The sequence below is a fragment of the Rhinoraja longicauda genome, chromosome 22 (genome assembly GCF_053455715.1).
Source record: "Rhinoraja longicauda isolate Sanriku21f chromosome 22, sRhiLon1.1, whole genome shotgun sequence".
Classification (NCBI taxonomy): Eukaryota; Metazoa; Chordata; class Chondrichthyes; order Rajiformes; family Arhynchobatidae; genus Rhinoraja; species Rhinoraja longicauda.
The window spans coordinates 28,880,915-28,950,658 of record NC_135974.1 but is presented as its reverse complement, the minus strand read 5'-3'; the positions used below and the strand labels follow the sequence as shown (position 1 = coordinate 28,950,658).

The following is a 69,744-nucleotide window of genomic DNA, read 5'->3' as shown; positions in this document are numbered from 1 at the left end:
GAACTGTTCTGCCCACAGCCACAAATCACTACAGAGAGTTAGTGGTGAAGACGGCACAGCACATCACTGGCAACTGTCTCCTGGCCATTCAGGACATTTTCTACCGGCGGTGCCTGCGGAAGGCACGCAGCATCATCAAGGACCACAGCCACCCAGCACGCAGGCTGTTCTCCTTGTTACCGTCAGGCAGACGATACAGGAGTATGGCTGCGCGTACCACCAGACTTAAGAACAGTTTCTACCATCAGGCCATCAGGCTTCTGAACTCATAAACACATTTCACATCATATATGTTGATTAGTTTAATATTGTTTTTTTATCTTACTAATGTCTTTTTAATCTTATTTATCCTTGGAATATTACTGCTGAGGTGACCCGTTGTCTTAGCAAATACATTTCATTGTACCGTTGACCCTGTGCCAACCTACATATGACAAATAAAATTAAAATTAAATTAAATTAAATTAAAAATTAAATTAAATGTAAATGGACCAATAACTGGATCTTCATTATCATCGGTTGCTATACGCCAGAGGCCCAGGTTTGATCCTGACCCCAGGTGAAGTCTGTGTGGAGTTTGCATGTTCTGCCTCTGGTCGCATGGGTTTCCTGCAGGTGCTCCGATTTCCTCCACATCCCAATAACGTGCTGGTTTGTGGGTTAGTTGGCCTCTGTAAATTGCCCCTAGTGTGTAGGGAGTGGATGAGAAAGTGGGATAGCATAGAACTAGTGCGAACTGGTGATCAATGGTCGATGTGGACTCGGTGGTCCAATGGGTCTGTTTCCACGCTGTATCTCTAAAACTAAAACTAATATATTTACAAATTGCATTTTTCATTAATACTAAGGAAGTGGTGATAGTTGATTAAATATAATTTATTGTCATTGATGCTTGATAGATGTAAATGCACAGTAGTAATTTTACTCAAAGACAAGATACATAAAGCAATCAAGAACATATCCCGATTAACATTCATCTACTTTCATTTGAATGAAGTGTGATTGATATTGAATGGATTCCAAATGACTTAACTTAATAGAGAAGCAGATGGTTCTGTATTCTCGCTTTCATGTGCAATATCGATTTTTAAGAGCTTTTGTGATATTTCTTAGCACATTGAAATAAAACAGATGGTGACTAAACCTTTAGAATTATCTTGTTAGTCTTGCATTCATTGTTGATTATCAAATCTTTGGAAAGTATTATTCCTTTTCTCTATTGTGTCATGCCATGTTTTAGGGTCAAAGTGCAGAAATCATTTCTTTTACATCAAAGGTAGACACAAAATGCTGGAGTAACTCAGAGGGACAGGCAGCATCTCTGGGGAGAAAGAAGAAGCGTCTCGACCCGACACGTCACCCATTCCTTCTCTCCAGAGATGCTGCCTGTCCCACTGAGTTACTCCAGCACTTTGTGTCTACCTTCAATGTAAACCAGCATCTGCAGTTCTTTCCTACTCTATGATATCATAGATTTTCTTGAATGAATTTACTGCTGAAGAGGCAACTATTTTCTTACAATCAGAAGTCTTCTTGTGCAAATGCAACACACAGTGAATACCTAGAATTATTTCTCAGGTTATTTTAAAGGGCGTCGGAACACTTGCTCCGTTATATAGCTCTTTATCTTTAATGAGGAGGGTAATCAATAATACAAAGACTCCACATCCTTCCTGCAAAGGGGGCGATCAGAACGGCAAACAATACTACGAACATGGGCAAACCAAAGCTTTATAAAGCTGCAACTTGATTTCCTGACTCTTATACTCAATGCCACATCTGATGAAGTTAAGTGTACCATTTGCCTCCTTTACCGCTCTATCTATATGTATGGCCGTTTTCAGGGAGCAATGAATTTAGACTAGAAAATCCCTCTGTACATCAGTGTTGGTATGGGTGATGGCATTATTAAGGGGTTGGACATGTTAGAGGCAGGAAACATGTTCCCAATGTTGGGGGAGTCCAGAACCAGGGGCCACAGTTTAAGAATAAGGGGTAGGCCATTTAGAACGGAGATGAGGAAAACCTTTTTCAGTCAGAGAGTTGTAAATCTGTGGAATTCACTGCCTCAAAAGGCAGTGGGGGCCAATTCTCTGAATGCATTCAAGAGAGAGCTAGATAGAGCTCTTAAGGATAGCAGAGTCAGGGGTATGGGGAGAAGGCAGGAACGGGGTACTGATTGAGAATGATCAGCCATGATCACATTGAATGGTGGTGCTGGCTCGAAGGGCCGAATGGCCTCCTCCTGCACCTATTGTCTATTGTCTATTAACTGTATACCTTCCCCTTACAACTGATCTTCCAAAGTTAAACACTTCACACTTCACGCTCGGATTAAGCCCCACGTGCCATCTCCCCTCCCACATCTGTTACTGACCTTGTATTCATTTCCCTATCAATCACCACATCTCCTGCTTTCCAAGAACACAAATCCCGCATGTTTTATTTTGTATGTCAATGAATTACACTTCTGAAAAACTGCAATTATTTCCAAAAGATACAAAATCAAGTGATTGAGAAATCCGTGCACAATGCCGACAAAATAAGAATCAAAATGTGTAATCAAATGTGGCTTTGCAATGCTGACGCAAATTACTGATTGCGATGAGCCATGATTGCAAATGGTGTCCTCGGTTTCACTTGTGTCTCAGGAACAAAGAGCAGAGCTGGACATCCAGAAACTCAAGCAGCTACCTCATCACATCACTAGAACGATGTCTTCTAATTTAGCTTAGTTTAGTTTAGTTTAGTTAAGACATACAGCATGAAAACAGGCCCTTTGGCCCATCGAGTCCATGCCGACCAGCGATCCCCGCACACTCATTCGATCCTATGCACACTATGGACAATTTACAATTTTACCAAAGCCAATTAACCTACAAACCTGCATGTCTTGGGAGTGTGGCAGGAAGCCGGAGCACCCGAAGAAGACCCACGCAGGTCTCGGAGAGAACGTACAAACTCCACATAGATAGCACCCATAGTTAGGATCGAACCTGGGTCCCTGGTGCTATAAGGCAGCAACTCTACCGCTGCGCCACCACACCACCCTTTAGTTTTGAAATATAACATTTGTATTTGAAGAATATTTATTTTGTAGGCAGCATGGTGGCACAGCAGGCAGAGCTGCTACCTCACAGCAGCCAGAGGCCCGGGTTCGATCCTGACCCCAGGTTGCGTCTTCCTGGAGTTTGCACGTTCTCCCTGCGACCACATGGGTTTTACTCCAGGTGCTCCGGCTTCCTCCCACACCCCAAAGACTTGCACAGGAGTTTGTAGGTTAATTGGCCTCTGCAAATTTCCTCCAGTGTGCATGGATCGGATGTGAAATGGATTAGATATGAGCACGTGCCCACGTGCCAGAAATAGACTCAGTAGTGTAGATTTTCCTGCTTAGAAAATAAATAATGCTGCAAAATATCTTGTCATTTCTCTAACCTGCAATGGAATGCATAAATTAGTAGTTTAAATCCCAGAGTGATGTATGAAGTGATGGAATCCTTGGTATCTGAAATAGTGGAGTTGAGCTTCACCAGTCATAAATTCCTTACAGTCCATTTGTATTGTGTATCAAGGATACCTAACACAGGCCTCATTGTTGATCACCAGTCAGATCACGGGGATAACTATAGGTGAGAGAGACCATTGGTCCCATCCAGCTCCTCAAGAAAGTGGGCAGCACGGTGGCGTAGCGGTAGAGTTGCTGCCTTACAACGCCAATGACCCGGATTCGATCCTGACTTCGAGTGGTGTCTGCACGGAGTTTGTACGTTCTCCCCGTGACCAGCGTGGGTTTTCTCCGAGATCTTCAGTTTCTTCCTGCGCTCCAAAGACGTACAGGTTTGTAGGCTTGGTATAAATGTAGATTGACCCGAGTGTGTGTAGGATTGTGTTAATGTGCAGGGATCGCTGGTCTGTGCGGACTCGGTGGGCCAAATGGGCCTGTTTCCACGCTGTATCTCTAAACGGAACTAACCTAAACTAAATCTGGTTTCACCATCACAATATTTCACGAGAAACATAAGGAAATTAAAATTCTGGTGAACATGGATAAGTGACATTTTTGATGGGGACTTTGCAACGATATTTCACTGCCTCTTACAGTGATGGCTGGAGGCCTTGCAGCAGCCTGGGGCTCGTCTGGATCGGGCACCACTCCAGAAGACAGAGTGCTTGGATAGGGTTGCCAACTGTCCTGTATTAGCCGGGACATCCCGTATTTTGGACTAAATTGGTTTGTTCCATACGGGACCGCCCTTGTTCCGTATTAAGCCTGGGGGATGCTGTAGGACCAGGCGCTGTGGGGTCAGTCGCTGTGGGTCCAGACAGTGTTGGTCTGGACAGTGTAGGTCCGGTCAATGTAGGTCCGGGTCCAGACAGTGTAGGCCCGGAGGCCCGGGCACCACCTAGCGGAGATTGCGTAGCAACCCGCCTCCTGGCCCGGGCAGCCGTCATTGGTGGAACGAGAGCACGTGGCCGCTGGCTGGGTGAGGTCACGTGGCGCACCACCTTGTCACCTTGTCCCTTATTTGGGAGTGAGATAGCTGGCACCCCTATGCGTGAACCAGACTGGACCTTGAAAATGGCGTCAATACTTGCCGACTCTTGCATGCGGTCTCAGAGGACTATTTCTATGCACTTCATAATCATCGGGGATACAATACAATATACAATATATCTTTATTGTCATTGTACAGGGGCACAACGAGATTGGGAATGCGCCTCCCATACGATGCAATAAATTAATTAGCTAGTCAGTATAAATTTAGACAACCCAGTGAAACAAAATTAGAAATAATTTTAAAACAGAATAAAGTTCATGTAGGTCTGTGCCGGTTCGCTGTGCGATGTGACCATCCGGCTCAGCAGGACCGGTGCATTGCAGCTATGGCCCTGGGGATGAAGCTGTTCCTGAGTCTGGAGGTGCGGGCGTAGAAGGCCTTGTAGCGCCTGCTTATGTAAGCGTCTGCTTATGTAATCGTCTGATTATGCTTATGTAAGGCAATAATTTACTGAACTGTAAGCAAAAACAGAATGTCACTGTACGTCTGTCCATGTGGCAATAAAGAACCATTGACCATTGAGGAATAACAGAGGGACAGTGAGAGAGACTCTCACAGAACTGCGATCAGAGAGGTGGAAAACCTCTTCAATGCAGTATAACTTTTAGAAGATGTCACAATGGAGTTGTAAGTGGAGACACAAGGAACTGCAGACTCTGGAGCAAAACACAAAGTGCTGGTCACAAAGTCAACTGGTCAGCCAGCATCTGTGGAGGGGAAGGATAGGCGATGCTTTGGAAAAAGTGTCCTGACCCGAAACATTGCGATGCATTCCCTTCACAATTATTAACTATACTCATAGAAGACATTTGCGATCAAGGATACAACATCACCTTTTATGCAGCTTCTATATAAATAGATTATCTTTAATCCTTCTGCTTTGCAAATTAAAGCTGTTTGCTAGTCCTTTCTTTTCCGTAAGTCAGGCATTGCATAACTTACAGGTCTGTCATGTGTCAAGAGTAAGGAATGCTCAAATAGCCAGTGGTGTGAAAATGAATAATGAGTTCTCTTTCAAAGAAGACGTTTATTGTTCTGTAAATCCAAAACTTTAAACATGGCTCCTTCCCAATGAAAATACATTGAGCAATACAAACTTCCCATACTTACACAGAGGGAGGCGATTTCACCCTCCAGGCTTTGCTGGCATCTGACAGAACAATCTCATTGGTTCTATTTGCCACATCCTCATTTTTCAGTAGCCCTTCTCTTTCAGATACACGCATCAACTTATTTTTAAATTTGCTGTTTGCTGCTTAACCTGAGGTGCAGTTCCCGGTAGTCAATTAATGTGCCAGCAAATCTATAGGATACCGGATAATACCAGCAGTGACGCTGTGGTAAAATTACAGCACCAGAAACACTGGCTCGATCCCGACTACAGGCGCTGTCTGTACAGTTTGTACGTTCTCCCTGTGACCACGGGGGTTTTCTTCGAGGGCTCCGGTCACGAGGAGCGCCACAATAGACAATAGACAATAGACAATAGGTGCAGGAGTAGGCCATTCGGCCCTTCGAGCCAGCACCGCCATTCAATGTGATCATGGCTGATCATTCTCAATCAGTACCCCGTTCCTGCTTTCTCCCCATAACCCCTGACTCCGCTATCCTTAAGAGCTCTATCTAGCTCTCTCTTGAATGTATTCAGAGAATTGGCCTCCACTGCCCTCTGAGGCAGAGAATTCCACAGATTCACAACTCTCTGACTAAAAAAGTTTTTCCTCATCTCTGTTCTAAATGGCCTACCCCTTATTCTTAAACTGTGGCCCCTGGTTCTGGACTCCCCCAACATTGGGAACATGTTTTCTGCCTCTAACATGTCCAACCCTTTAATAATCGTATACGTTTCGATAAGATCCCCTCTCATCCTTCTAAATTCCAGTGTATACAAACCTAGTTGCTCCAGTCTTTCAACATAGGACAGTCCCGCCATTCCGGGAATTAACCTAGTAAACCTACGCTGCACGCCCTCAATAGCAAGAATATCCTTCCTCAAATTTGGAGATCAAAACTGCACACAGTACTCCAGGTGCGGTCTCACTAGGGCCCTGTACAACTGCAGAAGGACCTCTTTGCTCCTATACTCAACTCCTCTTGTTATGAATGCCAACATTCCATTGGCTTTCTTCACTGCCTGCTGTACCTGCATGCTTCCTTTCAGTGACTGATGCACTAAGACACCCAGATCACGTTGTACGTCCCCTTTTCCTAACTTGACACCATTCAAATAATAATCTGCCTTCCTATTCTTACCACCAAAGTGGATAACCTCACACTTATCCACATTAAACTGCATCTGCCATGCATCCGCCCACACACACAACCTGTCCAAGTCCCCCTGCAACCTCATAGCATCTTCCTCACAGTTCACATTGCCACCTAGCTTTGTATCATCGGCAAATTTGCTAATGGTACTTTTAATCCCTTCATCCAAGTCATTGATGTATATTGTAAATAGCTGCGGTCCCAACACAGAGCCTTGCGGTACCCCACTAGTCACTGCCTGTCATTCTGAAAGGGACCCATTTATCCCCACTCTTTGCTTTCTGTCTGTCAACCAACTTTCTATCCATGTCAGTACCCTACCTCCAATACCATGTGCTCTAATTTTGCCCACCAATCTCCTATGTGGGACCTTGTCGAAGGCTTTCTGAAAGTCGAGGTACACCACATCCACCGGCTCTCCCCTGTCAATTTTCCTAGTTACATCCTCAAAAAATTCCAGTAGATTGGTCAAGCACGATTTCCCCTTCGTAAATCCATGCTGACTCGGAACGATCCTGTTACTGCGATCCAAATGCTCCGCAATTTCGTCTTTTATAATTGACTCCAGCATCTTCCCCACCACTGATGTCAGACTAACTGGTCTATAATTTCCCGTTTTCTCTCTCCCTCTGATTATGCTTATGCCACTGATTATGATTATGCCATCTTGTCACCTTGTCCCTTATTTGGGAGTGAGATAGTTGGCACCCCTATGTGTGGACCAGACTGGACCTTGAAAATGGCGCCAAAACTTGCCGACTCTTGCATGCGGTCTCAGAGGACTATTTCTATGCACTTCATAATCATCGGGGATACAATACAATATACAATACATCTTTATTGTCATTGTACAGGGGTACAACGAGATTGGGAATGCGCCTTCCATAAAATGCAATAAATTAATTAGCTAATCAGTATAAATTTAGACAACCCAGTGAAACAAAATTAGAAACAGTTTTAAAACAGAATAAAGTTCAAGTAGGTCTGTGCTGGTTCGCTGTGCGATGTGACCATCCGGCTCAGCTGGACCGGTTCATAGGTTCGGCCCTGGTGATGAAGCTGTTCCTGAGTCTGGAGGTGCGGGCTTAGAAGGCCTTGTCGCGTCTGCTTATGTAAGCGTCTGATTATGCTTATGGAAGGCAATAATTTATTGAACTGTAAGCAAAATCAGAATGTCACTGTACGTCTGTCCATGGTTCTTGAGGGGGAAAGAGTTGTTACTGCAATTCCAATCCCCACTGTAATTATATTAGTTTAGTTTACTTTAGTTAACTTTAGTTTACTTTGGTTTACTTTAGTTTAGTTTAGTTTAGTTTACCGAAACGGGCCAGGATGCAATGGAGCGTAAAACAATAACTCTGCAAAATGGGCCAACATAAGAGGATAGGGGGAGGGGGGCTAACTTTACTGAAAGTAAAGAATCCTGATCGGAATGCATAAAATATTCGCAATAAAGTTGATGGCACAAATAGAAATGTTTGGTGGATTAAAGGCCGCTCAGAGTCTGGACTTGTAGTTGAACCAAACCATTATTCAATTACAATGTTAGGTAACATGTAAGGAATGCTGGTGGGAGAGATTCCCCAATAACCAATACATGGTATCCAATATGCCTGAATGACAATTGACTTCTCTACCTTCAAGTAGCCCTTGCTTTCCTCTCTCTCCATCCCCTCCTCCTTCCCAGTTCTCCCACCTGTCTTACTGTCTCCGACTGCATTTTATCTCTTTTAGTTGGGAGAAACCTTCTCCCAACTAACAATGATCTATTCTACATTTTCCTTGAACTTCATTCCCTCGGTCCTGTTTTCACACCTCACACTTCCTTATCTATACACTTCCTTATCTCTGTTCTGCCTACTCCCCTGAAATCAGGCCCGAAACGTCACCCATTCCTTCTCCCCAGAGATCCTGCCTGTCCCGTTGAGTTACTCCAGCATTTTGTGTCTATCTTGCTTGTCTGCCAGAATCAGAATCAGAATCAGAATAACCTTTATTGTCATCCACAAAACATGTCTTTTGGACGAAATTCTGTTACCCACCGTCCACAATAAGAAACAATAAAAATAAGCAATAACACACACAATCACAAAATCAACACAAAACAAAAAAACAAATCCATCACAGTGAGTCTCCTCCAGTCACCTCCTCACTGTGATGGAAGGCCAGAATGTCTTTTCTCTTCCCTGCCATCTTCTCCCGTGGTCAGGCTGTTGAACTTGCCACATTGGGGCGGTCGGGGTTCCCGACATTGAAGCCCCCGCTGGGCGGAGAAAATCCCGCGGCCTATTTCAGGCCGTGCCAGACGGTGAAAGGACCGCAGCGGGCCGACCCAAGCCCTGTGATTCAGTCAGAAGTGACTGTCAAGGTATTGACATGGATCCCTGTTAACTTAGCTCCTTTGGGGACACAAGGCACTGAGGAAAGGTTGCCTACCCATTCTCCCCATGGGTGTTGTCTGACTCGTAGAATTGGTGTCATTGGCGAGTCATAGAGTCATACAGCACAGAAACAGACCCTTGGGTCCACTTTCCCATGCCGACCAAAATTCCCCATCTCTGCTCGTCCCACCTGCCCGCGTTTGGCCCATATCCCTCTAAACCTTTCCTATCCTTGTCCAAATGTCTTTAAAATGTTATAGTACCTGCCTTAACTACCTCCTCTGGCAGCTCGTTCCATATACCCACCACCGTTTGTATGAAAAAGTTGCCCCTCAGGTTCCTATTTTCATTCTCATCGTAAACTTATGTTCCCTGGTTCTTGATTCCCCTGCTCTGGGTATAAAAGTACATTTGCCCTATCTATTCCCCACATGATCTTATACACCTCTTAACCCTCTCGCACTCTGTGTTCAACTTACTGTAGCTCCTTTGACTCATTTGTCTCAAGATGTCTAATTGCACTCCCAATATATTTGACCAAGAGCTTCTTCAAAGTACTTCTTGGTCATATCACATTTACGGCCTCTCCCAATACTGTCTGGGCCATTATCTAATTGGAGGCAGAGAGTGTGGGTGGTAAGAGCATTTAAAAAATAGATGCTTAATAAATCAAAAAGGGATGAGCAAGCAGTGACTTGCTACATATGTAACAAGGTAGATGAGTCAATGGGAAAATGGGAAATGGATTCTATTGTAATAGATGTGACAATGGTATGTTTGCAGCAACATCAAGACCGAGAATTCATTATTCCTGGGTATTCAACATTTCAAAATGGTGCGGCACAGTGGCGCACTGGTAGAGTTGCTGCCTTACAGCGTCAGAGACCTGAGTTCGATCCCAACTATGGGTGCTAGCTGTATGGAGTTTGTACGTTCTCCCTGTGACTGCATGGGTTTTCTCCGGGTGCCCCGGTTTCCACCCACCCTCTAAAGACGCACAGGTTTGCTGGTTGATTGGCTTCGGTATGATGGAAAATTGTCCCTAATGTATCTAGCTTAGTGTATGGGGTGAACACTGGTCGGCATGAACTCGGTGGGCCAAAGGGCCTCTATCCCTAAAGTCTAAAGGATGATTGCTCTCTTGCTATCCACTTTGCTGCTGTAACACTGTAAATTTCCCCGGTGTGGGACGAATAAAGGAATATATTATATATTATCAAAAAGTGAAAGGGGGTGGGGTAGCTTTGTTAATGAAGGAACATTTTATGTTAAGCAGAAATTTACCCCAATTAGAATACGGGATTCCTAGGGAAAGATTAACCATCGGTGGCTGACAGAGAAAGCCAAATGCAAGCGAACCAAATGGACACCGTGAAATGGAAGGGAAATTATTTTTGACAAATTAGCAGGAGATCTTCAAGGATGTAACAAACAGAATCAATTGAGGCAAAGCTTTAGATGTGGTGTATTTGTATTTCAAAAAGCATTTGATAAGACGCCACAAGGCTAGCATTTGATAAGACGCGACAGGATAAAAGCTCATGAATAGTGAAAGGCCTGGATAGAGTGGATGTGGAGAGGATGTTTCCACTAGTGGGAGAGTCTAGAACCAGAAGCCATAGCCTCAGAATAAAAGGACATACCCTGAGAAAGGCGATGAGGAGATTCTCAAAAAGTTAACTTGCAAGTCAACCGGTAGTAAGGAAGGCAAATGCAATGCTAGCATTTATTTCAAGAGGGCTAGAATAAAAGAAACAGGGATGTTATGCTGAAGTTCTATCAGCTGGAGTATTGGAGCAATTTTGGGCCACATATCTGAGGAAGGATGTGCTGGCTCTGGAGAGGGTCCAGAGGAGGTTGACAAGAACGATCCCAGGAACGAGGGGGTTACGTTTTGACGGCACTGGGCTTGTACTCGCTGGAGTTTAGAAAGATGAGGGGGGACCTCATTGAAACTTATCGAATAGTGAAAGGCTTGGATAGTGTGGATGTGGAGAGAATGTTTCCACGAAGGGGAGAGTCTAGGACCAGAAGCCATAGCTTCAGAATAAAAGGACATACCCTGAGAAAGGAGATGAGGAGGAATTTCTTTAGTCAGACAGTGGTGAATCTGTGGAATTCATTGCTACAGAAGGCTGTGGAGGCCGCCATTGGATATTTTGAGGCAGAGATCAACAGATTCTTGATTAGTACAGACGTCAGGGGTTATGGGGAGAAGGCAGAGGAATGGGGTTGAGAGGGAAAGATAGATCAGCCATGATTGAATGGCATTGACAGGATGAATGGCCTAATTCTGCTCCTATCACTTCTAAACTTATGAACGTATGATATTTGGGGAAGTATACCAATATAGACAGAAGATCATTTTCGATGTGATAATCAGAGTAAGCATTAATGAAGTCACAAGGAATAAATATATATTTTTCAGACTTGAACGACATAAGGAGTGGAGTACTCCAAGACCGGTCTTTGCCCTCAATTATTTATTATCTATATTAATGACCGAAATTAGGAGGTGGCTGAATGTAGATATGCAATTTTGCTGCTGACATGAAAACATGTGGTGGTCATGGTGCAATGAGAATATCTGGACTTTACAATGGGATTTAGGTAGTTTGAGTGAGTGGGCAAAATCTTGGCAAGTAGAGTTAATGTAGGGAAGTGTGAGTTTAGTTTAGTTTAGTTTAGTTTAGTGTTACAGGATGGAAACAGTCCCATCGGTCCATGCCGACCATCGATCACCCATACGTTAATCCTAGTATTATCCCACTTTCAAATCCAACACACTGGGGCCAAGTTATAGAAGCCAAATAACCTACAAACTTGCATATCTTCAGAATGTGGGAGGAAACCGGAGCACCTGGAGGAAACCCACGCAGTCACAAACTCCGCACGTACAACAGCCGTAGTCATGATCGAATCCAGGTCTCCAGGTGTGTGAAGCAGTAGCTCTACTGCTGTGCCACTGTGTCGTCCAATGCTCTTGCTCTTTGGTAAGGAAATCAAAAGCCCACTAGCTAAATGGAGTGAAAATGCAAATGAGTTGGGATTGGAGGGATCTGGATATTCTTTTGCCTGAGACCCAAACTTAGCATGCAGGTGTGGCAGGTCACAATGACAAATGGCTTGTTGACATTTGTTACTATGAGGATTGGCGTTCAATAATGGAAGTGCTGTTGAATTTAGACACCACCTGAAGTAAGTCACCACCTGAAGTAATGTGAACAGTTTGTTTATCTCCTTTTATTTAAGTAGGTAATACTATTATTGGAAGCACTCCAAAGAGATTAGCTAGGCCAATTCCTGGAATAAGATATGATTAAAAAGAATGCAATGTCATGTTGGGATAGGCACAAAATGTTGGAGTAATTCAAAGAGTCAGGCAGCGTCTCTGTAAAAAATGTATGGGTGACGTTTCAGATCGGGACCCTTGAGATGTTTTCAAAGGCAGCACAATGGCGCAGTGGTAGAGTTGCTGCCTCACAGCACCAGGGACCCGGGGTTGATCCTGACTGGTGCTGTTTGTACGGAGTTTGTACCTTCTTCCCGGGCCAGCATGGGTTTTCTCCCGTTTCCTCCCACACTCTAAAGAGCACAGGTTTGAAGGTTAATTGGCTTGGTATAATTGTAAATTGTCCCTAGTGTGGATGTGGCAATGATTCACAGATTCAGCACCATCTGACTAAATAAATTCCTCCTCATCTCCTTCCTAAAGGAGTGTTCTTTAATTCTGAGGCTATGACCTCTGGTCCTAGACTTGCTTGCTAACCTGCTTGCCAGTCGACTATGCAAGGCTATAAACCAGGGTGAACCCTGACTTTTTTAGGACATTGGAACCAGTTCTGGGAGAGGTGGGACCAGTACAAACAGGACGGTCTGCACCTGAGCTGGAATGGAACCAATGTCCTAGGGGGAGTGTTTGCTAGTGCTGTCGGGGAGGATTTAAACTAATGTGGCAGGGGGATGGGAGCAGGAGCAGAGAGACAGAGGGGTGTAAAATGAGGGTAGAAGCAACAGGTAGCAAGGTGAAAAGTAAAAGTGGTAGGCAGACAAATCCAGGGCAAAAATCAAAAAGGGCCACTTTTTTTTTTTTTTTATTAAATTTAAAAAAAATGTTATTTAAATTTTAACAAAACAAATACATGTATGAACTCATAGTACGCGATGGTACCTACATTATAAATTCGATTATACATTTTAAATTCGATTATACCTGTATTGTTCTGTATTATCTCCCCACTCACAACCCCCCTCCCCCCCATCCCCCAGTTAGAAAAAAGAAGAAAAAGGAGAAGAAGAAAGATAAAGAAATAAAAAATTTAAAAAAGGAAAGAAAGAAAGAAAGAAGAAAGAAGGAAACCTGGAGACAAGAAGGAAACACTTCCGGCTAATTTCTTATTAAATTCTTTTTAGGGGTATCAAAACAATCCTAAAATTAAATATTTCCAATTCTTAATCCTAGTTTTAAAGTGAATGGGTTCCAAAGTTTCAAAAAGAAATCATATTTATTTCTCAGATTATAAGTAGCTTTTTCTAATGGGATACAACTACGCATTTCTGCATACCATCTTGCAATTCTTATTTCATTGTGATCTTTCCAAGTGACCGCCACACCTTTTTTTGCTATTGCTATTGCTATTTTGAGAAATCTTTCCTGATATTTATCTAAAATTAATCTTGGTAATATTCCTTTAGTATCTCCCAATAAAAACAACCTTGAATCCAATGGTATGGTCTTATTCATCAATTGTTCCAAAACGTTTTTTAGGTCTTTCCAAAAAGGAGTTACCTTAGGACATGCCCATGTGGAGTGTAAAAAAGTACCCACATCCTGGTTGCATCTAAAACAAATTTCAGGTAAATTTGGATTTAAATTGTTTAATTTTTTCGGAGTTAAATATAGTTGATGTAAAAAATTGTATTGTACTAAACTATATCTCACATTAATAGTATTTTTCATACTTTCTAAACACAATCTTTCCCAACTTGTTTCATCAATGCTAATATTCAGATCTGTTTCCCATCTTTGTCTTGATTTTTGAATTCCTGTCTTTGGACTAGATTTTTGTAACAATTTATACATTGAAGATATAATTTTTTTAGTTCCCTTGCCCTGAATCAGGGATTCAATTCCTTTAATTTGAAATAAAAACATTGAATTACCTAACTTTTCCCTTAAAAAAGATTGTAATTGATAATAGAAAAAAATACTATTCCCTGGAATTTGATATTTATTTCTCAATTGAGAAAATGTCAAAAAATTATTTCCTTCATAGCAATCTCCCATATGTTTAATACCCTTCTGTTCCCAGACTTGTAATATTTGATTATTCCAAGCAAACGGCAGTAATCTATTTTTTACTAATGGAGTTTTAGCTGTTAGAAAAAATCTTTTATCATTAGCTTTAACTGTTTTCAACAATATATTAATTAAATGTTTTAGCAAAGGTGACTCTTGATCCTTAACTAATAGCTTCGCTTCCCATTTATAGATAAATTCTTCTGGGCATAGTTCTTTTATTTTATCCATTTCAATTTTAACCCATGCTGTTTTTCCACCCTCTTGATAAAAGGATGAAATAAAACTCATTTGTGCTGCCAGATAGTAATTTTTAAAATTTGGTAATTGCAGTCCACATAATTCAAATTTCCATGTTAATTTTTCCATAGACACTCTTGGCATTTTACCTTTCCAAAGAAAATTTCTCACAATTTTATTCAATTCTTGAAAAAAATTATTTGATAAAGGTATAGGCAGTGTTTGGAATAAATACTGTAACCTCGGAAAAATATTCATCTTAATACAGTTCACTCTCCCTAGCAATGTAATTGGAAGATTCATCCATTTCTTCAAGTCCTCCTCAATTTTTTTAATTAGTGGTTTATAATTTAGTTTATACAGATTATTTAACTTATTATCTACTTTAACCCCTAAGTACTTCATGCCTTCTTTTTGCCATTTAAACTGACTTTCTCTTTTACATTGATCATAATTACCTTCAGAAAGAGGCATTATTTCAGTTTTATCTTTATTAATTTTATATCCTGATACTTTCCCATATTCTTCCAGTCTGAAATATAATTTTCTTAAGGATTCCAATGGTCTAGTAAGACAAATTAAAACATCATCTGCAAATAAAGTAATTTTGTGATTTTCCTGATTAACTTTAAATCCTTCAATGTCTAAATCTGATCTTATTAGCTCTGCCAGAGGTTCAATGGCCAATACAAATAAAGCCGGTGACAAGGGACATCCCTGTCTACTAGATCTTTCCAAATTAAATGATTGAGAAGATTGGCCATTTGTCTCCACTTTGGCTTTAGGTTGTTTACAAAGAGCTTTTACCCAGTTAATGAAACCATTTCCCAATCCGTACTTCTCTAATACTTTAAATAAAAAATCCCATTCTAACCTGTCAAACGCCTTTTCAGCATCTAAAGCAACTGCTACGCTCAATTCCTTTCTTTTCTGTGCTAAATGTAAAATACTTATAAATCTTGCTACATTATCAGATATTTTCCTTTTTTTGACAAATCCAGTTTGGTCCTCTTTAACCAGCTTCGGTAAATATTCTGCCAATCTCCTTGCCAAAAGTTTAGCAACTATTTTATAATCTGCATTCAACAATGATATTGGTCTATAAGAAGATGCATTTAAAGGGTCTTTCCCTTTTTTTTGAATTACGGTTATAATTGCCAGTGAGAAGGATTCTGGTAATGTAGAAGTTTTTTCCGCTTGATGTATCACTTCCATAAATACTGGTAACAACAAATCTTTAAATTTTTTATAGAACTCAGGCGGGAAACCATCTTCCCCTGGAGATTTATTACTTGGTAAAGAATATAATACTTCCTCCACCTCTCTCAAAGTAAAGGAGGCATTTAGTCCCATCTGCTCCTCATTAGAGATTGTTGGTAATTGTATCTTGGATAAAAAATTATTTATCTTAATTTCATCCTTTTCAGATTCAGAATGGTACAGATTAGTGTAGAATTGCTTAAATACCTCATTGATTTCTCTAGGTTTATAAGTAATAATGTTTTGATCTGTTCTAATTGAATTTATTGTTCTTGATATTTGTTCTTCTTTCAGTTGCCATGCCAATACCTTGTGCGCTCTTTCTCCTAATTCATAATATCTTTGGTTAGTTCGTAATATTAGTTTTTCTGTTCTGTAAGTATGTAAAGTATTGTATTGAAATTTTTTATTTGCAAGTTGTGTTTTTTTCGTATCTGAAGAAGTTTTCCGTAAGTCTTTTTCTAATACGGTGATTTCTTTTTCTAATCTTTCAGATTCCTTCCTATAGTCTTTCTTTATCTTAGATGAGTAGCATATAATTTGGCCTCTCAAATAAGCCTTCATTGCATCCCATACAATAAATTTATCATCAACTGAATTTAAATTTGTTTCCAAAAATAATTCAATTTGTCCTCGAATAAAATCACAAAAGTCTTGCCTTTTCAATAGTAAGGAGTTGAGTCTCCATCTATACACTGACTGTTCTTTATCTGGCATCGTAATTTTCATTAATAATGGTGAGTGATCCGATAACAATCTAGCCTTGTAATCTATTTGTATTATTCTACCCCTTAATTGAGCTGAAATCAAAAATAGATCTATTCTAGAATATGTATCATGTCTATTGGAATAAAAGGAGTAGTCTCTTTCCCTAGGATGGCTTTTCCTCCAAACATCTATTAAATTTAAAATTTCCATTAAATTCAAGGTTGTCTTCGCTGCTCTTGTCCTTGTCGTTGTCCTTGATGATCTATCCATTACTGGATCTAAACAAAAATTGAAATCTCCCCCTATCAATATATTTTCATGTGCTTCCGCCAGATTTAAAAAGGTACCCTGCACAAACTTCTCATCATCTATATTTGGTGCATATATATTCATTAAGGTCCACAATTCTGAGAAAATTTGACAATGTACCATTACAAATCTACCTACTGGGTCACTTACAATATTTTGTATCTTAATTGGTAGCGTTTTCTTAAATAGGATAGCAACCCCTCTTGCTTTTGAGTTAAAAGAAGATGCGACCATACTTCCTACCCAATCTCTCTTTAACTTTTGATGCTCTTTTTCCGTTAGATGTGTTTCTTGCAAGAAAGCTATATCTACTTCCAATTTTTTCATCGGTGTTAAAATTCTCTTCCTTTTTATCGGTCTAGTTAACCCATTCACATTATAGCTTAAAAAAATTAATGTGTTATCCATTCATTCCTTTTTTTTTTTTTTTTTTTCCTTTTTTTTTCCTTTTTCCTTACCTTGATACCTCTTCCGGTATTTACATTGTGCCGTATTTCAGTGTGCTCTCCTCCATAGTCCAGGTATAAAAACAGAAAAGAAATAAGAATGATAGAGAAAGATAGAGAAGGGCCACTTTTCAACATAATTGTATAAGGGGTAAGAGAGTTGTAAAAACAAGCCTGAAGGCTTTGTGTCTCAATGCAAGGAGTATACGTAATAAGGTGGATGAATTAAATGTGGAGATAGTTATTAATGATTATGATATAGTTGGGATTACGGAGACATGGCTCCAGGGTGACCAGGGCTGGGAGCTCAACATCCAGGGATATTCTATATTCAGGCGGGATAGACAGAAAGGAAAAGGAGGTGGGGTAGCGTTACTGGTTAGAGAGGAGATTAAAGCAGTGGAAAGGAAGGACATTAGCTTGGAGGAAGTGGAATCGATATGGGTAGAGCTACGAAACACTAAGGGGCAGAAAACGTTAGTGGGAGTTGTGTACAGGCCACCTAACAGCAGTAGTGAGGTTGGGGATGGCATCAAGCAGGAAATTAGAAATGCATGCACTAAAGGTGCAGCAGTTATAATGGGTGACTTCAATCTACATATAGATTGGGTGAACCAAACTGGCAGGGGTGCTGAGGAAGAGGATTTCTTGGAATGTTTGAGAGATGGTTTTCTAAACCAACATGTCGAGGAACCAATGAGAGAACAGGCCATTCTAGACTGGGTATTGAGTAGTGAGGAAGGGTTAGTTAGCAGTCTTGTTGTGCGAGGCCCCTTGGGCAAGAGTGATCATAATATGGTAGAGTTCTTCATTAGGATGGAGAGTGACAAAGTCGATACAGAAACAAGTGTTCTGAACTTAAAGAAAGGTAACTTTGAGGGTATGAGGAGTGAATTGTCCAAGATAGACTGGCGATTGATGCTGAAAGGGTTGACGGTGGACATGCAATAGAAGGCATTTAAAGGTCACATGGATGAACTACAACAAGTGTTCATCCCAGTTTGGCAAAAGAACAAACCAGGAAAGGTAGTGCATCTGTGGCTAACAAGGGAAATCAAGGATAGTATTAAAACAAAAGATGAAGCATACAGATTAGCCAGAAAAAGTAGCATACCAGAGGACTGGGAGAAATTCAGAATCCAGCAGAGGAGGACAAAGGGCTTAATTAGGAAAGGGAAAATAGACTATGAGGGGGAAACTGGCAAGGAACATAAAAACAGCTTTTATAGATATGTCAAGAGAAAAAGATTAGTTAAGGCAAATGTAGGTCCCTTGCAGTCGGAAACAGGTGAATTGATCATAGGGAACAAGGAGATGGCAGACCAATTGAACAAATACTTTGGTTCTGTCTTCACTAAGGAAGACATAAACCGTCTGCCGGAAATAGCGGGGGACCGGTGGTCTAATGAGATGGAGGAACTGAGGGAAATCCAGGTTAGTCGGGAAGTGGTGTTAGGTAAATTAAATGGATTAAAGGCAGATAAATCACCAGGGCCAGATAGGCTGCATCCCAGAGTGCTTAAGGAAGTAGCCTCAGAAATAGTGGATGCATTAGTGATAATTTTTCAAAACTCTTTAGATTCTGGAGTAGTTCCTGAGGACTGGAGGGTAGCTAATGTAACCCCACTTTTTAAAAAGGGAGGGAGAGAGAAAACGGGGAATTATAGACCAGTTAGCCTAACATCGGTAGTGGGGAAAATGCTAGTCAGTTATTAAAAATGTGATAGCATCACATTTGGAAAGTGGTGAAATCATGGGACAAAGTCAGCATGGATTTACCAAAGGCAAATCATGTCTGACGAATCTTATAGAATTTTTCGAGGATGTAACTAGTAGAGTGGATAAGGGAGAACCAGTCGATGTGCTATATCTGGACTTTCAGAAGGCCTTCGACAAGGTCCCACATAGGAGATTGGTGTACAAACTTAAAGCACACGGTATGTCCAAAATGGCGGCGCCGCCATAGCAGCTGTGGCTTACCTGCGGTCCATTTGTCTTTGTGTTTTTGTTGTTTTTTTTGTCTTAATTGTAGTTGTGATGTCGTGTTTTTGTGTTTGTGTACTATGTGTGTATGTGGGGGGGAGGGGGGGAACTGTAAAATTGTAAATAGGTGTCCCTTCCGAACGGAGACCCGACCTTTGTTTTCTGGGCCGTGTCTCCGTTCCTGCTGCGGCCTACCATCGGCCCAACTCCTGGAGCTGGCGGCCTCCAGGGCTCCGGTTCGCAGAGCCCGCGGACCAGACTTACCATCACCAGAGCCGGCCGTCTTCGGAGGCTGCGGGAGCAGCTGCGACTCGCCATAGGCTCGGGCCGCGTGGATGCCGACATCAGGCGCTCCTGCAGCGGCAGCGTGTTCGCCCGCCCCGGATCGCGGGGCTCGGGTCGCGGACATTTCACCGTCCGGCGCGGCCTAAGATAGGCCGCGGGATATTTCTCTGCTGGGCGGGGGCTTCAATGTCGGGAGCCACGACCGCCCCGACGTGCAGCAACAGCGGCAGCAGCAGCGTGTTCGCCCGCCCCGGATCGGACTTATCATCGGCGGAGCCGGCCGTCTTCGGAGGCTGCGGGAGCGGCTGCGACTCGCCTTCAACCACAACAACCTGACCGCGGGAGAGGACAGCAGGAGAAGGGAAAAGACATTGTGGCCTTCCATCACAGTGAGGAGAGGACTGGAGGAGACTCACTGTGATGGATGTTTTCTTGATGGATGTTTCTTTTGTGTGTTTTGGGGGTTGTGTAATTTTAATGCCTATTTTGATGCTTTTGTTGTTGGACTGTGGGTGACTGAATTTCGTCCAATTTGGATGACAATAAAGCTATCTTGAATCTTGAATCTTGAATCTTGAATTGAGGGTTCAGTTTTGAGGTGGATAGAAAATTGGTTGGCGGACAGGAAGCAAAGAGTAGGAATAAACGGGTCCTTTTCAGAATGGCAGGCAGTGACTAGTGGGGTACCGCAAGGCTCAGTGCTGGGACCCCAGTTATTTACAGTGTATATTAATGATTTGGACGAGGGAATTGAATGCAACATCTCTAAGTTTGCGGTTGACACGAAGCTGGGTGGCAGTGTTAGCTGCGAGGAGGATGCTAGGAGGCTGCAGAGTGACTTGGATAGATTAGGCGAGTGGGCAAATGCATGGCAGATGCAATATAATGTAGATAAAAATGTGAGTTTATCCACTTTGGCGGCAAGAACAGGAAAGCAGAGTATTACCTGAATGGTGACCGATTGGGAGAAGGGGAGATGCAATGTGACCTGGGTGTCATGGTGCACCAGTCATTGAAAGCAAGCATGCAGGTGCAGCAGGCAGTGAAGAAAGCGAATGGTATGTTGGCATTCATAGCAAGAGGATTTGAGTTTAGGAGCAGGGAGGTTCTGCTGCAGTTGTACAGGGCCTTGGTGAGACCGCACCTGGAGTATTGTGTGCAGTTTTGGTCTCCTAACCTGAGGAAAGACATTCTTGCCTTAGAGGGAGTACAGAGAAGGTTCACCAGATTAATCCCTGGGAGCGGGACTTGCATATGAGGAAAGACTGGATAGACTGGGCTTGTACTCGCTGGAATTTAGAAGACTGAGGGGGGATCTTATAGAAACATATAAAATTCTTAAGGGGTTGGAGAGGCTAGATGCGGGAAGATTGTTCCCGATGTTGGGGGAGTCCAGAACCAGGGGTCACAGCTTAAGGATAAGGGGGAAGTCTTTTAGGACCGAGATGAGAAAACATTTCTTCACACAGAGAGTGGTGAGTCTGTGGAATTCTCTGCCACAGAAGGTAGTTGAGGCCAGTTAATTGGCTATATTTAAGAGGGAGTTAGATGTGGCCCTTTTTGCTAAAGGGATCAGGGGGTATGGAGAGAAGGCAGGTACAGGTTACTGAGCTGAATGATCAGCCATGATCATATTGAATGGCGGTGCAGGCTCGAAGGGCCAAATGGCCTACTCCTGCACCTATTTTCTATGTTTCTATGTTTCTATGTTTGTCAGCCTCGCAGTTTGTCACATTCCTGCCACCCCTTCTGTCAACGGCGCCCCAACCATGTTTAACAATGTCGTGTGGGAGTTGATGCTCGGAGGCACAAATAAATGGAATAGAACTAACAATAAAACAACCTTTATTGAAGACAATTAACTTCCAACTATCGACAAATAGCACTCCCACCAATGAATTATAAACCAAAATACAAGAAGCACTCAAACCATAAATGTACACAACGATAACAAATACTGTGCAAACAACGTTAACATGGGCGGCACGGTGGCACAGCAGTAGAGTTGCTGCCTTTCAGCGAATGCAGCGCCGGAGACTCAGGTTCGATCCTGACTACGGGCGGCGTTTGTACGGAGTTTGTACGTTCTCCCCGTGACCTGCGTGGGTTTTCTCCGAGATCTTCGGTTTCCTCCCACACTCCAAAGACGTACAGGTATGTAGGTTCATTGGCTGGGTTAATTAAATGTAAAAATTGTCCCTAGTGTGTGTAGGACAGTGTTAATGTGCGGGGATCGCTGGGCGGCGCGGACTCGGTGGGCCGAAAGTCCTGTTTCCGTGCTGTATCTCTAAATCGAAAAAAAATCTAAATCTAAAAAACCACAGTAGGGTTAAGCCATCACAATGGAGGGTGCAAGTACAAAAATCGGACTTTGTTTCAGGAAAGCATTTGCAGTGGTCATTCCTCCTGGTATTGGTAAGGACAATTACAACTGCTGCAGGTGAACTGGTGATTATAAGTTTTGAAGAATGGATGATAGCAGCTGGTCTGTAGTTGGTGAATAACCCGAAAGTCTCAGGATATTTAAATGCACAGTACATCATATTCCACCATATTCATATAAAGCAATAATTCATAACAAATGTTCATACACAATGTTCAAAGCTGCATACTTATAAAATCTAAACCAACTTCACCAATTCTCGGAACAAACTATAGTCCAAGAAAATTGCTCTCTAAAACAGATTATATATTATCTAACATTACAGTACATTTTCCAAAACCCCAATCTTTAAAAATATTCATTTACAATATTCACACAGCAATGGGCCATTTCTCAATAGCATCAGTACAAAGTAAAAACAAACTAACGTCGAATTGCGAATGGTGAATATATCACATTGCATTCGAGTTCAAACTCAGAGATTCTGGACTGGGTTTATTCCCGATTAGTGGTACGGCATTGGAGCAGGACTTTCACCCATTATTTTGACCCAAAATGATCTCACTTCATTGAATGTCACCAAACAAGGCAGGACTGTCAGAACGAACCTCGCACCAAGCTGGGTTGTGAGGTGGAACAACACCCATTGCTTGGTTTTCTCTGGAATTATGGACGTTTGATGGTTTACACGGCTTGCCAGACGATTCCTGACAGGTAGCTTGCCTCGGCAGGTTTGCAGGATAGAAATTGTGACTTCACCAGGTATGATGTAGGCAATGGCCATCTGCTTTGCTGACTGAGTGCCAGAAGATAATTCAACCCTAATTGCAATGCTGAAAAATTCCCTGGAGAAAACAATGTTAATCTGAATGAATTTGATATTTTTAAAAGTGTAAGTGTATCTCCTCTTCATATTATTGAAATATTTTAGACTTTTCAATGAGTCGAGTAAAAAGCAAAGAAAATAAGATGGCAACCTGAACAAAATAGTTTAAACACTTTTTTTCGTTGTTGGAGTCAGGAGCTTAAAATATTGCATGAAACATATTGAAAATTAGTCTCAGAAACATAAGAGACTGCAGATGTTACAAAGGAGATGAGGAGGAATTTCTTTAGTCAGATGGTGGAGAATCTGTCCAATTCATTGCCACAGACGGCTTTGGAGGCTAAATCAATGGACATTTATAAGGCAGAGAGTGACAGGTTCTTGATTAGTATGGGTGTCTGGGGTTATGGGGAGAAGTCAGGAGAATGAGGTTGAGAGGGAAAGATAGATCAGCCTGGGCTTAATGGCGGGGTAGACCTGATGGGCAGAATGGCCTAATTCTGCTCCTATAACTTATGAACATGAACATATAATGTGAAATCTTTATTAAAGTAATTAAGTTTGGTTACCTCGATGTGCCATCTAGTTACAACTTGTAGTAACTGAAGATGTCTACCATCGATTTAAACCAGCATCTGCAGCGGTGCTGGCTCGAAGGGCTGAATGGCCTACTCCTGCACCTATTGTCTATTGTCTAAGATAGACACGAAATGCTGGAGTTACTCAGCAGGTCAGGCAGCATCTCTGACGAAAAGGGATAAGTGATGTTTTGGGATGAGACCCTGCAACAGGCTGTTAGCTGTTAATGCATATAGAACCTTGATGAACTCATTTTGTTCACATCCAAATAACACAGAGAAATTGTGTAAATTAAATGGATATTTTCAAAGTAACAGGCACTGATGTAACAACTTTAACCTATTGCTGGTAGACTCAAAATACCTGAGTAACTCAGCGGGTCAGGCAGCATCTCGGGTGAGAAGGAATGGGTGACGTTTCGGGTCGAGACCCTTCTTCAGACTGAAGAAGGGTCTCGACCCGAAACGTCACCCATTCCTTCTCTCCCGAGATGCTGCCTGACCCGCTGAGTTACTCCAGCATTTTGTGTCTACCATCGATTTAAACCAGCATCTGCAGTTTTTGACCTATTGCTGTTGATTTAGTTGCGGATGGGTCTCCTGACATATTTTTGCCAATGCGTTAAACTTTGGTCCCAAATCATTCAAGTAGCTCAAACTCATGTTATCATCAAATTTGCTGATGGACTCAAGAGTTAGCAGGCTTGCTTCTTCTCCTTCGTAGCTATATACTCGGGGCTTATGGATAGCCTCTGCAGCATATTTGTCCAGATCCTAAAAACATAATTTGAAATCAAATTAGATACTCTGTGGTTCATGCTTTTGCACTTCTTTACATTGAAATTGTTCTTAAATCAGTATGTTCCTAAGCATTAAAATCGGGATTATTCTGAGAAGCGCATTAATTTATCACTTTATCAATTGAAACTGCAGTTTTTTCCATTTTCGGGGTCGATTGTGCCTGGAAATTGGCTTTAAAATTATATTTCCAGACCAATTTCTCCCCTGTTTTACAGGCCAATGTTACCGAGACAGCAGCCAAGTAAACACAGTTTTGTAATGAACAGAAGAGTTAGAATACTGCAGATGATTTAGTAAAGAGGAAATGTGCCTCAGATACGTCACAAAAACAAAGAACACTTGTACAGCACTGGATCAAGCTCTTCGGCCCACAATGTCCATGCTGAACATGAAACCAGGTTAAACTTACCTCCCCTGCCTGCACATGATCCATATCCCCCCATTCCCTGCATATCCACAAGCTTCTGAAATGCCACCATCACTAGCCCGGGCAGCACAGTTGAGGCATCTACCATCTCCTGTGTAAAAAAACTTGCCCCGCACATCTCCTTTAAACCCCCCCACCCACCTCTCACCTTAAACCTATGATCTCTAGTCTTTGACATTTCCCGCCTATGATACAAATTCTGACTGTCTACCCTACCTATGCCTTTCATAATCTTTTATATTTCTATCAGGTATCCCCTCAAACTCCAACCTCCAGAGAAAACAGCCCTAGTTTGACCAACCTCTATAGCACAGGTGCTCTATTCCAAGCAGCTTTCTGATAAAACATCTCTGCACCCTTGCAAAGCCTCCAACATCCTACCTGTAATGGGGTGATCAGAACAGCACACAATACTCCAAATAAGTCCTCTAAAGCTGCAGATAGACACAAAGTGCTGGAGCACCTCAGCGGGTCAGGCTGCATCTCCGGGGAGAGAGGACAGGTGACTATTCAGTTCGGAATCCTTCTTCAAACTTCCTTCAGGGTATAAAGCTGCAACATAACTTCCCGAGTCTTATACTCAATGCCGCTACCAATGTAGGAGAACCACTCCCCCCCCCCCCCCCCTCCATTGATGGTTCCATATTGGCAGCTCCCGTACCTTAGACTTAAGGCGGCAGGTACCTTTAAAGTTACAACAATGCGGACGTCACCTGTTTCAAAAGTGTTCCTCTGCACAAGCGGTTGACTCAGTTTACTGGCTTCCCAAATAAATTCAGCACAAGTGGTGTCAAAGTGTGTGTTTTACCTTGTACCACTCGGACATTCCACAAAATCTACGTAGCAAGTGCCTATAAGTAAAGATGGACACAAAGTGCTGAAGTAACTCAGGTGGGTCAGTCAACATCCCTGGCGAAAATGGATAGGTGATGTTTCAATAGACAATAGACAATAGGTGCAGGAGTAGGCCATTCGGCCCTTCAAGCCAGCACCACCATTCAATGTGATCATGGCTGATCATTCTCAATCAGTACCCTGTTCCTGCCTTCTCCCCATACCCCCTGACTCTGCTATCCTTAAGAGCTCTATCTAGCTCTCTCTTGAATGCATTCAGAGAATTGGCCTTCTGAGGCAGTGAATTCCACAGATTTACAACTCTCTGACTGAAAAAGTTTTTCCTTATCTCCGTTCTAAATGGCCTACCCCTTATTCTTAAACTGTGGCCCCGGGTTCTGGACTCCCCCAACATTGGGAACATGTTTCCTGCCTCTAACGTGTCCAACCCCTTAATAATCTTATATGTTTGGATAAGATCTCCTCTCATCCTTCTAAATTCTAGTGTATACAAGCCTAGCCGTTCCAGTCTTTCAACATATGACAGTCCCGCCATTCTAGGAATTAACCTAGTAAACCTACGCTGCATGCCCTCAATAGCAAGAATATCCTTCCTCAAATTTGGAGACCAAAACTGCACACAGTACTCCGTGCGGTCTCACTAGGGCCCTATACAACTGCAGAAGGACCCCTTTGCCCCTATACTCAACTCCTCTTGTTATGAAGGCCAACATTCCATTGGCTTTCTTCACTGCCTACTGTACCTGCATGCTTCCTTTCAGTGACTGATGTGCTAGGACACCCAGATCTCATTGTATGTCCCCTTTTCATAACTTGACACCATTCAGATAATAATCTGCCTTCTTATTCTTACCACCAAAGTGGATAACCTCACACTTATCCACATTAAACTGCAACTGCCATGCATCCGCCCACTCACACAACCTGTCCAAATCACCCTGCAACCTCATAGCATTTTCCTCACAGCTCACACTACCACCCAGCTTTGTATCATCTGCAAATTTGCTAATGGTACTTTTAATCCCTTTATTGAAGTCATTAATGTATATTGTAAATAGCTGCGGTCCCAGCACCGAGCCTTGCGGTACCCCATTAGTCACTGCCTGCCATCCTGAAAGGGACCCATTTATCCCCACTCTTTGCTTTCTGTCTGTCAACCAATTTTCTATCCATGTCAGTACCCTACCCCCAATACCATGTGCTCTAATTTTGCCCACTAATCTCCTATGTGGGTCCTTGTCGAAGGCTTTCTGAAAGTCGAGGTACACCACATCCACTGGCTCTCCCCTGTCAATATACCTAGTTACATCCTCAAAAAATTCTAGATTAGTCACGCATGAATTCCCCTTCGTAAATCCATGCTGACTCGGAACGATCCTGTTACTGCAATCCAAATGCTCCGCAATTTCGTCTTTTATAATTGACTCCAGCATCTCCCCCACCCCTGATGTCAGACTAACTGGTCTGTAATTTCCCGTTTTCTCTCTCCCTCCTTTCTTAAAAAGCGGGATAACATTAGCTACCCTCCAATCCACAGGAACTGATTTCGGCTCAGACCCCTTCTTCAGACAGTGCCGATAAGTATCTGCTCATTACTTTTTTTGATAAAAATTATTTTACAGATTGCACAAAAAATGCTCCTCCTCACCAGTGATTTTCAAGCTCCTTGTGCTTTGTTTCAAGCTGTTCCTTAAACAAGGAATCTGCTGTTATTTATTTATATTTATCAATCCCTTTTACTTGCAATAATATTTTTTTAAGTGTTATGTCAGAGATTTGACCAATATTTTCTAAAGCGTTATTAGGGTTACACTTGATTAATTGTGTCCATAGTTTTCTTTGTGTACAATCAGCCTACAAAATTACAATCAGTTACAGCAATGTTCTGTGAAGATACTTTCAATCACTGCATGAAAACCTTTTTTTTAAATTTCCTTCATTTAACAATACGTGCTTTGTTTTAATTAAGTTTGCTGCTTTGAAACCAGGTGTGGGCTTGGACGAAGAATATCCTCAGCTATCGACTTATACAATTCATCCATAATTATCAAAGTCGTACAGTACAGAACCAGGCCCTTCAGCCCGTCACATTCTTACCTATCATTTTTGCTTCATCAAAGGCATTAGTCTTCTAATTGGACTTTTGGTGATGTTACAATAGACAATAGACAATAGACAATAGACAATAGGTGCAGGAGTAGGCCATTCAGCCCTTCGAGCCAGCACCGCCATTCAATGCGATCATGGCTGATCACTCTCAATCAGTACCCCGTTCCTGCCTTCTCCCCATACCCCCTCACTCCGCTATCCTTAAGAGCTCTATCCAGCTCTCTCTTGAAATCCAACGAACTGGCCTCCACTGCCTTCTGAGGCAGAGAATTCCACACCTTCACCACTCTCTGACTGAAAAAGTTCTTCCTCATCTCCGTTCTAAATGGCCTACCCCTTATTGTTAAACTGTGGCCCCTTGTTCTGGACTCCCCCAACATTGGGAACATGTTTCCTGCCTCTAATGTGTCCAATCCCCTAATTTTCTTATATGTTTCAATAAGATCCCCCCTCATCCTTCTAAATTCCAGTGTATACAAGCCCAATCGCTCCAGCCTTTCAACATACGACAGTCCCGCCATTCCGGGAATTAACCTAGTAAACCTACGCTGCACGACAGTGGTCTGCGTTGCTTCCGATGATTCAATATCGTGGCAATGTGCCCAATAAACAGGTTGACTTACATTGCCACTGGCAACTTTGACAATGCGTAAATCTAGATCACAGACAATAGAGAACAAAACATGCTTATAAATCCTATAGCTCTTCTCACGTTATGGGAAGTTATGTGCAGATGGACAACCCTATCTGCACTCCCTGTACACACATGACTGTGTGGCCAGGTTCAGCTCAAACTCCATCATCAAGTTTGCTGATGACACTGTGGTGGTGGGCCGGATCTCCAACAACGATGAGAAGGCCTACCGGGAGGAGGTGGCTGATCTGGCACTCTGGTGTCAGGACAATAGCTCCTCTTGAATGTTAAAAAAACTAAGGAGCTGATTGTGGACTTTAGAAGGGGTCAACATCCAAGGACCTCCACACGCCACTGGAAATAAATGGGTCTACTGTGGATAGGGTGAGCAGTTTTAAATACCTGGGAGTCCACATCAAGGAGGATCTGACATGGACAACACACATTGCCGCACTGGTGGGTAAGGCAAAACAGCGCCTTTACCACCTTAGACAGCTGAGGAAATTCAGAGTGTCTCTGAGGATTCTTCAATGCTTCTACTCTGGGGCTGTAGAGAGCATCCTGTCCGGCAACATTACAGTCTGGTTTGGGAACAGCTCTGCCCAGGACAGGAAGGCCCTACAGAGAGTAGTGCGTTCGGCAGAACGCACCATGGGAACTACACTCGTCCCCCAGCAGGACCTATACATCAGGAGGTGCAGATCAAGAGCAAGCAAGATTATGAGGGACACCTGCCACCCCAGCAACGGACTGTTCCAGCTGCTACGGTCAGGCAAACGCCTCCGCTGTCACGCTGTGAAAACGGAGAGGATGAAACGGAGTTTTTCCCCACAGGCCATCAGGACTGTTAACTATTATAACTCCAGGGACTAAATTTTCTTTTCTGTATTAATTTTAATTAATATGCAGTAATTGCAACTTTTTTTTGCACAATCAGCAGGCGTTGCCTCTTTCATTTCACTGCACATCATGTATGTGACAAATAAACTTGACTTGACTTGACTTGATTCTATATCTCGCACTAAGATCTCATCAAGCATGATCAGAGTTGAGCTGATCATGAACCAGTTTTGTACATCAAGTCAAGTCAAGTCAAATTTATTTATAAAAGCTCATTTAAAAGCAACCCACGTTGACCAAAGTACTGTACATCAGAGCAGGTACTAAAAACACAATAAGAAACAGACATCACAGCACACAGGCACAAAAAACCCCCCCAGTTCAAATGGAGCAGCACAAAACAACAATCAACCCCATCAGAAGGCTTCAAAACGCTAAAGAATACGGCCAATGTTGGGTCGAAGGGCCTGTTTCCACACTGTATCACTCGATGACTCGATGACAAAGTGCTGCAGTAACTCAGAGGGTCAGGCAGCATCACTGGAGGAGGAAAAGGATGGGGTGACCTATCAGCTTGGGACCCTTCTTCAAACTTCATGAAGGCCGTTTGTTTCTTCATTTGCCCATTGATAACTCCGTCAAAATCAGGTTTTTCTTTTCCATAACAAATCATCACGAGATGTTTTTCCACCTTTCAGCATCTGGCAGCATCTGGACTGATCAGTACCTCGCCCTTGAAGTATTCAACATTCAACTTGCTACATCTCCATTAATCTGTCATTTATTTTTCCTGCCAATGTCTTTCCCTACTTCTAAATTCCTTTGCCAGTATTGGCAGACTGCCCGTCTCACTACCACATTCACCTACCCCTCCAGGCATAGACAGGTTTGTACATTAATTGGTTTCGGTAAAGATCGTAAATTGTCGCTAGTGTGTAGGATAATGTTAATAGAAACATAGAAACGTAAAAAAATAGGTGCAGGAATAGGCCATTCAGCCCTTCGAGCCAGCACCACCATTCAATATGATCATGGCTGATCATCTAAACTCAGTACCCATTCCTGCTTTTTCCCCATATCCCTTGATCCCTTTATCCCGAAGAGCTAAATACACTTTCTCTTAATGAGTGGAGATCGCTGGTCGCTGCTCTTGATCTGCACCTCCTGATGTATAGGTCCAGGATGGGTGCAAACAATCTCTGCTGCATCTGGACACCCCCCCAAATGCCTTGCTACAATCAAGTCCTGGGCCAAGAGCAGTGCACTCCACTACATGGAGGGATGATCAATGGGGCAGTGTTTAGCAGTCTGCAGCCTTGACTTGTGTGAAAAGGTTGCGATCACAGAAGGAACAGTTGGTGATAGAACACCCATTATTCTAAACATTTTTTATCCTGAACATTTAAAACTAAGACCGGCAGATACGGCCAACGTCACAGTGCGCATCCTCTAACTCAAGTCTTACAGTCGATCACCAAGCAATATCAATGCCTTGGCTTTAGATGTAGGCTTCCCTGAAAGTTCCAATTCTTGCCGATGATGGAAGGTATGTCCATTTTATGATTGTAATTAGACATGTGATTTACATCAGTTTTAATAACAGATGCAACAAAGAGTCGTCTAGACTGATTTCCAACTGTGCACAATTTCATCCTGAAGATGCTCTTGATAAACCAGCATTGTTAAAATCACAATAGTCTGCATTTTGTGCTTGAAAGATGATCCCGTGGATTGAATTTGACTATTCACGTTTTACTATTACTCGTTCACACTAGTTCTATGTTATCCCAATTTCTCATCCATTCCCAATAAACTGAGAGCAAATTTTACAGAGGCCAATTAACCTGTAAACTTGCACACCTTGCACAGAGGATGTGCGAGGAAACCGGAGCACCCGGAGGAAACCCATGTGGCCACACGGACAGCACCCGAGGTCAGGATTGAACGCGAGTCCCTGCCTCTGTGAGGCAGCAGCTCTACCAGCTGCGCCACTGTGCCGCCACACAGATTGTGGTTAAATTATCCGCTTAGTGTTGAGGCAAAATAATAAAAGGGGAGTTAATGGATTTGAGAGAGAACACATTGCAGGCTCATAAGGAAAGTAAGATGGGTGGGATTGGATCCAATGAAATAGCTCTGCTCTGGCAATGGCTGTCATGGACTTCATGGTGGTCACCTTGGGTGAGATGAAGGAAATGGGAATGATGGAAATACACCCCATGGAAGCCAGAACAGACCCAATGGGTTGAATGAACTGATTTATACTTGAGAATAAGTAATTTCTCCTCATTAAATCTAGAAGATATGATCGGCGTCAGGTCACCAATGTTTTAAGTAGCTGTGCAAAGCTATTTTGAAGATCACTATTTGTACTTTAGTTTCCTGTACCACTTTGAGCATGCTGGAACCGAAATAAATGTTTTGGATAGTAACATAAGAAAATTTATCCTTACCGAATGTTGCCTGATGTGCGTGTCTTGGGCACCATAATTGCATGAATAATACCTTGAATTGAAAGGTAATGCACTTCCCTACAATGAAAATAAATCATGGTTAATTTTTAATTTAATGGCCCTGAACATAAAATAAATTCTATGTGAATGGACTAGCGCTTTATCCGCCGAGCCACAAAATATTTGTAGATAGTACTAGATTGTCTACGCTCAGTGAAATGATCCCTCTCAGCACCCATTTTGAGTCTGCACCCACATTGAGGAGCTCAGGTGTAGCTTGTCAAACTTCTCTGGAGTAAGTTTGTTCAAGCTAGCAAAGGTAGATTGTAAAAAGTAATGACAGAATTGGGCCGAATGACCTAATTCTGTTCCTAGAACTTGTGAACTTTCTGTCTACACGTGTAGTTTTGCTGATCATTATCTTGGGTCTCTCCCTTTAAGTCTTCAGCAATCTGTTACCTTCATAAAAGATAGGCACCAAAGTGTATAAAATCATGAGGGGAATAGATCGGGTAGACGCATGGAGTCTCTTGCCCAGAGTAGGTGAATCGAGGACCAGAGGACATAGGTTTAAGGTGAAGGGGAAAAGATTTCATAGGAATCTGAGGGGTAAGTTTAAGGGTGGTGGGAGTATGGTATAAGCTGCCAGAGGAGGTAGTTGAGGCTGGGACCATCCCAGCATTTAAGGAACAGTTAGACAGGTACATGAAGGGTCTTGACCCGAAACATCACCCATTCCTTCTCTCCCGAGATGCTGCCTGACCCGCTGAGTTACTCCAGCTATTTATGTCTACTTTAGACAGGTACATGGATAGGACAGGTTTGGAGGGATATGGACCAAATGTGGGCAGGTGGGACTAGTGTAGCAGGGGCATGTTGGCCGGTGTGGGCAGGTTGGGTCGAAGGGCCTGTTTCCACACTGTATCACTCGATGACTCGATGACAAAGTGCTGCATTAACTCAGAGGGTCAGGCAGCATCACTGGAGGAGGAAAAGGATGGGGTGGCCTATCAGCTTGGGACCCTTCTTCAAACTTCATGAAGGCTGTTTGTTTCTTCATTTGCTCGTTTCCAAAAAAAAACACATTGTTGATAACTCCGTCAAAATCAGGTTTTTCTTTTCCATAACAAATCATCACGAGATGTTTTTCCACCTTTCAGCGTCTGGCAGCATCTGGACTGATCAGTACCTCGCCCTTGAAGTATTCAACATTCAACTTGCTACCTCTCCATTAATCTGTCATTTATTTTTCCTGCCAATGTCTTTCCCTACTTCTAAATTCCTTTGCCAGTATTGGCAGACTGCCCGTCTCACCACCACATTCACCTACCCCTCCAGGCATATACAGGTTTGTACATTAATTGGTTTCGGTAAAGATCGTAAATTGTCGCTAGTGTGTAGGATAATGTTAATAGAAACATAGAAACGTAAAAAAATAGGTGCAGGAATAGGCCATTCAGCCCTTCGAGCCAGCACCACCATTCAATATGATCATGGCTGATCATCTAATCTCAGTACCCATTCCTGCTTTTTCCCCATATCCCTTGATCCCTTTATCCCGAAGAGCTAAATACACTTTCTCTTAATGAGTGGAGATCGCTGGTCGCTGCTCTTGATCTGCACCTCCTGATGTATAGGTCCAGGATGGGTGCAAACAATCTCTGCTGCATCTGGACACCCCCCCAAATGCCTTGCTACAATCAAGTCCTGGGCCAAGAGCAGTGCACTCCACTACATGGAGGGATGATCAATGGGCAGTGTTTAGCAGTCTGCAGCCTTGACTTGTGTGCAAAGGTTGCGATCACAGAAGGAACAGTTGGTGATAGAACATCCATTATTCTAAACATTTTTTATCCTGAACATTTAAAACTAAGACCGGCAGATACGGCCAACGTCACAGTGCGCATCCTCTAACTCAAGTCTTACAGTCGATCACCACGCAATATCAATGCCTTGGCTTTAGATGTAGGCTTCCCTGAAAGTTCCAATTCTTGCCGATGATGGAAGGTATGTCCATTTTGTGATTGTAATTAGACATGTGATTTACATCAGTTAATAACAGATGCAACAAAGAGTCGTCTAGACTGATTTCCAACTGTGCACAATTTCATCCTGAAGATGCTCTTGATAAACCAGCATTGTTAAAACCACAATAGTCTGCATTTTGTGCTTGAAAGATGATCCCGTGGATTGAATTTGACTATTCACGTTTTACTATTACTCGTTCACACTAGTTCTATGTTATCCCAATTTCTCATCCATTCCCAATAAACTGAGAGCAAATTTTACAGAGGCCAATTAACCTGTAAACTTGCACACCTTGCACAGAGGATGTGCGAGGAAACCGGAGCACCCGGAGGAAACCCATGTGGCCACACGGACAGCACCCGAGGTCAGGATTGAACGCGAGTCCTTGCCTCTGTGAGGCAGCAGCTCTACCAGCTGCGCCACTGTGCCGCCACACAGATTGTGGTTAAATTATCCGCTTAGTGTTGAGGCAAAATAATAAAAGGGGAGTTAATGGATTTGAGAGAGAACACATTGCAGGCTCATAAGGAAAGTAAGATGGGTGGGATTGGATCCAATGAAATAGCTCTGCTCTGGCAATGGCTGTCATGGACTTCATGGTGGTCACCTTGGGTGAGATGAAGGAAATGGGAATGATGGAAATACACCCCATGGAAGCCAGAACAGACCCAATGGGTTGAATGAACTGATTTATACTTGAGAATAAGTAATTTCTCCTCATTAAATCTAGAAGATATGATCGGCGTCAGGTCACCAATGTTTTAAGTAGCTGTGCAAAGCTATTTTGAAGATCACTATTTGTACTTTAGTTTCCTGTACCACTTTGAGCATGCTGGAACCGAAATAAATGTTTTGGATAGTAACATAAGAAAATTTATCCTTACCGAATGTTGCCTGATGTGCGTGTCTTGGGCACCATAATTGCATGAATAATTCCTTGAATCGAAAGGTAATGCACTTCCCTACAATGAAAATAAATCATGGTTAATTTTTAATTTAATGGCCCTGAACATAAAATAAATTCTATGTGAATGGACTAGCGCTTTATCCGCCGAGCCACAAAATATTTGTAGATAGTATTAGATTGTCTACGCTCAGTGAAATGATCCCTCTCAGCACCCATTTTGAGTCTGCACCCACATTGAGGAGCTCAGGCGTAGCTTGTCAAACTTCTCTGGAGTAAGTTTGTTCAAGCTAGCAAAGGTAGATTGTAAAAAGTAATGACAGAATTGGGCCGAATGACCTGATTCTGTTCCTAGAACTTGTGAACTTTCTGTCTACACGTGTAGTTTTGCTGATCGTTATCTTGGGTCGCTCCCTTTAAGCCTTCAGCAATCTGTTACCTTCATAAAAGATAGGCACCAAAGGGTATAAAATCATGAGGGGAATAGATCGGGTAGACGCATGGAGTCTCTTGCCCAGAGTAGGTGAATCGAGGACCAGAGGACATAAGTTTAAGGTGAAGGGGAAAAGATTTCATAGGAATCTGAGGGGTAAGTTTAAGGGTGGTGGGAGTATGGTATAAGCTGCCAGAGGAGGTAGTTGAGGCTGGGACCATCCCAGCATTTAAGGAACAGTTAGACAGGTACATGAAGGGTCTTGACCCGAAACATCACCCATTCCTTCTCTCCCGAGATGCTGCCTGACCCGCTGAGTTACTCCAGCTATTTATGTCTACTTTAGACAGGTACATGGATAGGACAGGTTTGGAGGGATATGGACCAAATGTGGGCAGGTGGGACTAGTGCAGCAGGGGCATGTTGGCCGGTGTGGGCAGGTTGGGTCGAAGGGCCTGTTTCCACACTGTATCACTCGATGACTCGATGACAAAGTGCTGCAGTAACTCAGAGTGTCAGGCAGCATCACTGGAGGAGGAAAAGGATGGGGTGGCCTATCGGCTTGGGACCCTTCTTCAAACTTCATGAAGGCTGTTTGTTTCTTCATTTGCTCGTTTCCAAAAAAAAACACATTGTTGATAACTCCGTCAAAATCAGGTTTTTCTTTTCCATAACAAATCATCACGAGATGTTTTTCCACCTTTCAGCGTCTGGCAGCATCTGGACTGATCAGTACCTCGCCCTTGAAGTATTCAACATTCAACTTGCTACCTCTCCATTAATCTGTCATTTATTTTTCCTGCCAATGTCTTTCCCTACTTCTAAATTCCTTTGCCAGTATTGGCAGACTGCCCGTCTCACCACCACATTCACCTACCCCTCCAGGCATATACAGGTTTGTACATTAATTGGTTTCGGTAAAGATCGTAAATTGTCGCTAGTGTGTAGGATAATGTTAATAGAAACATAGAAACGTAAAAAAATAGGTGCAGGAATAGGCCATTCAGCCCTTCGAGCCAGCACCACCATTCAATATGATCATGGCTGATCATCTAAACTCAGTACCCATTCCTGCTTTTTCCCCATATCCCTTGATCCCTTTATCCCGAAGAGCTAAATACACTTTCTCTTAATGAGTGGAGATCGCTGGTCGCTGCTCTTGATCTGCACCTCCTGATGTATAGGTCCAGGATGGGTGCAAACAATCTCTGCTGCATCTGGACACCCCCCCAAATGCCTTGCTACAATCAAGTCCAGGGCCAAGAGCAGTGCACTCCACTACATGGAGGGATGATCAATGGGCAGTGTTTAGCAGTCTGCAGCCTTGACTTGTGTGCAAAGGTTGTGATCACAGAAGGAACAGTTGGTGATAGAACATCCATTATTCTAAACATTTTTTATCCTGAACATTTAAAACTAAGACCGGCAGATACGGCCAACGTCACAGTGCGCATCCTCTAACTCAAGTCTTACAGTCGATCACCAAGCAATATCAATGCCTTGGCTTTAGATGTAGGCTTCCCTGAAAGTTCCAATTCTTGCCGATGATGGAAGGTATGTCCATTTTGTGATTGTAATTAGACATGTGATTTACATCAGTTAATAACAGATGCAACAAATAGTCGTCTAGACTGATTTCCAACTGTGCACAATTTCATCCTGAAGATGCTCTTGGTAAACCAGCATTGTTAAAACCACAATAGTCTGCATTTTGTGCTTGAAAGATGATCCCGTGGATTGAATTTTACTATTCACGTTTTACTATTACTCGTTCACACTAGTTCTATGTTACCCCAATTTCTCAGCATTTAAGAAACAGTTAGACAGGTATTCCTTCTCACCCATTCCTTCTCTCCCGAGATGCTGCCTGACCCGCTGAGTTACTCCAGCATTTTGTGTCTACCTTAGACAGGTACATGGATAGGACAGGTTTGGAGGGATATGGACCAAATGTGGGCAGGTGGGACTAGTGTAGCAGGGGCATGTTGGCCGGTGTGGGCAAGTTGGGTTGAAGGGCCTGTTTCCACACTGTATCACTCGATGACTCGATGACAAAGTGCTGCAGTAACTCAGAGTGTCAGGCAGCATCACTGGAGGAGGAAAAGGATGGGGTGACCTATAGCTTGGGACCCCTCTTCAAACTTCATGAAGGCTGTTTGTTTCTTCATTTGCTCGTTTCCAAAAAAAACACATTGTTGATAACTCCATCAAAATCAGGTTTTTCTTTTCCATAACAAATCATCACGAGATGTTTTTCCACCTTTCAGCGTCTGGCAGCATCTGGACTGACCAGTTCCTCGCCCTTGAAGTATTCAACATTCAACTTGGAACCTCTCCATCAATCTGTCATCTATTTTTCCTGCCAATGTCTCTCCCTACTTATAAATTCCTTTACCAGTATTGGCAGCCTGCCCATCTCCCCACCACATTCACCTACCCCTCCAGGACTATACAGGTTTGTACATTAATTGGCTTCGATAAAGATCGTAAATTGTCGCTAGTGTGTAGGATAATGTTAATAGAAACATGTAAACGTAAAAAAATAGGTGCAGGAATAGACCATTCAGCCCTTCGAGCCAGCACCACCATTCAATATGATCATGGCTGATCATCTAAACTCAGTACCCATTCCTGCTTTTTCCCCATATCCCTTGATCCCTTTATCCCGAAGAGCTAAATACACTTTCTCTTAATGAGTGGAGATCGCTGGTCGGCACATACTCAGAGGGCCACAGGTCCTTTATCTGCACTGTATCTCTAAACTCAACTAAAACTAATCTCCCAGAGTTAACGTACCGAAAGACCTATTGTTCACAACCTCTGACCAATATTAATATCTCCGTGATATCAGCTTGGCCATCAAAGTAAATTATTTTTACCAAATTGTGCCTGTTAGTCCAGCCCTGCATGTTGTGTCTTTGTGACATGTTATTCATTCTCCATCTATCATCTTCATACGGGAACATTTGCTGCAGTAAAAAGAAAAATGAATAATTCAAAGTGAGTCCCACTTCATCAAAGTCTAAAATTAATCAGATTAAATGAGAAGACTTTGTCTTGAATTATAAATTATTAATCATTTTCAAATGTAGTTACTATCTTCACTAAAATTAGCTGTGTTTATTTATGTTTCTGATTGGTCCCATGCCCAAATCCATGAGGAACTATGGAAATTTTATGTTGCAAAAGTGCTCCCAAGCTTGGTTGACCCTCATCGGCAACTTTAGGCTACCTTCAAATGCCCTACTACTTCAAGCTACCTGAGACTATCCAGACAGGTTGGATGAGAAAGAAAGGATTTTCTTGGATTAGGAGACCTCCAGATCTCGAGGGAAAGGAAATTGCTCCTCAAGCACTTCCGATCAGAAAACTATCAGCAAAAGAAAAAATGGTGGCTGGGAAGAGCACAAGAGGTCTTGCAACTCCCACAAGGATCCTCCACTGGTAGCCAAAACCCAAAGAGACCATCCCTACAATTGCCAAGAATGGAGACAAGCTTGTCAAGGATGGAAAGGTAATGGCACGTAGAACATTGAACAGGACTGCACAGAACAAGCTCTTCAACCCACAATGCCTGTGCTGAACATAATGCTAAGATAAACTAATCTTATCTGCCTGCGCATGATGGTTTAAACCAAGATAGACATAAAATGCCGGAGTAACTCAGCGGGGCAGGCGGCATCTCTGGAGAGAAGGGATGGGTGACATTTTGGGTTGAGACTGTTCTTCAGACTGAAGAAGGGTGTCAACCCAAAATGCCACCCATTCCTTCTCTCCAGAGATGCTGCCTGTCCCGCTGAGTTACTCCAGCATTTTGTGTCTATCTAAAGGAAACAGGTCATTGTTAGCTGCCAATGATAAATTCTGTCGGAACGGAATCTTGGTGGAGTCATTGGACAGAGATGTAAAACCCAGGGAACTAATTGGAGCAATCACACCCACCATTGATATGTCCTGTCTTCTTTGTTGAATCCTTGTGATCTCATTGTCCATATATTTACATAGTTCCACCAGGTGGATTTTATACCCAAAGTAATGGTAATGTCATATCATTGCTGGAGTGAAGTCCACTCAAAATGTAAATAAATCCGGAATTTCAATCATCAAATCACCGTGGAGTGATGATAGTCAAAAATTCAAACTGGATAACAACTCTTTGTGAGGCCAGTCAAGTATCACCACTGAACCTCTGGGCGGCACGGTATTTTTTTCAGGTTTCTATGAGAACCTATATCAAACTTTGTTATCTCAAATAAATTTGTTTGTATTCCCCTAATGCCAGTCTGAACATGTTATGCACAAGTGAATCATCCCCATTCAAAATAAATCAAGAACTCCAAATGACTGGAGCTTTTCCAAAGAAGGGATTAAAAGTACCATTAGCAAATTTGCAGATGATACTAAGCTGGGGGGTAGTGTGAACTGTGAGGAAGATGCAATAAGGCTGCAGGGTGACTTGGACAGGTTGTGTGAGTGGGCGGATACATGGCAGATGCAGTTTAATGTAGATAAGTGTGAGGTTATTCACTTTGGAAGTAAGAATAGAAAGGCAGATTATTATCTGAATGGTGTCAAGTTAGGAAGAGGGGATGTTCAACGAGATCTGGGTGTCCTAGTGCATCAGTCACTGAAAGGAAGCATGCAGGTACAGCAGGCAGTGAAGAAAGCCAATGGAATGTTGGCCTTCGTAACAAGAGGAGTTGAGTATAGGAGCAAAGAGGTCCTTCTACAGTTGTACCGGGCCCTGGTGAGACCGCACCTGGAGTACTGTGTGCAGTTTTGGTCTCCAAATTTGAGGAAGGATATTCTTGCTATTGAGGGCGTGCAGCGTAGGTTCACTAGGTTGATTCCCGAAATGGCGGGACTGTCGTATGTTGAAAGGCTGGAGCAATTAGGCTTGTATACATTGGAATTTAGAAGGATGAGGGGGGATCTTATTGAAACATATAAGATAATTAGGGGATTGGACACATTAGAGGCAGGAAACATGTTCCCAATGTTGGGGGAGTCCAGAACAAGGGGCCACAGTTTAAGAATAAGGGGTAGGCCATTTAGAATGGAGATGAGGAAGAACTTTTTCAGTCAGAGAGTGGTGAAGGTGTGGAATTCTCTGCCTCAGAAGGCAGTGGAGGCCAGTTCATTGGATGTTTTCAAGAGAGAGCTAGATAGAGCTCTTAAGGATAGCGGAGTGAGGGGGTATGGGGAGAAGGCAGGAACGGGGTACTGATTGAGAGTGATCAGCCATGATCGCATTGAATGGCGGTGCTGGCTCGAAGGGCTGAATGGCCTACTCCTGCACCTATTGTCTATTGTCTATTGTCTAAAAGCTCCTTGAATAAATAGACAATAGACAATAGGTGCAGGAGTAGGCCATTCGGCCCTTCGAGCCAGCACCGCCATTCAATGTGATCATGGCTGATCATTCTCAATCAGTACCCCGTTCCTGCTTTCTCCCCATACCCCCTGACTCCGCTATCCCTAAGAGCTCTATCTAGCTCTCTCTTGAATGTATTCAGAGAATTGGCCTCCACTGCCCTCTAAGGCAGAGAATTCCACAGATTCACAACTCTCTGACTGAAAAAGCTTTTCCTCATCTCTGCTCTAAATGGCCTACCCCTTATTCTTAAACTGTGGCCCCTGGTTCTGGACTCCCCCAACATTGGGAACATGTTTTCTGCCTCTAACTTGTCCAACCCCTTAATAATCTTATACGTTTCGATAAGATCCCCTCTTATCCTTCTAAATTCCAGTGTATACAAGCCTAGTCGCTCCAGTCTTTCAACATATGACAGTCCCGCCATTCCGGGAATTAACCTAGTAAACCTACGCTGCACGCCCTCAATAGCAAGAATATCCTTCCTCAAATTTGGAGACCAAAACTGCACACAGTACTCCAGGTGCGGTCTCACTAGGGGCCTGTACTCCAAGGATTCTCCAAGGATTCGGCAATCATCGAGTCATACAGCGTGGAAACACGCCCTTCGGTCCAACTTGCCCACACTGGCCAAATTGCCCCATCCACACTAGTCCCACCTGTTTGCGTTTGGCCCCCTATCCATATGTCCTATCCTAACTGTTTCTTAAATGTGGAATGCATGCAGAACCTTGCAAACAATAAGTGGCAATTATTCTTCCTATCTACTCCCATGCCTCACCCACAGAATCCTACCTCAAGCCAATGCGTCAAACCACATGAGTAGAAAATGTGTAGGAAAGAACTGCAGATGCTGTTTTAAATCGAAGGTAGACACAAAAGGCTGGAGTAACTCAGCGGGACAGGCAGCATCTCAGGAGAGAAGGAATGGGCAACTTTTCAGAGGAGATGCTGCCTGTCCCGCTGAGTTATCCCAGCATTTTGTGTCTCCCCACATGAGTAGAAATATGCTTTTAGCATTGGCCAAAATGCACTGGACAGAACCCCTACATTTTCATGAGATATCATGCATTTACAAGTCTTCCACAGTCAGCCTTGTGTACCTTCTTTCCATTCTTGCAGGGAGTCTGATCCATGTGTCTGTACCCTGATAGTCTCCATTGGTAGATCTTCCACTTTGTAAATTGTAAATTGTCCCTCGTGTGCAGTGTGTGCTAGTGTGAAGGGTGTGGCTGGTCTGCATGGACTTGTGGGCCGAAGGGCCTGTTTCTGCACTGTATCTCTAATTTAAACTAAAACTGAACTCCTCGGCCCACCGAGTCGGTGCTAACCAGCGAATCACCCAACACAATAACACTATCCTACGCACGCTAAGGACAATTTACAATTCTACCGAAGCCAATTAACCTACAAGTCTGTATGTCTTTGGAGAGTGGGAGGAAACTGGAACACCCGGAGAAAACGCACACAGGTCGCAGGGAGAACGTACAAACTCTGTATAAAAAACACCCGCATTTGGGATCAAACCCGGGTCTCTGGCAAATTGCACCGTTGTGTCACCATGCTGCCCATCTATTTTTTTATTTGTTGTTTATTTCATTCATATTTATTTTCAATTTTTTTTTTAACTACCTCCTCTGACGGCTCATTCCACATACCCAGCACCCGCTGTGTGAACCACCAGTCCTACCTAGGATGTGCAGACCCTGCTACAGATGGGGCAGGTGGAGATTCTCAGGGTGGGTGGATGAGTTAAGTAGAAAGTGGAAGATCTACCAATGTAGAGTTTCAGGGTACAGACACATGGATCAGACTCCCTGCAAGAATGGAAAGAAGGCACACAAGACTGACTGTGTGGAAGGCTTATAAATGCATGATATCTCATGAAAATGGAGGGGTTCTGTCCAGTGCACTTCGGCCAATGCCAAAAGCATATTTATACTCATGCAGTTTGACGTATTGGCTTGAGGTAGGATTCCGTGGGTGAGGCATGGGAGTAGATAGGAAGAATAATTGCCATTTATTGTTTGCAAGGTTCTGCATGCATCCCAACATTTAAGAAACAGTTGGACAGGTACATGGATAGGATAGGTTTTTCACCCATAGTCATGATCAAACCTGTGTCTCTGGCGCTGTAAATCAGCAACTCTACCACTGCGCCACCCATTAGTCTACCATAAGCTCATGCGCGTGGTTCAATTCTTCAAAGTGTGGAAGCCAATTGCTTACTTCCTTTCCATAATTATGTCCTTGTATGTCAGAACGGATTGACAAATTTCTTCCAACACCCAGTCCCACAACATTGGAATCCACTGTTGATGAATGAATATTTGGTGGCTTCTGTAAGGGAAAAAGAAACATGTGGATCAAATAATTTAACACATTGCAAATTTAGTAGATGGTGGAAAAGACTGAGTTACAACCAACTTTATAATAGCAAATGAATATTAACTAATACAGTTTAAACAGCATGTGGCATTAATCTGTACCCAACGTGGACTAATAGGCTCATTTAAACACTGCCTCAAATCTTGCATTCTAATATGATATTCCAGAATTGTTAGATAAATGAATGAACTGGATGTGAATGTAGGAAGCGTGTTTAGTAAATTCACAGACAACGTGACGGAGATGGATGGAGAGCAGATTTACAAGGATGCTGCCTGGAATGAACTGCAGAACAATACTGAAGAGTTGATAAAATGAGCACAATAATCACAATAATAATAGAATTTAATCCTGAAAAATGCCCGTTGATGTGTTTTGGAAGGACTGATAAGGTTAAGATATCCACACTCATGGTAGGACTCAGGAACAGAGGATACTTTGGTTGCTTGAATTAGAATTCACAAAGGCAGCAACACAGGGAGATATGGTGTTAAGAAGCCAAAGTGGATATTTGCCTTTACCCATCAGGCAAGGAATACAAGAGCAGTGAGTTTATGGTAAAACTAAATTAAACATGACATCATTTAGGAAGGAACTGCAGATGCTGGTTTAAATTGAAGATAAACACAAAATGCTGGAGTAACTCAGCGGGTCAGGCAGCATCTCTGGAGAGAAGGAATGGGTGACGTTTCTGGTCGAGACCATTCTTCAGTCTGAAGAAGTATTCAGGATCAAACCTGGGTCTCTGGTGCTGTAAATCAGCAACTCTACCGCTGTGCCACCCATTAGCTTACCATAGCACAAGCACAAGGTTCAATTCTTCAAAGTGTAAAGACCAATTGCTTACTACTTTTCCATAATTATGTCCTTGCATGTCAGAACGGATTGTCAAATTTCTTCCAGCATCCAGTTCCACATTATTGGAAAAGACGGAGACTATTGATGAATGAATACTCGGTGGCTTCTGTAAGGGAAAAAGAAATCATGTAGATCAAATAATTTAACACATTGTAAATTTAGTATATGGTTGAAAAGACTGAGTTACAATCAACTTTATAACTGCAAATGGATATTAACTAATACGGTTTAAACAGCATGTTGCATTAATCTGTACACGACGTGGACTAACATTCAAACACTTCTTCAAATCTTGCATTCTAATATGACATTCAAGATTCTAGCTTGTCCAGCTAGATGCATTCTAGGGAGAGAGAAGGGGGAGGGGGAGGGGGAGGGAAGGGGGGAGAGAGGAGCAGGGGGAGGGTGGGAGGGGGGAGGAGAGAGTGCTGCACTAAAGCAGGAGAGGTTTGGGCCCAACGGGTCCATTTTGTCTAGCGTAATGATAAAATTAGAAAGCACAGAGATTTAAAACCCATTTCAATTATTACCTTGCTGTCTATTGTAATTCCTTCATCATTGTATTTAATCAAGGTCCACAATGGTTCACTGAAATGTTTCACAAAGTTCTTTTTCCACGAACAAAACAGGAGTAGACATAAACCCACTGCAAAATATTAAGATAAATAAATCAGTTAATGTTCATTTGACCACTAATTTCATCCATACAGGTTGAAAGAGAACTATAAGCTATAGAGCCATAGAGACACAGAGTTATACTGCATGGAAACAGGCCCTTCGGCCCAACTTGCCCACATAGGCCAACATGTCCCAGCTACACTAGTCTCATCGCCTTGTGTTTGGTCCATATCCCTCTAAACCTGTCCTAACCATGCACTAGTCTAAATGTTTCTTAAATGTTACGATAGTCCCAGCCGCAACTCTGGCAGTTTGTTCCATATCCTCACAACCCTTTGTGTGAAAATGTTACCCCTCAGGTTCCGATTAAATCTTTCCCTGCCTCACATTAAACCGATGTCCTCTAGTTCTCGATTCGCCTACTCTGTGCAAGAGACTCCGTGCATCTACCCGTCCCATTCAGCACCTGCAGTACATTGTGTCTCTCGTGAATGTTGTTAGCTTAACTGGGGTAGATTTTGTATTTTCGAATCACCAAAAATAGCACAGAACAGTGAAAAATGCTGCCTTTTTTCAACAGAATATTAAAATATTTCACAGGTGATATGAATATTCCGGGTCAGCGTATACTTACAGATCAAGAATAATAAACCAGCAAAGAGAAGTCCAATAGCAACTCCACCCAAGATGGTTGTTGCAGGCTCTGGAAGAGGACATGTATTCCCATCAACGCAATGGCAAACGTGTAAATTCATCGAACTTTCCTGGCTAATTCCCTGCCTATCTCGGAGTATGAAAGGTATGATGTAATCTCCAATGGGAATTTGCCTTACTCTCTCGAGCTGAACGGTGTAATCTGACGGGAAAAAAATGAGAGAGCATAGGTATATGCACAGGCTAAGAACACTGTGCACTGTTATCACGAGCTGGTGGTTGCATAATGTATCAAAGAATACAGAATACTCTGAGAGATATCGACAATTAGCCCAAATGGTATACCCCCCCCCCATTATATTTACGAGGATGTTGTCAGGGCTTGAGAACCTGAGCTATCGGGAACGTTTGATCAGGCTGGGACTTTATTCCTTGGAGAACAGGAGGTTGAGGGGTGATCTTATAGAAGTGCATAAAATCATACACAGTCTAAGAAGTTTGAGAGAGTATATTGCATAAGAACAGCTTTGTGCTTCATTGGATGTCAAGCGAAACAAGTCAACAGCAGAACATAACTTTTTTTACATAAAGGATTGTAGGTATAAGGAATGAGCTGCCCGAGACGAGAGTTGATGTGGTACTATCACAACATTTGAAACACATTTATACAGATACATGGATAGGATAGGTTTAGAGGGATATGGGCCAAAGGTGGGACTAGTGTAGATGGGGCATGTTGGTCGGTGTGGGCATGTTGGGCCAAAGGGCCTGTTTCCACGCTGTATGACTCTACGACTCTATGCTAGAAAACTGAAATAGGAATTTGTCAGTTCAGGCATTGTGCTTGAGTTGTTGAGCGTTTCCTGTTTTTCGTTTGTTCCACCATAGGATTTTCCTCCTTCCTCTACTACATTTAAAGAAAACATGCGATGTATATGTACCTGTGGCTTTGCCTAATTTCCAGTTTTTCTTAATATGTTCTTCATTGTCCAACAGTTCAAAGCTAAAGGGGCCACCGAAGGGCTCCAGATCATTATCACTTGCTGCGACCGTTACAAAGGGCACTTCCCCATCGTCACACATCCTTTCATGTGTGGTCGTAAGAAACGGCATGTTGTCATTAACGTCTGCCAAAATGAGGGACATTGTGCCGGTTGCCGTCATAGGAATCTCGCCTAGAGTGGAAAGGGATGCAGTCAATACCAACATGAAATGGCTTTACTTCCACCAGTTTCCCTGGGGAGTAAATGGTCCGTGACAAGGGAACGCATGGTTTGGGAACAACTCCAATTCCAAGGCCGCAAGAAACTGCAAGAGTTGACAATGCAGCCTAGACGTTCACACAAACCAACTGCCCTGCCATTGTCCTGCTGCGTTTCACTGTTTCTGTTCCTCGTTATCACCTTCCCCACAGCCAACAATGAACCATTGTTGGCTCCACCTTCCCTGCTGGCTTTGATCTGCCTTTTGCATATCTTTTATTAATTTGTTCCATGTACCTTTTCATATCTCTCGGTTCCCTCTCTCCTGACTCTAAGTCTGAAGAAGGGTCTCGACCCGAAACATCACCACCTATTCCTTTTCTCCAGAGATGCTGCCTGACACGCTGAGTTGCTCCAGCTTTTTGTGTCTCCCTTTCACTGACTCCACCAACTACCTCGTCAAGGCCACCATCATAATCAAGGACTAGTTTCACCCCAGACACTCCATCTTCTTCGCTCTTCCATCAGGCAAGAGGTATAGAAGGTAGACATACAATGTTGGAGTAATTCAGCGGGACGGGCAGCATCACTGGAGATGGAGTCTCTGAAGAAGGGCCTTGACCTGAAAAGGTCACCCATTCCTTTTCTCCAGAGGTGCTGCCTGTCCCGCTGAGTTACTCCAGCATTTTGTGTCTTCCTTCGATTTAAATCGGCATCTGCAGTTCTTTCCTACACATATAGAAGTTTGAAAAAGTGCATCTCCAGAATCAGGGACAGTTTCTTCCCAGTTGTTATCAGGCAACTGAACCATCCTATCACTAACTAGAGAGCAGTCCAGACCTACCATCTACTGTACCACATTGGAGACCCTCGGTCTATATTTAATCAGACTTTACTGGACTTTGTCTTGCACTAAACATTATTCCCTTTATCATGTAGATGGCTTGATTGGAATCATGTATAGTCTTTCCGCTGACTGGATAGCGGGCAACAGAAAAGCTTTTCACTGTACCTCAGTGCATGTGACAATAAACTGAACTAAACTAAACAACTCAAATGAATTGAGGGTTAGCCTGGCACCTATCAACATTGTAAGATGTATAATATACATAAACAAGTGCCAATCATTGTCATGGTTACACTTGATTCAAACACACATTTAAACAAGATCGACACAAAATGCTGGAGTAACTCAGCAGGACAGGCAGCATCTCTGGGGAGAAGGAATGGATGATGTTTCAGGTTGAGATCTTGCTTGACCCCAAAACATCACCCATTCCTTCTCTCCAGGGATGCTGCCGGTGCCCCTGAGTTACTCCAGCATTTTGTGTGTATCTTTGGTGCAAACCAGCATCTGTAGTTCCTCCCTTCGCATTTAAACAAGTCAGCAACCACCCAAATAAATGGAAAAGAAAACCTACCCTCTTCAATTGCGTGTACTGTAAATGTGTAAACACTTTTATTCACATAAGGTGATTCTCTATCCAACTCTTTCACTGTTGTGACGACACCAGTGTTTGGATCTACATCCACCCATTCAGCTGGTTCAAAAGCTCGAAAGTACCTTTCAAACAAAAGCACATGCTAGGTTATTCAAGAAATTGATGAACACTGCTCAATGAAAGAGCAAGTTTTGTACATATCACAACCAGAAAAGTCTGCATAATCCATGGGCAGCACAGTGGCGCAGAGGTAAAGCAACTGCCTTACAGCACCAGAGACCTGAGTTCAATCCCGATTACGGGTGCCGTCTGTACGGAGTTTGTACGTTTTCCCCGTGACCTGCGTGGGTTTTCTCTGAGATCCTCGGTTTCCTCCCACACTCCAAAGACGTACAGGTTTTTAGGTTATTTGGCTTGGTTTAAATATAAAATAGTCCCTAGTGTGTGTAGGGTGGTGTTAATGTACGGGGATCGCTGGTTGACGTGGACTCAATGGGCTGAAGGGCCTGTTTCCGCGCTGTATCTCTAAACAAAATCCCCGCGAATGTATGATCTGAGGAGGTTGGAGAGGAATTTATTTTCGAAAAGCCCTGGACTTTTCTTTTTTGTTCATCCACAGGATGTGGGGATAACGGCCAAGGGAAACATTTCTTGCAGTTTATTAAATCCACCTAAAGAAAGTGACATTTTAGGGCTATTCCAAAAGGTCAGTCTGAAACCACATGTTGACCAGGCCAGGTGAAGCTTCCCTTATGGAGTTTTAAAACAATGTGGCAAATTCATGGTCACTACAGGTGACCCTCAGCTTACGATGGGGTTCCGTTCCGAGAAACCCATCGCAAACCAAGAGTATCGTAAGTCGAAATGCATTTAACACACGCGATCGCGTGGCCGGAAGCAAGCGGCGGCTCGCTACGGGTCGCTGCGGTTTGCACTATCGCAAAGTCGAACAGTCGCAAGTGGAATCATCGTAAGCCGGGGAGCACCTGTATTTGTCTCTGGAACAATAGTTCGGTATTCTAGATATTTTATATTGAATATGGATGATAAAATTCTGGATAAGGTGAGAGGAGCAAGGTTTAAAAGAGACTAGACCAAGTGGACCCGTTGGGCCCAAACCTCTCCTGCATTGGTGCAGCACCCTCTCCTACCCCCCTCCCTCCCCACACCCTCCCCCTCCCCTCCCCACTTCCCCTTCCCCCTCTCCATCCCCCTCAACCCCCCTTATGTGCAGCACCCTGTCCTCCCCTCACTCCTCAACCTCCCCTCCCCTTTCCCTTCTCCCCCACTCCCCCCTTCCCCCCTCCTCCCCTCCCCTCCTTTTCAATGTTAAAATGTGAATAACTTTAAAAATATAAGACTGATTTCAATAAAACTACTTGCATTATCACTAAAGTGACAATGGTGAGTAAGGTGGGCCTACAATTGTCATGCTCCCATGTACCGTTTTGGCTGAAGTTCAGTCACAAACAAGATAACAAACGAGAGTTTTAGTATATAGATGTGTGGGCAATTTTGTTTTACACAGAGGTGGTGAGTGCCTGGAACATGATGTTACCCTGGCTATATTATCATATCATATCATATATATACAGCCGGAAACAGGCCTTTTCGGCCCACCAAGTCCGTGCCGCCCAGCGATCCCCGTACATTAACACTATCCTACACCCACTAGGGACAATTTTTTTAAATTTTATTTTTTACATTTACCCAGCCAATTAACCTACATACCTGTACGTCTTTGGAGTGTGGGAGGAAACCGAAGATCTCGGAGAAAACCCACGCAGGTCACGGGGAGAACGTACAAACTCCTTACAGTGCAGCACCCGTAGTCAGGATCGAACCTGAGTCTCCGGCGCTGCATTCGCTGTAAAGCAGCAACTCTACCGCTGCGCTACCGTGCCGCCCATTGTAATGGACTGCTTAATAATTTGCGTATGAGGAGGGACTGGTGGTTCATTGGCCTCTCTAATTTGCCCATGGTACGTAGGGAGCGGATGAGAAAGTTGAACAACATAGAACTAGTGCGAACGGGTGATTAATTGTTGACATGGACTCAGTGGGCCTCTTTCAACTAATATTCATATTAAATACAGACTTACTGTAAATTCACATGTTCTGTGGGAGCAAAACTAGAGGGACACGGCAGCAATTCACTATGTGGAATTCATTGCCACAGAAGGCTGTGGAGGCCAAGTCAATGGATACTTGTAAGGCAGAGATAGATAGATTCTTGATTAGTACAGGTGTCAGGGGTTATGGGGAGCAGGCAGGAGAATGGGGTTAGGAGGGGAGATAGATCAGCCATGATTGATTGGTGGAGTGGACTTGATGGGCTGAATGGCCTAATTCTGCTCCTATCACTTATGAACATGCCGCGAATGCTTAGTTAAACCTGCACACACCATGATCAAAGAAGTGAAGCAATAATCTTGAATTACAGAAGTAACAGCATATTTCAAAATTATACCCATTTATAATTCATAGTTGTCTTTATCTTACTTGATGGAATGCTTATAAAATGTATCCGTATCGGAAGCATTGAAACTTCCCAGAACTTTTCCAGGCTTCTGGCCTTCGAGCTCATAAACGAACAGCACCGGAGGATGAAATACTGGAGGGTCATTCGCGTCCCTCACGGTAATAACTGCTGTTAAATATTGAGGTTCTGTACTAATGGTGTCTTTCATTTCAGGACACACAAATAGTGGCTCTTCATTCTCCACGCTTATCTTAATGTTCCTTTCAGGACCAACCTCATAATCCAATTTCTGCAAGAGCAAAAACATTTCATTAGTTTGTGTAGGAAGGAATTGCAGGTGCTGGTTCAAACCGAAGATAGACACAAAATGCTGGAGTAACTCAGCGGGACAGGCAGCATCTCTGGAGAGAAGGAATGGGTGACGTTTCAGGTCTGAAGAAGGGTCTCGACCCGAAACATCACCCATTCCTTCTCTCCAGAGAAGCTGCCCTGTCCCGTTGAGTTACTCCAGCATTTTGTGTCTATCATCAGTTGTATTATAGTTTAACTATCATAAGAAGTTTTTTTCTTATTCTAATACAGCAGTTAATGATGTGCTATTTCCTTTCTATCTGTAAATAAATTGCTTCAAGTGTGAAGGGAGCGGCTGAGAAAAAGGGGATGGCATAGAACTAATGTGAATGGGACATCGATTGTCGTCGTGGACTCGGTAGGCCGAAGAGCCTGTTTCTATACTATAGCGCTAAACTAAACTAAACTAAAGCACCTGATCACTAAATCTAAAAGGGAGTAACATAGACTTGGAATGGAATGGAATACTTTAGTGTCACCTGTGAAATTCTTTGCTTACATACAGTACCTAAGGTATGCAAATAGTCACCACATAAACGGCGCGGACAAAGTTACAAAGTTATTATTATTATCAAAGGCTCCTCCTTTGATCCCACCCCCCTCCCCGGTCTCACGGCGGTTCCCCCTCCATTGTTCTTCCCCCTTCCCCTCTCACTGTGGTTCAATTAACTTTGGTTCAATTATCATAACAATAGCATCCAAATAATATTCAAAAACAAAGGAAGATGGTGAATTATGGATTTCAACTGCAACATAGAAAATGAAATATATAAATACTTATGCTGGGAAAGGTACAAATGAAGATAAGAAGCTTCTCCAGACCCTCTTTATCTTAAAGCAGAATTATAGCAAAAAGATTTTGTGCAATCTTTCCGAGTTAAAATATTATACCTTTATCAGCATCAGTAGTCCTTCATTTGTTTCCGGGTCTGTTTCCATCTTGTAGTTTTCAGGTTCATCCGCTGCAGTGACCTGATACTTTGCTCTCCAGGCTGGGGTGTTGGGAGTGTCCAGGTCAGTAACGCCCACTCGTAATATAACAACATTTTCATCAGACTCATCGATAGTTATTTTAGCCTAAGAGAAGGAGCATCAGTGAGACACAGAAAAAAAGATGCTAAAAAGTAGAATAAACATTTAGTTTCGACGCCAATCATTTGTATTCATAGACATTTTAGATTTTAAAGTCAAAATAAATGTTTCGAATGTTATGGACTCTTCTGGTGCACAAATTCTTAGACTCACATCCTTTACTCTTTGATCAAAGGACTAGAACTTTTTTTTTTAAGGTTTCATTTTAAGCCTACATGAGTAGTTCATCTGAATTTTCTATGTTGCTATATGCTCATTAAAAATTGAAAACTGTTGCTCTTTCCTTTGCAAACATACCAATGTGAGTTCAGGATAATACTTAACCTAAGGTGTGGTGTGTATGTCCTGGGACAATATGCCAGGTAGTTCTCCACCTCACCTCCCTGATGCTTCTCAATGTCAGAATCGTGGACTTCAAACGTTTGGGCAGAAAAATGGAGAGAAAGGCTTTAGAGGTCCGTGGGCCAAACGGGGACTAGCCCAGAATACCAATATGGTTAGCCTGGACAAGTTGACTTGAAGGCCTGTTTCCATGCTGTATGCCTCTAATATATATCTAATATAAGCTGTACTGTATATGATAGATATGCTGTATATAATACACGCTTATATACATCTATATACTAAAACTCTCGTTTGTTTGGTTGGTTGTTCCTGAACCACAGCCAAACGATACATGATAGTTTTAGGCCCACCTTACTCACCGTCATCCTTTTGGTGCTAATGGAAGAGGTTTCATTGAAATTGGTGTTATATTTTTTAAGTTATTCACATTTTAAAGTTTAAATCTATCTCCTAGGGTGGGAGGGGAGGGAGAGGAGGGGGGGGGGTGGGGTGGAGGGGTGGGAGGGGGAGGGGGGAGGGGGAGGGGGGAGGGGAGGAGTGAGGGGGGCAGGGTGGGAAGGGGGAGGGGGAGAGGGGAGGGGGAAGTGGGAGTGGGGGGGGGGAGAGGGGAGGGGGAAGGGGGAGTGGGGGGGGAGGAGTGAGGGGGGCAGGGTGGGAAGGGGAGGGGGAGGGGGAGAGGGGAGGGGGAAGGGGGAGTGGGGGGGGAGAGGGGAGGGGGAGGGGGGGGCAGAGGGTATTGCACCAATGCAGGAGAGGTTTGGGCCCAATGGGTCGACTTGGTCTAGTATCTAATAAAACATATATTAGATATATTATACAAAATATCTAATATATGCTGTTTCATCTGAAGGTTCTCGACTCAAAACGTCACTTATCCATGTGCTCCAAAGATGCTGCCTGACCAGCTGAGTTAATCCAGCATTTTATGTCCTTTTGTGTATTAATCAGCATCTGAAATTCTTTGTTTCTAACATTTCTAATGATATTTAAGCCTCAATGATTAAAACATATTATGTGTTAATTTTGATACATTAAAGGACAGTTATACTCTACATCTTGCATTGTCATAAGCAGTGTCAGTTTTGCAGCGATACCAAGTGCAATAGATAAGCTAAATGGTAGAAGGTTAGCCAATTTGCAGTAACAGCTTTGTGTACGGAAATCTTTGAGGGTGACATGATAACATAAGGCAGTTAGATCAACAGCAAGGAATTTATTCTAAACCTTGGATTATAAAAGGAAATGGAATTGTCTAAAATCATCAAGAGTTTTCACAGATTGATTGATTGAAAACAGGTTGAAAAATAATTTTCAAAACGGACTTGGATAAAACTTATCCGAAGGAAGGAACTGCAGATGCTGGTTTAAACTGAAGATATCATAGATAAAACTATGTGGATGAAAACAAGTAAAGCAGAAAAGTGGATTTAATTGATTTTCTTTCAAAGCCAAATGATCTCCTTTCCTCGAAGATTCCATGATGTGTTAACGTTCCAGCTTGATGGCCCATTTTGTTCCTGTTAGTGTGTTTGTATCTTAAAGCAACACACAAGTTGTGTTCATAGAAACATAAAAGCATAGAAAATAGGTGCAGGAGGAGGCCATTCGGCCCTTTGAGCCAGCACCGCCATTCATTGTGATCATGGCTGATCATCCACAATCAATAGCCCGTGCCTGCCTTCCCCCCATATCCCTTAATTCCACTAGCTCCTAGAACTCTATTTAACTCTCTCTTAAATCCATCCAGTGATTTGGCCTCCACTGCCCTCTGTGGCAGAGAATTTCACAAATTGACACTACTCTGGGTGAAAAAGTTCCTTCTCATCTCAGTTTTAAATGGACTCCCCTTTATTCTAAGACTGTGGCCCCTGGTTCTGGACTCACCCAACATTGGGAACATCTTTCCTGCATCTAGCTTGTCCAGTCCTTTTATAATTTTATATGTTTCTATAAGGTCCCCTCTCATCCTTCTAAACAGTTCAGTAAATATTGCCATACCTAACCACAATCCCTGATTAGCATAGTATATGGAAATAGTCCACTGAGACCTCATGCAAGAGGCGCCATACACAAAATCACATGTATCTCTGAGAAACAGAAATGTATTGAACTTATTTCATCAGTGACCGAACTGTTGGAATACTGAGCATAACAATGTCAAATCTGAAGAAATAATTCACATTATGTCCTCTTGTCTTTCAGGACTTCAAATGTACAGCAAGCATCTCCAGATATCTAACAAGCTGACACTTCAAAGGGGGTTTCATTTCTTCTAAGAGTGCACTTGCCAGGACCTGTTGACCCTCCCAAGCACATGTTGAGTGAGATGATTTTTCATCTCTGATCCAAAACTCACTTTTATATCTGCTGAGGCCACACGGGAACCCCCACATAGAAATGGTGGAAAGTACAAGTGCGACATTCTCTTGCACTGTATCAAGGGCCGTGGTCTCACCTGTTTATTCACTGCTTTGGGTTCCCATTCACGTCTCTCACAGACTGTGAATCGATTTTTATTACTGCCTTCGAAGGTATTTATTCACAAAATGCTGGAGTAACTCAGCAGGTCAGGCAGCATCTCGGGAGAGAAGGAATGGGTGACGTTTCGGGTCGAGACCCTTCTTCAGGCCGAGGACTGAAGGGTCTGAAGAAGGGTCTCGACCCGAAACGTCACCCATTCCTTCTCTCCCGAGATGCTGCCTGACCTGCTGAGTTACTCCAGCATTTTGTGAATAAATACCTTCGAAGGCAGTAATAAAAATCGGGTGCTCCGGTTTCCTCCCACACTCCAAAGGCGTGCGGGTTTGTAGGTTAATTGGTTTCTATAAATTGTCCTTCGTGTGTGTGTAGGACAGAACTAGTTCACGGGTGATTGGTGGTTGGCATGGATTCGGTGGGCCGAAGGGCCTGCTTCCAAGCTGTGTCCCTAAACTAAACTAACTAAACTAAACCATACTAAACTGATGCCACGTTGATAAAAAAGCGGTAAGTGCAACTAATTACCAATTCTCCAAATGCTTTGGACTTAATATTCCTCTTGAAATGTCCATAAAAATACTTACACTTTTCTGAGTGAAAATAGGAGGATTGTTATTGGAATCGATCATTTTAATCCTCACTTCTGTAGAAGAGGACAACACATTTTGTCCGTGGTCTCTTGCTTCGATGACCAAAGTGTAAGACTTGGCGGTCTAAAACACAAATAAGAATCAGGCATACATGTACGCAATCTCTTAAAATAAAAACACGGGGCAATAATTAACGGCAAGTGGCTGGATTGTCACAGTGGTGCCTCATCGAAGCAAGGATGCACAGCATTCTGTTCCCAGATACACACCTCATAGTTTAAGCATTTTTGAAGAAGAATGGATCCATTATTTGGATTAATCTTAAACAGATTTGAAGGCGTTGTAGGGTTTTGAGAAACCATCGAGTATGAGACTATTGCATTGTCTCTATCATCAGGATCATGTGCGTTAATTCGGATGACTTCTGCCCCTAAAATATATAGAACATGAATTAGTTTAGTTTATAGAGTCATAGAGTGATACAGTGTGGAAACAGGCCCTTCGGCCCAACTCTCCCAGACCAGCCAACAATGTCCCAGCTACACGAGTCCCATTTGCCTGCGCTTGGTCCATATCCCTCCAAACCTGTCGTATCCATGTTCCTGTCTCACTGTTTCTTAAACGATAGGATAGTCCCAGCCTCAACTACCTCCTCTGGCGGCTTGTTCCATACACCCACCACCCTTTGTGTGATAAAGTTACCCCTCGGATTCCTATTAAATCTTTTCCCCTTCAGCTTGAACCTATGTCCTCTGGTCCTCGATTCCCCTACTCTGGGCAAAAGACTCTGTGCATCTACCCGATCTAGTCCTCTCATGTTTTTGTATACCTCTATAAGATCTCTCCTCATCCTCCTGCGCTCCATGGAATAGAGACCCAGCCTGCTCAACCACTCCCTGTAGCTCACACCCTCTAGTCCTGGCAACACCCTTGTAAATCTTTTCTGAACCATTTCAAGCTTGACAATATCTTTCTTATAACATGGTGCCCAGAACTGAACACAATATTCTAAATGCGGTCTCACCAACGTCTTATAAAAATGCACCATGACCTCCCAACCTCTATACTCAAAACTCTGACTGATGAAGGCCAAAGGGCCAAAAGCCTTTCTGACCACCTTATCTACCTGCGACGCGACCTTCAAGGAACCATGCACCTGTTCTCCTATATCCCTCTGCTCTACAACACTACCCAGAGGCCTACCTGTGATGTATACATGCAACAATATGGCAAAGCTGCTATGTGATGTATACATGCAACAATATGGTAAAGCTGTGTAGGTCCTGCCCGACGTCCCAAAATGCAATACCTCACACTTCTCTGTATTAAATTCCATCAACCATTCCTCCGCCCACCTGGCCAATCGAGATCCTGCTGCTATCGTTCACAACCTTCTTCACTATCTGCAAAACCACTAACTTTTGTATCATCAGCAAACTTGCTTATCTTGCCCTGCATGTTCTCATCCAAATCATTGATGTAGATGACAAACAGTAACGAGCCCAGCACCGAACCCTGAGGCACACCACTAGTCACAGGTATCCAGTCTGAGGAGCAACCTTCCACCATCACCCTCTGCGTTGTTCCATGGAGCCAATTTACTATCCATTCAGCTATCTCTCCTTGGATCCCATGCGATCTAACCTTCTAGAGCAGCCTACTATGCGGAACCTTGTCGAATGCCTTACTGAAGTTCATCTACAGCTCTGCCCTCATCAACCTTTTTGGTCACATCTTAAAAATAATCAATCGGATTTGTGAGACATGACCTCCCATGTACAAAACCATGCTGACTGTCCCTAATCTGCGTTTGCCCATCCAAATGCCTGTGTATCCTATCCCTCAGAATACTCTCTAGTAACTTACCAACTACAGATGTAAAGCTCTGAAAGCTATGTCTTTTGGTTTGAATAAATGAAATGAAGTATTAAAACCAAGGTTTTGTTTTCGGAGAAATTCCTACCTGGATATGTATTTTCCAATACATTCACCTCATATAGAGCTCGATCGAATTTTGGAATATTGTCATTGATATCAATCACTTCAATTTTATACAACATATGGTCATCTATTGGAAACATGGTATCCAGGTGGATTGCATCTACTTGAAGCTAAATCATCCATAAAAGATAGAATTAGATATCACACATAAAAATAAATATGTGTTATCAATGCATTAATTTTTTTTCAATAATTTGGTTTAAAATCAGAATGTGATGCCACATTCAAAGAACCATAAATTGTGCATTATAAATGTTATTTCTCATAGAATTATAGAAACGTGCAGCACTGAACGAGGCCTTACAGCCAACCTCTTTTGGTCTAGACATAATATCTCGTTATGCAAACCCTATTTGCCTGCATCTCCCCCTATGCCTTTCATATCCAGGTATCCATCTAAGTGTCTTTTAAATGCTGTAATGACTGCCTGCACAATCTCCTCTGGTAACTTATTCCAAATATTCACTACTTATCCTTCAGATCTGTAAATCATTCCCTACTCAACCCTTGCCCTCTATTTTACCCCCTCTCCCCACTCTAGGAAAAAAGATCCCGACTATCCTACCTACCCAAGCACCAGTTAACTTTGGAGATCTCTGTAAAGGCACACGTCAGCCCTAATACGTTTCAATGAGAATAAATACAGCTAATCCAATCTTTAGTTACAACTACAGTTCCAGTTAATATTGGATCATATTATTATCCATAATAATAATTGGATAATTAATATTCTGGTTAATCCCTTCTGCACTCCCTATTGCTTGGGGGAGAGGGTGTGGGGGAAAGAAAGAATGGGGTGGGGGGCAAGGGGGACAGTGGGGGGCAGGAGAGAGTGGGGGTGGGGAGGAGGGGAGAATGGGGAGGAGGGGAGAATGGGGGTGGGGAGAGTGGGGGTGGGGGGAGCGGAGGGAGGTGGGGGAGGGGGGAATAGGGGTGAGGAGGGGGAATGGGGGTGGAGGCAGGGCTGGGGGACTGGGGGTGGGGGCAGGGGAGGGGCAAGTTGAGGTGGGCAAGGGGGGATGGAGTGGGTCAGTGGGAGGAGGAGGGGGCATAAGGGGGATTGAGTGCAGGGGGGGAATTGAGGGTGCTACACCAATACAGGAGAGATTTCTGATCCAGGGCTCACCCTTTCAGTCACACCCTCTCCCCTTCCCTGCTCCCCTCTACGAGGAATGGACCCAATGGGTCCACTTGGTCTAGTTTACTCTAAATGTCAAACAGAATTTATCTCCCAAAGTGCATTATCTCTTATCAAAATAATTGATATTGATTTATTTAAACTCCACTTTTTAATGTGTCCACTTTGACAGCATACCTCCATTCCTTTATATTAATGTTATGTTGAAGGCACTTTGACCCGAGTTAGCAACATTATAGGATGAAACGTCACATTAGTGACAGAGCACATGATCTTGGCAGGAGCACTGTCCTCTTAGATAGACTACATTTTGCATCGGACATTGTGACAATTACTGCAATGGCCGAACAGCAGTTATCCCTGTAACTGCTGGCATTTACAGGCACTTCTTACTGTCAGAGAGGCAAATGGGTCACATCAAAATCAGGAATCATCTCAGTGGAATTAGGAGAATATGGTAATGATGCAACATTTAAACACAACATTGATGTTAATATGCAGCGTGGAAACAATGCAATGCAACAACTTTTATAGTCTTACAGCGAGGAAACAGGCCCATCGGCCCAACTTGTCCACACCGGCCAATATGTCCCATCTACACTAGTCCCACCTGTGTACATTTGGCCCTTATCCCTCTAAACTTGTCTTATCCATGTAGCTGACTAAATGTTTCTAGTACCTGCCACAACTATAGTACCTGCCACAACTGTAGTATACCTGCCACAACGATAGTACCTGCCACAACTACCTCCTCCGGCAGCTCGTTCCATACACCTACCACCTTTTACGTGAAAAGGTTACCCCTCAGGTTCCTACTAAATCTTTCCCCACTCAACTTAAACCTAGATCCTCTGGTTCTCCGTTCCCCTACTCTACGCAAGAGACTCTGTGCATCTACCCGATCTATTCCACTCATGATTTTATGCACTAGGAAGGTATTGTTCAAAAGATGCAAACATTGATTTTTTTCCTTCTGCACAATTGCAGAAAAGCTGGAAATTGTAAAACTGTATGGTTGTCCTCAATAAGTCTATCTCCAGTTCCTGCCATACCATAATATTACAGACATCAACCACAATAATGCCAATTGCAACATTGGATTTTTCAAGATTGTTCCAAACTAGTTGGGTTGCTTGAAATTACAACTCAGTTGCCTTTGGGGAAAAAGGAGAGGCAGCTTTGAAGCCAATAAAGATGACAGGTCTGCTCAGTGGGCCAATTTACTGTCCCGAACTTTTGCATTTGAGACCCACCCATGTCAACACAGGGCTAGGCACTCAGTTTCGTTCAGAGATTCAGCATGGAAACTGGCCCTTTGGCTCAACAAGTCCGCACCGACCCTGTGGACCAACACTACCCTACACACACTAGGGACAAATTATATTTTTACCAAGTCAATTAGCCTACAAACCTGCACGTCATTGGAATGTGGGGGGCAACAGGTGTACCCAAAGCAAACCCACACATGTCACGGGGAAAACGCACAAACTCCATAGAGACTGTACCCGTAGTCAGGATCGAACCTGGGTCTCTGGCGCTGTACAGCACCAATTCTACCGCTGCCCAAATATTTCGGCTAACACATTGTTTGCTAAACAGCACTGTTATGATATTGGAATAAGTTCAAGGGTTCTATGTCTTGGTCATTTAATGCTGATCTGACTCAAAACAGGCACATATGCAATACATAGGATTCAGTTTGTAAGTTTTAAAACACTCAGCAAAAGTTTAATTGAAGAGAATCAAAGAAAGAAAACATTTACCGTTAAACTTCTTGTTACTTCACGGTCAACCTTGCGATGAATATATATTTGCCCAGTATCTTTGTTAATCGTGAACAAGTCTTTCTCAGGATTTCGATCCACCCCTTCACCCGAAACGGAAAATAGCAGTGTGTGGTTTTGTGACTTGTCATTGTGCACCTGTAAGGAAAGAAAGCTGTTACTTTTAGAAATAATTATCCAAGAAAATTAGTCTGGCTGATCTGTTAACAGCAGTTCATTAAAATATGAAACGATTTCTTGGCTTTTAACATTTCAAACATAGTGTGCCATTAAAAACTTTGGCTTTGAATTTACTCAATGGAACAATATTTATAAATATTTAAGTTCATAAGTTATAGGTGCAAAATTCGGCCATTCAGCCCATCATGTCTACTCCAACATTCAATCATGGCTAATCTATCTCTCCCTCAACCCCATTCTCCTGCCTTCCCCCCCATAACCCCTGACACCCGTACTCATCAAGAATCTATTTATCTCTGCCTTAAAAATATCCATTGACTTGGCCTCCATAGCCTTCTGTGGCAAAGAATTCTACAGATTCACCACCCTCTGACTAAAGAAATTCCTCTTCCTCTACTCATCAAGTTGCTAATCTCTACTAAATAAGGAAAGTTATGCCAGTTTGTTTTAAGAAATATAGTTCTTAATTAAGCTGGAATCTGTTACTTATAAAGGTTCAGAGGGATATGGGCTGAATGCAGGGAAATGGGACTAGCTTAGATGATGCACAATGGTCAGCGTGGACTAGTTAGGTGGGCGGACCTGTTCTGTGCTGTATAACTTTATGTTCTATGATAATTTTAACTTCTCAATGTCACCATCAGATGAGCATGTCAAGACCTGTGGGCTTATGGTTGCTATTAACCAAGAACTGTTAAAGCATCATAGATTCATGGAGTCATACAGCATGGAAAAAGTCCCTTCGGCCCAACTTGCCCATGGTGACCAAGATGCCCCATCTACACTAGCCCCACCTGCCTGCATTTGGCCCATATCCCTCTAAAACTTTCCTATCTATGTACCTGTCCAAGTGTCAGATAAGGTTTACTTGCTGTTGAGTACTCTGTTAACCTTATTATTCTAAACATATTATTAGGTTTGGCACAGTGGCACGGCAGTTGAGTTGCCGCCATACAGCGCTTTCAGTGCCAGAGAAGCGGGTTCTATCCCAACTACGGGTGCTGTCTGTACCAAATTTATACGTTCTCCCCATAACCGCGTGGGTTTTCTCCGAGATCTTTGGTTTCCTCCCACACGTCCAAAGACGTACAGGATCGTAGGTTAATTGGTTTGGTATAAATGTAAAATTGTCCCTAGTATGTGTAGGATAGTGTTTGAATGTGCGGGGATCGCTGGTCGGTGCGGACTCGGTGGGCTGAAGGGCCTGTTTCCGTGCTGTATCTCCAAACTAAATGGGTTTCAGATGAATGTCCTTTAATTTTCTTCATATTTTAACTCATCGTTTTCATGTGGTGGTTAAACTCTCATTGTCTTTCTTGGGGAACGTCACTCAACTGAAGTACACCAAGATTTCAAAATCATGAAGCCTCCCAGAATCTTTTCTCTTCTCGCACGTGCTTTCTGTTTCTACTTTCTCTCTGTTCAGAGGGACATGGATCTTGCGCGGTCAAATAGGACTTGCTTAGATGAGGCATCTCGGTCAGCATGGACAAGTTGGGGCCAAGGACCTGTTTCCGTGCTCCAATTAAAAGATGTACACTATGATTTTGAGGAAAGAAGAAACCTTTCTGTTTGTGGTACAAGACAAAACAAGTCCTGAACTATGCAGGGTGGCAGTTTCGCACGAAAGACAGTTTAGAAACATGCACAGGCAAAAATGTTGGACGCATGCCCTTCTGTAGGCATAAGGAATTGCAGATGCTGGAATCTTGTGTAAACACAAAGTGCTAGAGGAACTCAGCAAGTCAGGCAGCATTGATGGAACATTGACAAATCGGCAACATTTTGTGTTGTGATACTTCAGAGGGTCCTTAAGAAGGGTGCCGACCCTAAACTTTACCTATCCATCTGCTCCAGAGATGCTGCCTGACCCACTGAGTTACTCCAGCATTTTATGTTCTACACACGGGTGGTACCGTGGCGTAGCAGTAGAGTTGCTGCCTTATAGTGCCAGAGACCCGGGTTTAATCGTGACTACGTGTGCTTGCCTGTATAGAGTTTGCACGTTCTCCCTGAGATGGCGTGGGTTTTCCCCGCGTGCCTCAGTTTCCTCCCACACTCCAAAGACGTACAGTTTTGTACCTTCATTGTCTTGCAAATTGTCCCTAGTATGTGGGATAGTGCCAGTGTAATGGGGTTGCTGGTCGGCGCGGACTCAGTGGGCCTAAAGGCTGGCTTCCGCGCTGTATCTCTAAACTAAACAAGTCAAATAGTAGAGATTTCATGAACCTTGCAATCAAAACCAAAGTTCTGTAAATACAACATAATGAGCAACACTTTTTTCTCAGGCACTGAAGTCATTCTAATGCTTTGACATGTGGTTAACTAGGCCAATGATGAACTCTCTCTATGAGACAGATGCAGAATTTGTATTAAAATTGCACTACCACGTTTCCTGAAAAATCTAAACATGTTTCATGCACGTTTGGTCCTAAGTTAAAATAATATCTTCTTTTAACCAGATTCCTTCGTTACAGCACTTACCTTGACCGCTTCCTTGGGATAAGGTCCAGGGTCTTCCTCGGTCAGCCGAAAAATAGCAGAAATCCATCTTCTCTTTTCCCGATGCAGTATAATCGACCCCTGCCCTTCCACTCTGCAGATTTCCTAAATTTAAGCATTACCATTTCTAATAAATAAGTACTCAAGATTAACACAGAACAAATTGTTAAAGCAAGCTTCCTTTAAGCCCCCTTCCAAATCTGTAAAGTTGCCCCAATCCATCTGCAAAGGTTCCTGCTCAAAGAATGCATAAAAAGGAACTGCAGATGCTGGTATATACCAAAGATTGACACAAAGTGCTGGAGTAACTCAGTGGGTCAGGCAGCATCTCTGGAGGAAAAGGACGGGTGACGTTTCTAGTCGAGACCCTTCTTCAAACTCTTTTTTCTCCAGAGATGCTGCTTGACCCGTGGAGTTATTCCAGCACATTGTGTCTATCTTCCGAATCAAAAATATCAGTTTTCCTAAATCTTTTTTAAAAACTTTAAATATTTATTTTTATTGAAGGAAAAATACAATACGAAAAAACGTAATGTGTTACATTCCCCTCCATTTTGTTCTTTATATATAACAACAAAAATAACCCTCACCCACCCTTCCTGGACACCCCTTTGCAGCTGATGTGTTCACAATATATCATATCACAAATACAAATGCACAATTTGACAGCAAAACCTCTACATTCTTCCAAGGCGCAGGCCCATACATATCTACAACATGTCAGATGGTTCAGGATTCTCTCATTCATTATGCATCAGCCATCCTGTGAGGTAATCGGCAATTGTGTAAACAAAAATAAGTAAATAAATAAAAGTAAAACATAAATCTTAAATAATATCAGATTCTAAATATCTTTAATTTATAACTCATGTTTATACTCATCTAACAACAGAATGGCCTTGATTGTAATTTAAAGATTTGATTAGTAACTCATCACACACTGCAGGTGGCTCAGTGGTAAAGCTGCTGCCTCACAGTGCTAGAGACCCGGGTTCGATCCTGACCTCGGGTGAAGCCTGCGTGGGGTTTGTACGCTCTCCCCGTGACCTGCAGTTTGCACATTCTCCCTGTGACCCCCTGGGTTTCTTCCAGTAAGCTCCGGTTTCCTCCCACATCCGAAAGACGTGTAGATTAATTGGCCTCTGCAAATTTCCCCGAGTGTGCAGGGCGTGGAGGAGAAAGTGGGATACCAGAACTAGTGCAAATGACTGATCGATGGTCAGCGTGAACTCGGTCAAGAGGCAAGTGTCAAGAGGCTTTATTTTCATATGTCATGAAACAGAACAATGAAATTCTTACTTGCATCACCAGAACAGATATGTAAACATAGTACTCTCCATATTGAACTACAAAAAGGTTCAGTGTGTATGCTGGTTTACACCAAAGATAGACACAAAATGCTGGAGTAGTTCAGCGTGCGGGCGAGGCAGCAACTTCTCTGGAGTGTGTGTGTGTGTGTGTGTGTGAGTGTATGTGTGCGAGGGTGAGTGTATGAGTGTGTGGGTGTGAGTGTGTGAGTGTGAGTGTGTGTGTGAGTGAGTGTGTGTGTGTGTGTGAGTGAGAGTGAGTATGTGTGTGTGAGAGTGAGTGTGTGGGGTGTGTGTGCGTGAGTGAGTGAGAGTGAGTGTGGGGTGTGTGTGTGTGTGTGTGTGTGTGAGTGAGTGAGAGTGAGTGTGTGAGTGTATGTGAGTGAGTGTGTGTGTGTGTGTGTGTGAGTGAGAGTGAGTATGTGTGTGAGTGTGTGAGTGTGTGTGTATGTGAGTGAGTGAGTGAGTGAGTGAGTGAGTGAGTGAGTGAGTGAGTGAGTGAGTGAGTGAGTGAGTGAGTGAGTGAGTGAGTGAGTGAGTGAGTGAGTGAGTGAGTGAGTGAGTGAGTGAGTGAGTGAGTGAGTGAGTGTGAGTGTGTGAGTGAGTGAGAGTGAGTGTGTGGGGTGTGTGTGTGAGAGTGAGTGTGTGTGTGAGTGAGTGTGAGTGAGAGTGAGTGTGTTTGTATGTGAGTGAGAGAGTGAGAGTGTGTGTGAGTGAGTGAGTGAGTGAGTGAGTGAGTGAGTGAGTGAGTGAGTGAGTGAGTGAGTGAGTGAGTGAGTGAGTGAGTGAGTGAGTGAGTGAGTGAGTGAGTGAGTGAGTGAGTGAGTGAGTGAGTGAGTGAGTGAGTGAGTAGGTGAGTGAGTGTGTGTGTGTGAGTGTGTGTGTGTATGTGAGTGAGTGAGTGAGTGAGTGAGTGAGAGTGTGTGTGTGTGTGTGTGTGTATGTGAGTGAGTGAGTGAGTGAGTGAGTGAGTGAGTGAGTGAGTGAGTGAGTGAGTGAGTGAGTGAGTGAGTGAGTGAGTGAGTGAGTGAGTGAGTGAGTGAGTGAGTGAGTGAGTGAGTGTGTGTGGGCACGCGCATTCTAAATGTGGTCGGCCGATGGGTTTGTTTCCAAGCTGTACCTCTAAACTAATCTCCAATAACTGGATGGAATGTGAAATCCAATTTCTCCAAGTTTAGTTTAGAGATGCAGCGCAGATACAAGCCCTTCGGCCCACTGGGTCCACGCCGACCAGCGATCCCCGCACTATCCTACACGCACTAGTGACAATTTATAGCAAGCCAATTAATCTATAAACCTGTACGTCTTTGGAGTGTGGGAGGAAGCCGAAGATCTCGGAGAAAACCCACGGGGTCACGGGGAGAACGTACAAACTCCGTACAGACAGCACCCGTGGTCAGGGTCTAAACTCTGTTGCTGTAAGGCAGCAACTCTCTACTGCTGCACCGCCGTGCCCCAAATCAATGGGAAATCTCATCTTAATCCTCATTGAGCTTGGCATTCCGTGTGGGGTGAATGGAGGGAAAGAGTTAAACCCGGACTGCAGCCAGCAGAGAACTGAACACGCCAGCCGGAATACCTGGTATTTAGGCTTCAGCTGTGTTTACATCGAGCCAACAATCTGCTTTGTGTGAAACAATTCACCTGTGCAAATTGCTAGGTTGAGATCTACTTTTTGCCAATTGTCCAGCCACTCAGCTAGGAACATTTATGCAGGCATTTATACCGGATCCTTTAGATTCCACTGAAGTAATTCAGAACTTGACTGTACCGAACCCTTGCAACTCAATCAGCTGGAGAATTGATTATTCACCCTAAACACCAAAGACCACAACTCATCACCTTTGAAAGTGAAAATCAGTTTCTTATTTACATCTAAATCTATCTTTTTCACAAAAGGGAGGATTCTTCCTAAAACAGACACTAATTTCCGACATCTTGTAGATATGTTGTTTCAAAATGGCTGGTCTTAATTAGTGAACGCCCTGGTCTAAACAAAGAAAATGAAAAGTCGTACAGTTATTGGAAACTACAAACTATTTTAGCACATGGATTAAAATGGCACTGCATTGGAGGACGATGAAGGAGGGGAGGGTGTGTGTGGGAGGGGGGGGGGGGTGGTGTGGGGGGGAGGGTGTGTGTGGGAGGGGGGGGTGGGAGTGAGAGGGAGGTGGAGAAGCAGTGCTGAGATGGCCAGCCCAAGGAACAGCAAGATGGTTGTGGATTAACACAATAACTACCGATGCAACTCCAAAGAAGCTTATCTGGAGACATTTGATACCTCGGCCTGCCATATATTGCCCAGCAGCAATACATGGGCGGCACTATGGTGCAGCAGTAGAGTTGCAGCCTTACAGTGCCAGAGACCAGGGTAAGATCCTGATTACGGGTTCTGTCTATAGGGAGTTTGTACGTTCACCCCGTGACCTGCGTGGATTTACTCCCGTGCTCCAGTTTCCTCCCACACTCCAAAGACATATAGGTTTGCAGGTTAATTGCCTTCGGTAAAATTGGTCCTAATGTGTGTTGGATAGTGTTAGTGCGTGGTCGTGGACCAAAAGCGTGCTTCTGCGCTGTATCTCTAAAGTCTAAAGTAAAATTAAGCTGAAGTTTGAAGCCTGCAAATAATGCAAAATAGGCCAACCCTTTCATTCCTTTCATTCAGACCTGCACTACAATTGCAAGACCCTGATGTTTGTATGCAATGGTTTCCATGACCCGATACGTCACAGAGGTGGAGGATGTAAATGAAGAATCGTAATAGACAATAGACAATAGACAATAGGTGCAGGAGGAGGCCATTCAGCCCTTCAATGCGATCATGGCTGATCACTCTCAATCAGTACCCCGTTCCTGCCTTCTCCCCATACCACCTCACTCCGCTATCCTTAAGAGCTCTATCCAGCTCTCTCTTGAAAGCATCCAACGAACTGGCCTCCACTGCCTTCTGAGGCAGAGAATTCCACACCTTCACCACTCTCTGACTGAAAAAGTTCTTCCTCATCTCCGTTCTAAATGGCCTATCCCTTATTCTTAAACTGTGGCCCCTTGTTCTGGACTCCCCCAACATTGGGAACATGTTTCCTGCCTCTAATGTGTCCAATCCCCTAATTATCTTATATGTTTCAATAAGATCCCCCCTCATCCTTCTAAATTCCAGTGTATACAAGCCCAATCGCTCCAGCCTTTCAACATACGACAGTCCCGCCATTCCGGGAATTAACCTAGTGAACCTACGCTGCACGCCCTCCATAGCAAGAATATCCTTCCTCAAATTTGGAGACCAAAACTGCACACAGTACTCCAGGTGAACATGACTTGCTTACTAATCATTCACAATCACTTTTATTCAAAGAAAAACATTGTACAACCTTACGCACAATGTAGAGCAAAACAATTTCAATATTAAAGCTAAGATAGGCACGAAATGCTGGAGTAACTCAGCGGGATTGGCAGCATCTCTGGATAGAAGGAATGCGTGACGTTTCAGGTCGAGACCCTTCTTCAAACCCTAATCTTCAGACAATATTAAAGCTCCTTACTTCACATCAAACCTGTTCAATATACAATCCACGGAGGAAATACTGAACCAGCAAAAAGGGAAACTTATTTACAAATAATCCATTCAGGTTCTTTGACAGTATGAATGGAAACATATTAAACAAATTCATTATTTAAACCACTACAAATAAATCAAGACGGAACAGAGCGGTAGGATCTTGAATAATATATTCATCTCATATTTACTTGGGCAGCTTACAGCCTAGTGGTATGAATATTGATTTCTCTAACCAAGTAGCCCCGGCATTCCCTCTCTCTCTCTATCCCTCCCCCACCCAAGTCGCACCAGCTTCTCGTTTCCACGCAACAAACAACTAACAATGGCCTGTTTCCTTTATCATCGTTACTTTTTTGCATATCTTTCATTCATTGTTCTTTATCTCTCCATCATCGTCTATATCTCTCATTTCCCTTTTCCCTGACTAGTCTGAAGAAGGGGTTGACCCGAAAAGTCACCCATTCCTTCTCTCCAGAGATGCTGCCTGCCCTGCTGAGTTACTCCAGCTTTTCGAGTCTATCTTAAATAATATAGGCGTTTTAACTTTTCCTTATTTGAAATTGGCTTAAACGGAGAATTGGCAAATTAGTACTTTTGATGCCACAAATCTGAAATCTGAATCTTTGTCCGGGTTAAAATGACCTTTGCTTCTTTCAAGTTAAATATTTTGTGTAGGTGTATTTGAAATTTCCATGATTAATAACTGAAGATTGCGTGGTCAGAGAAAGGAATGAGTCTCTTCTTGATTATGCTTAGCTAGTTAACTTTTCACCATAAAGAAATTAGGAAAAGGAAATCTGCAAATTCATAAAAATCTTACACCCCTCACAGATTATCCTCCACCTTTCTACCGACTCATAAACACGGAAAAAAGCCCAAATGTAATCCTTGAGTTATTTAAGATAAACACATTATATCTGTTAAAACAACACTTTGCCATCATGTCATGCCCTTGGTTAAAATTTAATAAGGACAAAGAATGCTTCAAACAAAAAAATTTACGAAAACTTGGAGTCGATAAGAAATTAGCAGTATTAACTTAATTAGCTTAATGAGCAGTATTAACATGGATGTACCAACCCAGCTTAACAAGGTGATTCGTTTCGATTTAACGATCAAATTGAAACAATTAATAAGCAAAACGTACTTACAGTTATGAAGAAAAGCACCAATGCATAGAAACTTAGCACCATGGTGGAAAAGCATTCCACCAAAAGTGGTACTGAATCTGTTTTGCAAATGACAGTTACGATGTTTTGTGCTGTGCATAATAAAATACAATGACATAACTTGAAATTCCTGTTTCTGATGACAAGCAAGTTACTGCCAGGCTCTTTCTCACTTTGAAGCTCCACCAGTAATTGCCGATTCCAGAACCTGAGAACATTTCTTCAGGCTACTATAAAGTTGCGGCTGACTCGAATACTATGTGGATGTATGACGTTTGAACAGTAAATCCTGCAGTCAGGCAAAACTTCTTGGAAGTCAATTCCAAATATATTCCAATTATTGTTATAACAAACACTTAATCTTTCACTTGAATACTGTTTTGTTTTATGACGATTTTTTTTGGCACGCATGTAAATATGAATCATTTGTCACGTGTTTAAATAATGGTATGCCATTCCGAGGCTCGTGTGCATTTGTGTGCTGCATTCAGTAAACGGCACAGAGAGGCTTGAGTCAGATGCAAATTTATATGGAAATAAACATAAATAAATTTGCAGGTTCTTTGCTCTCCATTCAGAGTGTGGGTGGAGTCAATGCCATATTTTTGCAGCTCCAACCTAGATTTCCAAAAAAGAAGTCCTTTCCAATTACGGAGAAGTAAAGGTATGTAAATGACCAGCTGAATGTCTCCAACATTTAGTTTTTATTTCAGACTCCCTTGATCTGCAGTTTTACTATATTTTTATTTTTAATTTTCAATCCCACAGGGCTACACAGCTAACTTATTTCGAGATTTGGTTTAAAAAGATGTATGCCAAATACAGACAATAGGGGGCGGCACAGTAGTGCAGCAGTAGATTTGCTGCCCAACAGCGCCAGAGACCCGGGTTCAATCCTGACTACGGGTGCTGTCTTTACAGAGTTTTTACGTTCTCCCCGTGATTTCAGTTTCCGTTTAGTTTCAGTTTATTTTAGTGTTACTTGAACTGTCATGCAGTGAAAAGCTTTTGTTAGACAATAGACAATAGACAATAGGTGCAGGAGTAGGCCATTCAGCCCTTCGAGCCAGCACCGCCATTCAATGCGATCATGGCTGATCACTCTCAATCAGTACCCCGTTCCTGCCTTCTCCCCATACCCCCTCACTCCGCTATCCTTAAGAGCTCTATCCAGCTCTCTCTTGAAAGCATCCAACGAACTGGCCTCCACTGCCTTCTGAG

The 69,744-nt window shown here is 42.9% G+C and overlaps 1 protein-coding gene across 1 annotated transcript; it reads right to left on the bottom strand.

Annotated features, from left to right (window-relative positions):
• Positions 1-24,092: 24,092 nt before the first annotated feature.
• Positions 24,093-68,607, bottom strand: LOC144604598 (cadherin-like protein 26). The gene is made up of 17 exons (XM_078419218.1): positions 68,506-68,607; positions 62,471-62,593; positions 59,786-59,944; positions 56,847-56,994; positions 55,153-55,313; positions 54,878-55,006; positions 51,270-51,455; positions 50,048-50,316; positions 47,525-47,667; positions 45,843-46,076; positions 44,882-45,103; positions 44,160-44,275; positions 42,613-42,723; positions 37,889-37,978; positions 34,557-34,634; positions 31,645-31,722; positions 24,093-24,299 (listed from the first exon to the last, which is right to left on the bottom strand). Exons 1-17 carry the CDS (start codon positions 68,545-68,547, stop codon positions 24,093-24,095), a joined length of 2,496 nt encoding a protein of 831 aa, XP_078275344.1. The 5' UTR covers positions 68,548-68,607.
• Between the last annotated feature and the right edge of the window lie 1,137 nt (positions 68,608-69,744).

What these genes read in the sequence shown, in the direction of transcription:
- LOC144604598 (XM_078419218.1), bottom strand. Translation starts at nt 68,547, where the DNA reads ATGGTGCTAAGTTTCTATGCATTGGTGCTTTTCTTCATAACT. An exon ending in GAATTACAATAGACAGCAAG is followed by an intron (nt 42,724 to 44,159) that starts GTAATAATTGAA and finishes TTTCCCTTACAG; the next exon opens with AAGCCACCAAATATTCATTC. An exon ending in CGCACATCAGGCAACATTCG is followed by an intron (nt 24,300 to 31,644) that starts GTAAGGATAAAT and finishes TTATGTTTTTAG; the next exon opens with GATCTGGACAAATATGCTGC.